Here is a 72,089-nt window from a genome sequence, read left to right as displayed (position 1 = left end):
AAAACATTGCATTATTGAGCAGAGGCTGTATGGACACTGTGTGACATAGTCTCTCATGTACATTAGCTTGATGATGTCAGCGACAGGCTGGGGAGACAGAGAGGTGGTCGTGGGCGTGTGCACATCCGCCACGCAGTCAACGGGTCCTGTCCCACGTGTGTGTGTGTGTGTGTGTGTGTGTGTGTGTGTGTGTGTGTGTGTGTGTGTGTGTGTATGCAGTAGTAGTAGGACTGCAGATCAATAGCGGTGGTAGTAGAGGGACGACAGTGGCGTGGCGTGCTGTGCTGCTGCAGTGCGATCCGGGAGTTTCCTCTAGGGAGGGATAGGTCACAGGGGGTATGGAGCACGAGGGGCTGCTTGTGTTGTTTAAGATGGGAGTACAGGGCAGCGCTGTGTGTTTGTGTTGCGTCTGGTGATGCGTGAAATGGAACTCAGGTAGCCAGGCAGGCCTCAGGCCTTCCCCCTGTATCTTCCGCCAAGTGATTACTTTACTCCATTGATTTTCCTTCCTCCTCCACTGATCTGAGAAGATCACTGGAGAGAGAGGGAGAGAAAGAAAGAGAGAGTATCCATTGATTGACCTAGTACTAAGATGCAGGGATTGACAGCGGAACCTTGAGATGCGACGCTCCCTCTTAGCCCACGATCTATGATGAAGATCCCCTCGTACATCCTCTCAGACCGGGGCCTAATCTTTTCCTATCTAAACATAATGTAGGGTTCATAAAAAGGAACATGCGGACAAAACCCATTGGCATGCTATTGAATATGCCATTAGGAACATCTTAAGCATGCCTAATATATAGTGCCTTATGGGGAGGTTCTACTCAGTACACATTATGGTTGGCAGTGCATGCAGTGTGTTTGTATTTTCTGTGGTCTTATCAAGGTCTGGTGACGGAGGCAGCTGGGTAAATATATTCATGAGATTTGGAGATGACTTCTTCTCATAATGCAGTGCCTATTTCAGACAGCATGACATCTCTTAGATTCAAAAACACACTTTTACCTCCAGGGCATGATTAACGTAAATGTATTATGCAAAAGATGGCATGGCATTACCATAACCTACAGTGGTACAGTGTGTGTGCGATTGCATCACTTAAATCCACAATCCATAATGGCAGTATGGCGCCAACTCTTGAAATACTATCTCCCCAGTCCCCACCACTGGCTTTGTTTATACATTGTTTCATTGGATTGAATACTTATTTTTTTCACTGTGAAATTCACACACTCCTGCGCAGAGCCGCACCTCTGCCCAAGAGAGCTCAAATTTGTGCCAAATCCGGACATCCACGACTAAATTTGTTTGAAAGAAAATTGATATCACAAATAACCAAAAATTCAACATGTCTTAACATTTATGAGTTATGAGTTATGCAGTGATGTAGTTATCAGAAAATTAAACAGACTATTAGTTATATCTCTTTTTGTAACTGTTATGTGTTTGTGCCCTGATCAGGCGTTATGCCACATCAATGTGGAACGCCCTACCCAAAGCTGTAAAGGAATGTGAATCCCTACCCACATTCAAAACCGTTCTTAAAGAGCACCTACGGGAGGCTGCAATTCTAAACTGGCCACCGTAAATGCCCAAAACCCCCACCACCTCCTAATAGACAGTCTCCTCCCCACCGCATGTATATATTCCCTCCCCGCCGTATGTATATTTCTCTCCCACCCACCCACCCCCTCCTAATGTACAGTCCCATCCCCATCATATGTTGTAAGTTGTAAAAAAGGCGAAGCAGCGCCTCTACCACCTGAGACAGTTAAGGAAGTTCAGAGTATCGGGGAAGATACTCCAGTCCTTCTACTCCGGAGCTGTAGAGAGCATCTTGACTGGAAACATCACTGCCTGGTATGGAACCAGCACGGCACAGGACAAGAAGGCCCTACAGAGAGTGGTGCGCTCAGCCCAGCGTACCACGGGTATTGCACTACCTCCCCTGCAGGTTCTATACAACAAGAGGTGCAAATCCAGAGCCTGCAGAATAATGAAAGACCCCCACCACCCCAATACCAGCCTGTTCCAGCTGCTGAGGTCAGGCAGACGCCTGCGAACCCCAGCTACTAGGACAGAGAGGCTTAGGCTCAGCTTCTTCCCCCAGGCCATCAGAGCCTTGAACAATGAACACTGAGTGCCACAGAACACTGATCTATCCACACACAAGCACACATGAGCACACACACGACACGCACGCTGTGCACGCTCACACACCAGCAGCCACTTTAACACTTTAACATGAGCAGACACACACTCATGCCGCACACGCCCACACTTATGGCCAAAAAGGTAAGGTCACTTTAATATTAGTATAACAACAGTAACAGTGTATTGCACTACCTAAGCTACCTAGCATGTCCTATATGCCCTGTAAATAACTATGTACAGATACCGAGATGTCCCACCATGTTACCTGTTACCTGTTACCTGTTTATTGCACAATGTTGTTTTTTATTGGATTCTATTACATGTTGTACCACTGTATTGCACATCGTTGCGGGCAAGACCACACGCATTTCATTGTATACTTGTATGCCGTGACAAATAAAACTCTTGACTTGACTTGACTTGTATATACTCTGTCAGGATCTAGGGGTAACAGTAGGCTACTGTATATTTGAATACCGTTTATGTCACAAATGTATCAGTACTAAATACCTATATGTCATGTATGTTGTGTATGTCATAAATGTCTATATGAATTGAAAATGGGGGACCCTGATGGAAACAAGACAAACGTCTTTCTCAGGTCTGCATCCCCTTAACAATTGTGTGTATTGAGCCGTACTGTATTGTACCCATTCTGCAATCTGTTAAATAAAGTTTTCATTCATTCATTCCTAGTGTGATGTGTTATGTCTAGCTGTAGTTCCCTGTCATGGTTTTGTAGTCCTTATCGTTTTCCCTTCCAGGTGTACCCATTTGTAATCAACCCAGGTGTGTCTCATCTCGTCATTCCCTCATGTATAAGTATTCTGTTTTCCCCTTTGTCTGGTGTTGATCCTGTCTGTGCAGTTATGTGTTCTTGTCTGTCGTTACTTTATACTTCCTTTGTTAAACCATGGTAATTATTAATTAAATATTCTTTGTTGATTACTTTGGCTACCGTCTCCTTATTATGTTACATTGACCAGACATCAAGCCTTCTAATTGTCAATGGTAACGTAATATGGGGGCTTGTGCCAAACTGATTTGAGCAGAAATTTGGTGTTTGCCGCTGAGCGTGATCCACACTTTGAAATATGGTTGACAGAGTAGTGTGTGTGGCCCATGTTTTATACCCTCTTGTTAAATAATTCTCCAATAATGAGCGTTTTCATCCAGCTAGGGCAGCTGGACCATTTTCTATGGTTCCTTCCTTCGCCTGGTGGACATACCATCTGTGCTGGTCGGGGTATTAGGAAAACCCTGTCAGGCTCCTCCTAGGCCGGCATATGTCAGCGTTAGTTATATAGGGGGTTTTATAGTGAGGGATGGAAATGTTTAGGGGATAGGCTTTAGATACTTTTTTTTTCTTTTTCTAAATTATGTTTTTGGTTGATTTTTATTTGTTTGTTCTACCGGGCAGTCCGGTAGAGAGAGAGAGGAAGAATGGGAGACAGAGCGGGGGGAAGACATTCGGCAAAGTCGAACCCGGGTCGGCCGCTTCGCGACGCAGCACGATACATGGTGTGCTACTAGAGCGCCCATGCTTTAGATTTTTTGTTAAACACACAACATTTGTTAATTTTTTGCGAATATTTTTAAGTGTGGATGCTTAACCAGTGCTATTTAGTGTATAGTTGTAGTGTTTAGTGATTGGGGTTGGGACGATCCTAAACACTGCAGTAGTGGAGCGGTGGCCAGAGTCAGAGAGTTGTGCGACCGTGCTAGGGCAAAGATGCCTGTGAAGTTGTGTGACTTTATGGCCAGGCCAATGGTCAGACTATTGGATTCATGCACTAAGGAAGAACTGTCGGGGATAGCAGATCACTATGGGGTTAAGCTGGTCCTGAGTATGAAAAAGCAGCAGCAGAGGCTGGCACTGGTTGAGGCTTTAACCGCCCAGGACATTCTCGAGTGCTCTGTGTGCGACCCTGGGGAGGAGGAGGTAGTCACATGTGACCCGGTTTCTGCTAACCAGTTAGTGCTGAGGAAGATGGAACTGGAGTTTAAATTCGAGCAGTTGAAGCATGCAGAACGGTTATGCACTCGGGAAGCGGAACAGGCGAAACGTGCTCACGCAGAGGCGGAACGTGTGCGCGTGCATGAGCTGGAGCGTGATCGCACTGAGGCAGAACGTGTTGAGCATGATCATGCCGAGGCAGAACGTGGGCGTGTGCATGAACTTGAGCTTAGAAGGCTTGGGGTAGAGGTGCGGGCAGTGCATCATGAAGATAGGTTCGATGTTACTAAGCACCTACGTCTGGTTCCGCAGTTTTTGGAGAGGGATGTTGATAAGTGCTTCTCTATGTTCGAAAATGTAGCCACAACTCTAAGATGTGTAAGGAGATTCATTAATATTCCCCTGAAGGATTAGATTCTGACATCCAGCTCTCTGGAATGTGGCTGAATGTGGCTGTGGGGTCCGGCGACGAAGCCAGGCACACAGGCCATGCACCCAGAAATACTCTGACCTGATGACCTGTGTGACCTAAGGTGCATGCATGGCGCCTCAGGCCACCAGCCACTGAGGAGGAGCAAAGATGGACATATTATCAGATTCAGCAACAGCTCACATATACCCCCACATATGACCATATACGACCAAGCCTCATCATCCATTATTAACCAGTGGCTCGCTAAATTTGGAACTCCCACATAGGATAAAAGCCATGGTTGTGTCATCATTCTGGAGCCTTGCAGCCCCCATGGAGGGCTGTGGTCTCCAGGACTGTTCCTGTCTATCAGCTGGGGAGAGGCGGAGAAGACAGCCCAAAGACACTGAGGCAGACCACCAGAGGAGACACCTTGCCTAGAAGCCGCACTCTGGAACGGGGACCTCTCGTTCATAAAGGAGACCTTATACCCTAGGAAGGGAGACCTGCACCTCTGTTGGGGGAAGGGGGTCTGCGGGCGGATGCAAGGCAGCCAAGGCTGGTTGGTTCGACGTAGGATCTACCTGAACCTTTTTGGGGGAGGTGTATCCTAAGTAAGGGAAGGAATGCATCCGAACGGAAGGGGTGTACCTGAGTAAGGGGGGTTCAGGGTTAGGTGTAGTTCTTTTGAAAGTTGCAAATCTGTGTCTCTCTCTCTCTTTTCTCTCTCCCTCTCTCGCTCCCCCCCTCTTCTCTCTCTCTCCTCTCTAACTGTTGTTTATTTTTCCTTCTTCTGGTTAGGTAATGATGTGTTTAATGGTTGATGATCGGCAGGTACAGGTCCATTAATGAACCATTGTGTTGCCATATTTAATTAATGTCAAAAGAGGGGTCGTAAGGAGATTCATTAATATTCCCTTGAAGGATTAGATTTTGACATCCAGCTCTCTGGAATGTGGCTGAATGTGGCTGTGGGGTCCGGTGACAAAGCCAGGCACCCAGGCCATGCACCCAGAAATACTCTGACCTGATGACCTGTCTGACCTGTGTGACCTAAGGTGCATGCATGGCGCCTCAGGCCACCAGCCACTGAGGAGGAGCAAAGATGGACATATTATCAGATTCAGCAACAGCTCACATATACCCCCACATATGACCATATACAACCAAGCCTCATCATCCATTATTAACCAGTGGCTCGCTAAATTTGGAACTCCCACATAGAATAAAAGCCATGGTTGTGTCATCATTCTGGAGCCTTGCAGCCCCCATGGAGGGCTGTGGTCTCCAGGACTGTTCCTCGTTATCTGTGTGTTCCTGTCAATAAATACCATCGATTGAATACACCTTTGTCTCCTGAATCTCTGTCCAGCTGGCTCATACATATCAATCCAACACATTCAGTTTTAATACTATCAGATGGCCTAATGATCAGTGGACATTACTTCTCCAGAGCACACTCACCGGGAAAGCACAACACGTTTACGCGTCACTTTGCCCAAACACCCAGGATTACGCCGTGGTGAAGGCTGCCATTCTTCGGGCTTACGAGCTGGTGCCGGAGGTGTATATGCAGAGGTTTCTCGCTCTTAGAAAGAACAATGTGCAGACCTACGTGGAGTTTGCTTATGAGAAAGAGCTGCTGTTTGACCAGTGGTGCGCGTCGGAGAAGGTGGACACCTTGGTAAAAATGCGGGAGCTCATTCTTCTGGAAGAATTTAAGTCCTATTGCTTGATCGATAATGTGGCGATGTACATCAATGAACGAAAGGTTGCTGAGTGCTCGTGGTTGCGGGCCGTGCAGATGAGTTTGTTTTAACACACAGAGTGCTGTTTGTCAAGCCTGACTGTCCCAGTGTGGAGGGCAGACTGAGGTGGAGCTCTGGTGACAAACCCGTAGCCTCTGGCAGTAGCGACGCAGGTGAGGTTAGCAGAGGTGGGACCAAGTCATTGTTTTGCAAGTCTCAAGTCAGTCTCAAGTCTTGGTACTCAAGTCCCGAGTCAAGTCCCAAGTCAAGACAGGCAAGTCCCGAGTCAAGTCCCAAGTCAAGACTGACAAGTCCCAAGTCGAGTCCCACGTTCTAACCTTTGAGTCCTAAACAAGTCATAATACGTGCTTCACCAAAAAATGTCATTATCAACTTGTTGGCAAAACATAATCTAATTTCTATAAATGTAATAATATTCAGAATCAGGGTTCTGTATCGTATGGCTCCGCTCGGCGTCACTACTGCACTGTACCTCGCTCGTGCACGTGCACAGAATAAAAAATTCCGCAATGTACCTTTACATCCCAACATCCGTCTGACCACACCCCTATCAGCTTACCTTCATAAGCAGGTGTGTGGCCACCTACTCGCCTCCTTCTTCGCTTTCACCACAAGGAAGTGCCTTCGGTAGATCCCCACTTGACGAGGTTGCTAGTTGAAGAAAGTTGAGACGAGTTTACATTGTGCTTATTTTTTTCTTCTCTCAGAAATATTCAAGAGAAAAATCTAAGTCATAATGTCTACTTCGGAGAGTCGTAGAACCACTCTTCACCAGCGGTTCTCCATTCCCGCCTCCGTTGTGCGTTCTGGTGCGGGGCTGTTGCCGCGTTCGTGGTCGGCAGCCACGCCCGGTAGGCATCTGATGGGTAGTTTGCCTCCACGAGGAGCCAGTGCACCGGTGCCGTCGCCTCTGTGAACGGCCTGGTCCTGGCTCTGGTTCCTCTGGTTCCGGGGAATCGTCCGTTGTTGAACGGCCGGTTCCGTTGGTTCCGGAGGATTTGAGACGCAAGCTTTTTGCGTCTGCTCGGTCCCATCGCAAGATGGTGTCCTGCAGACGTGAACGGCCTGGGTTTGGGGAATTGCTGGAGACCAGCGAGGATGCGTCGGTCTCTAGCTGTCCAATGGAAACAGAGGATTGCATGGTAGAGGCGGACGGGTTCTTGTTTGAAGGCCCAGTAGAGACGAATATCCCACCCGTCCAGGTAACACTGGAGGGGGGTGATATGTCTCCTTGGGGCGCCTTGTTCGAGGATGTCGGGGAAACCCCTCTGCCTCTTCGGCAGGATGCCCTACTATCAGCCACATCAGACTGTGGCTCCTTAACCAGTCGCAGCCTGCTGCATGTGAGGGATGCGGGTTCGGTGGAGGAAAGTCTGCAGGGGGAACTGCAGGCTTTGTTCCCCGAGCTTATGGCGGTGGCGGCCGCTGCAAACGGCGTGCCGCTGCCGCAGCCACTGCCTGCTCCTGTCCCCGATGATCTAATAGGTCATCTCTGGCAGCGTCGCCCGGTGAGAGGGGTGGACGTTGTCTACCCATTTTTCCCCTCAATGGGGGCCTATGTTCGTCGGGGCCACTCCCACCTACGTACCAGTTACGCGGGTGGTGGGTTTGGTTGAAGGTATGAGAGAGGGTGTGCCACGGCTTGATAGGCCGATGGCCGCTCTCCTCTGTCCGGATGTGGTGTGGGAGCCGTTATGCAAGCCGGTTCTCCAAGGAAGATCGGCTAGGCGGTTGGCGTATTGGAGTGACCAGTCATTCATCGCGGGTACACAATCACTGGCTGCTGCGTCTAACATCGCACAGCTGGCTAGATTTGTATCCGGGATAATGACGGGCGGCACGGAGCGGTTGGAGGTACAGCATGATCAGCTCACCCAGGCGGCAGGAGCTGTCCTGCATCTGACCCAGGTGCAGGCCATAGCCTCTGGGAAAGTGCGCGCCCTGGCTACTCTGATCCAGCGCCACCTTTGGCTGGAGCAGGCCCGTGTGCCGGAGAAGAAGAGGTCTCCTCTTCTGACGGCCACCCTCTCCGATGCTGGACTGTTCGGGAAGGCCCTGCAGCTGATGACCTCAACATGCAGAGAGATGGCAGAGGAGAGATCCGTGCTCCAACCCCATTTTCCACCTCCCGTCATCGCCGGTGGAGTCAGAAGGCTTCCGCGTCGTCGAGGTTCCTCCGCCGTGGCTGCCAATGCCTCCATCGCTACTGCTGGCCCGTCGACGAAGGCCAGGAGGAGAGACGGTGCTGCTGCTGTAGCCGGCCCATCTACGACCGGAGGTGACGGTAGGGATCGACGAGACCAGCAACCGATTGCCTACCGTCCCTCCGGGGCTTCTCGGGGTGGCAAAGCCCGAGTGGCTCGAGGCAGCAGACGCCGCTAGACAGTGACTTTTTTCCCCAATGTTTACCCCTCCCCCCGGCCCTCTCATATTATTTGTTGATTAAATAAAAAGTCCCCTAAAGGGGGACTGTATTTTTTGGTTAAACAAACTGTGTGTTTCTTCACCAAAATATGATGAGGTTGAAAAGTGTGAATCTACATTGGTATACATTGATGGATGAGTTACGTTCGTGTTATGAGATTAACGCAAGGTCTGCAGCATTCACTCGGTTATAGAAGGGTTTCTATCTCGGCCTGACGCTCCACATGCAGGTAGAAGCTGGTTGTATGGTCTGTTGCTTACACACGAAGTAATGTTGAACTACAACACTGTTGTGTTAGTTGCAGTAATGCTCGTATACACACGTTCCACGGCCTAGCTGTTATACTCTCTATCAGTGTTTTTCTATGTACAACATGGAATGCGGGTGTATGATTCACACACGCACACGACTTGGTTTTGTTGTAAACCCTGTTCACATTCTGTGGGTAGCATGCATTGTATTAGCTTGCGCTATTCATTGGCATTCTACCAAAGGTTTCATATGCTACAGTTGTTATTGTTATGGTTTGTAACCGACCCCAATCGCACAACACAAGACAGGTATGGTGGTTTGCCAAGAAACAGATATTTATTGTGAACAGGGAAAAAGGGCACTGTCCCTTTAAGGGAGAAAACACAAAACACTGGAATAACACAAGAGGGGAAGGTAAAGTGCCTTTAAGAGGCGGGCAGGAAAAGGGAACACTATGGGAAGGTAAGGGAACGCCTAAGGGAAGGTTAAGGGAACGCCTAGGGACAAGAGGAACTAGAGACTAGGAGAACTAGGGAAAGAGGACTAGGGACTAGGAGAACTAGGGATAGAGGACTAGGGACTAGGTGGAACTAGAAGGGGAGAACTTGGGACAGAGGGGACTGAGGCCCGCGGAGGCGGGCTGGGGAACAGGGAGGAACTGGGGACAGAGAACCGCGGAGGCGGGCTGGGGACAGGGAGGAACTGGGGACTGGTGGGAAAACATCTGGGCCGCTCTGCAGAACAGAGGAGAGGGTTAATATTCAAAGGGAACAAACAGAGCAGATGCAGAACAGTCCAAATAACAAAGTAACAAAGTAAATACTATCTTCGTGTGAACAAACACACAGTGGGAGATGAAATGTCCAAAATAATATCCACGAGAGAACAAAACAGAGTGGGAGATGAAATGTCCAAACTAATAACTAAGAGAGAACTAAAGGGGGCAATACGCTGGGTGAGTGACATCACAATCAAAACTCACCCAGGCGTATGCGTAATGGTGCAGGAACAGCAGCGGGACGAGGGCAAGGGGCATTACGCTGAGTGAGTGACATCACAATCAAAACTCACCCAGGCGTATGCGTAAAGGTACAGGGACAGCAGCGGGAACGGGGGCAAGGGCACTACGCTGAGTGAGTGACATCACAATCAAAACTCACCCAGGCGTATGCGTAAAGGTACAGGGACAGCAGCGGGAACGGGGGCAAGGGCACTACGCTGAGTGAGTGACATCACAATCAAAACTCACCCAGGCGTATGCGTAAAGGTACAGGGACAGCAGCGGGTACGGGGGCAAAAAGCATTACGCTGAGTGAGTGACATCACAATCAAAACTCACCCAGGCGTATGCGTAAAGGTACAGGGACAGCAGCGGGAACGGGGGCAAGGGCACTACGCTGAGTGAGTGACATCACAATCAAAACTCACCCAGGCGTATGCGTAAAGGTACAGGGACAGCAGCGGGAAAACGGGGGCAAGGGCACTACGCTGGGTGAGTGACATCACAATCAAAACTCACCCAGGCGTAAGCGTAATGGTACAGGGACAGCAGCGGGGCGAGGGCATCGCCACCGGGTGGCTGGCTGTCCGAGCCGAGGGACAGAGTGCTGGAACAGTGGCGGTGGCGAGGGTGTCGTCCACCGGGTAGCCGACTGTCGGAGCCGAGGAACAGAGTGCGCGCCACACCTTGGTGTGCGCGTCGGAACAGTGGCGGTGGCGAGGGTGTCGTCCACCGGGTAGCCGCTGTCGGAGCCGAGGAACAGAGTGCGCGCCACACCTTGGTGTGCGCGTCGGAACAGTGGCGGTGGCGAGGGTGTCGTCCACCGGGTAGCCGCTGTCGGAGCCGAGGAACAGAGTGCGCGCCACACCTTGGTGTGCGCATCGGAACAGTGGCGGTGGCGAGGGTGTCGTCCACCGGGTAGCCGCTGTCGGAGCCGAGGAACAGAGTGCGCGCCACACCTTGGTGTGCGCGTCGGAACCGAGAGACGCATCTGGTGCGTCTGCGTGGAGGAGTGTGCCAAGCAGGAAGGTCTGGAAGATGCGCGTCTGTGCGCTGGTACGGAGGAGCGTGCCAAGCTCGAAGGTCTGGAAGATGCGCGTCTGTGCGCTGGTACGGAGGAGCGTGCCAAGCTCGAAGGTCTGGAAGATGCGCGTCTGTGCGCTGGTACGGAGGAGCGTGCCAAGCTCGAAGGTCTGAAGTGGAACACTGGAATACCTCCCGTAGAGGATTAGAGAGCGCAGTACAGTGTCTCCCTCCAGGCAAACGGCGGCAGGTGGCGAAGGCTTGAGCGCATCTGGCGCGCTGGTCTGGAGTGGAACACTGGAATACCTCCCGTAGAGAATTAGAGAGCGCAGTACAATGTCTCCCTCCAGGCAAACGGCGACAGGTGGCCAAAGCCCTTGAAGATGCGCGTTGCGCGCTGGTGACTGGAGAGCGTGCCAAGCCCGAGGGTCCGGGAGATGCGCGTTGGTCTAGATGTGCGTCAGGACGAACAGCTGCGCTGGGGTCTGCAGTGGAACGCTGGGGTGCCTCCCGTGGAAGTTACAGGGAGCGCAGAACAGTCTCCTCCACAGGCTACGGCGACAGCAGACGAAGGCTGGAGCAAACATCTCAAGGCTGGAGAGATCCATCTTACAGCATTGGTAGACCAGAGGATCTCCCGAAAAAGTCTAGATGTTAGAGAATATGACTCAGCATGAATACAACACGACCCCACGCCAAAACGAGGGGAAGCGCCCTGGTATTTAAAGCCCACAGGGGGACTAATTAGCCTGCCATCACAGGTGCGAGAGATAATAGAATATCAAACAGGTGTGGCCACTAAGGGTAAGGAACGAGAGGGTGGGGGCTAGAGAGAGTGAGTAGGGAATTCCTAACAGTAGGCTTAAAGAAGACAGAGAAAAGGTAGTGAGCAGCGGGCAAAACCTCACAGTACCCCCCCCTCAACGGGAGCCACCCGGCGACCCAAAACAAATACAGACAGAGTGGCAGGGGGCAAAACAAGAGGTACTGGCCAAGCCAGCAGGGGAAGCCACCACAAAAGTGGGGCTAGCAAAAGAAACAGGGTCGCCGAGGGGTAACTAGGGTAGCAGAGGGGCAACTGGGGGAACTGGTCTAGAGGAACTGGGTCTAGAGAACTAGTCTAGCGAACTGGGCAAGAGAACTGGTCTAGAGAACTGGTTTAGAGAACTGGTCTAGAGAACTGGTCTAGAGAACTGGTCTAGAGGAACTGGTCTAGAGGAACTGGGTCTAGAGAAACTGGCCTAGAGGAACTGAGGGGCGAGCAGGGTAGCTAAGGGGTAACCATGGAAGCACCGGGAAAGGGCTAGCAGAGGGAAAGGGTAGCTGCCAGGGCACTGATAGCCACAGGGCCTATGCTAGCTGTACTGCTACATCAACATAGAGGCTGCGCTAGCTGCCGGAGCTAGGCTGGCAGACAGGGCTGGACCAGCATGAGAGCACAAGCTAGCTGGAAGGACAGTCCTAGCTGTGTGAGATAAACTGACCTTGCTAGCTGAAAGGGCAGTCCTAGCAGTGGGAAAAACTACACAAAAAAGTGGAGGCCATGCAGAGGGACCGGGTTAGCTGCTTGGGCCTGGCTAGCTACAGGGCCTATGCCTGCTGCAAGGCTGCATAAACATAGAGGCTGTGCTAACAGCCGGGGCCAAGCTAGCAGACCGGGGCCATGCAGAGGGAAACTGGGTTAGCTGCCAGGGCATGGCTAGCTACAGGGCCCATGCCAGCAGCAAGGGCTGCATAAACATAGAGGCTGTGCTAGCAGCCGGGGCAAAGCTAGCAGACAGGGGCTCTGCTGAGGGACTGGGTTAGCTGCCAGGGCATGGCTAGCTACAGGGGGGTCAAACAGGGCAAAACGGGAAGCAAACAGGGGAGCTAACCGGGGAGACTAACAAGCTAAACAGGGGAGTAACAGGCTAACAAGGGAGCTAAACAGGACTAACAAGGAAGCTAAACTGGGCTAACAGGGAAGCTAACAGGGCTAACAGGGGAGCTAGAGGGGAGACTAACAAGCTAACAGGGGAGCTAACAGGGCTAACAGGGGAGCTAGAGGGAACAAGAAAAAAAAAGGCAAACTCAACATACACCGTCTGTGCTGGCTGGGGTCGTCGATTTGGTGGGGTCGTACTGTTATGGTTTGTAACCGACCCCAATCGCACAACACAAGACAGGTATGGTGGTTTGCCAAGAAACAGATATTTATTGTGAACAGGGAAAAAGGGCACTGTCCCTTTAAGGGAGAAAACACAAAACACTGGAATAACACAAGAGGGGAAGGTAAAGTGCCTTTAAGAGGCGGGCAGGAAAAGGGAACACTATGGGAAGGTAAGGGAACGCCTAAGGGAAGGTTAAGGGAACGCCTAGGGACAAGAGGAACTAGAGACTAGGAGAACTAGGGAAAGAGGACTAGGGACTAGGAGAACTAGGGATAGAGGACTAGGGACTAGGTGGAACTAGAAGGGGAGAACTTGGGACAGAGGGGACTGAGGCCCGCGGAGGCGGGCTGGGGAACAGGGAGGAACTGGGGACAGAGAACCGCGGAGGCGGGCTGGGGACAGGGAGGAACTGGGGACTGGTGGGAAAACATCTGGGCCGCTCTGCAGAACAGAGGAGAGGGTTAATATTCAAAGGGAACAAACAGAGCAGATGCAGAACAGTCCAAATAACAAAGTAACAAAGTAAATACTATCTTCGTGTGAACAAACACACAGTGGGAGATGAAATGTCCAAAATAATATCCACGAGAGAACAAAACAGAGTGGGAGATGAAATGTCCAAACTAATAACTAAGAGAGAACTAAAGGGGGCAATACGCTGGGTGAGTGACATCACAATCAAAACTCACCCAGGCGTATGCGTAATGGTGCAGGAACAGCAGCGGGACGAGGGCAAGGGGCATTACGCTGAGTGAGTGACATCACAATCAAAACTCACCCAGGCGTATGCGTAAAGGTACAGGGACAGCAGCGGGAACGGGGGCAAGGGCACTACGCTGAGTGAGTGACATCACAATCAAAACTCACCCAGGCGTATGCGTAAAGGTACAGGGACAGCAGCGGGAACGGGGGCAAGGGCACTACGCTGAGTGAGTGACATCACAATCAAAACTCACCCAGGCGTATGCGTAAAGGTACAGGGACAGCAGCGGGTACGGGGGCAAAAAGCATTACGCTGAGTGAGTGACATCACAATCAAAACTCACCCAGGCGTATGCGTAAAGGTACAGGGACAGCAGCGGGAACGGGGGCAAGGGCACTACGCTGAGTGAGTGACATCACAATCAAAACTCACCCAGGCGTATGCGTAAAGGTACAGGGACAGCAGCGGGAAAACGGGGGCAAGGGCACTACGCTGGGTGAGTGACATCACAATCAAAACTCACCCAGGCGTAAGCGTAATGGTACAGGGACAGCAGCGGGGCGAGGGCATCGCCACCGGGTGGCTGGCTGTCCGAGCCGAGGGACAGAGTGCTGGAACAGTGGCGGTGGCGAGGGTGTCGTCCACCGGGTAGCCGACTGTCGGAGCCGAGGAACAGAGTGCGCGCCACACCTTGGTGTGCGCGTCGGAACAGTGGCGGTGGCGAGGGTGTCGTCCACCGGGTAGCCGCTGTCGGAGCCGAGGAACAGAGTGCGCGCCACACCTTGGTGTGCGCGTCGGAACAGTGGCGGTGGCGAGGGTGTCGTCCACCGGGTAGCCGCTGTCGGAGCCGAGGAACAGAGTGCGCGCCACACCTTGGTGTGCGCGTCGGAACAGTGGCGGTGGCGAGGGTGTCGTCCACCGGGTAGCCGCTGTCGGAGCCGAGGAACAGAGTGCGCGCCACACCTTGGTGTGCGCGTCGGAACCGAGAGACGCATCTGGTGCGTCTGCGTGGAGGAGTGTGCCAAGCAGGAAGGTCTGGAAGATGCGCGTCTGTGCGCTGGTACGGAGGAGCGTGCCAAGCTTGAAGGTCTGGAAGATGCGCGTCTGTGCGCTGGTACGGAGGAGCGTGCCAAGCTCGAAGGTCTGGAAGATGCGCGTCTGTGCGCTGGTACGGAGGAGCGTGCCAAGCTCGAAGGTCTGAAGTGGAACACTGGAATACCTCCCGTAGAGGATTAGAGAGCGCAGTACAGTGTCTCCCTCCAGGCAAACGGCGGCAGGTGGCGAAGGCTTGAGCGCATCTGGCGCGCTGGTCTGGAGTGGAACACTGGAATACCTCCCGTAGAGAATTAGAGAGCGCAGTACAATGTCTCCCTCCAGGCAAACGGCGACAGGTGGCCAAAGCCCTTGAAGATGCGCGTTGCGCGCTGGTGACTGGAGAGCGTGCCAAGCCCGAGGGTCCGGGAGATGCGCGTTGGTCTAGATGTGCGTCAGGACGAACAGCTGCGCTGGGGTCTGCAGTGGAACGCTGGGGTGCCTCCCGTGGAAGTTACAGGGAGCGCAGAACAGTCTCCTCCACAGGCTACGGCGACAGCAGACGAAGGCTGGAGCAAACATCTCAAGGCTGGAGAGATCCATCTTACAGCATTGGTAGACCAGAGGATCTCCCGAAAAAGTCTAGATGTTAGAGAATATGACTCAGCATGAATACAACACGACCCCACGCCAAAACGAGGGGAAGCGCCCTGGTATTTAAAGCCCACAGGGGGACTAATTAGCCTGCCATCACAGGTGCGAGAGATAATAGAATATCAAACAGGTGTGGCCACTAAGGGTAAGGAACGAGAGGGTGGGGGCTAGAGAGAGTGAGTAGGGAATTCCTAACAGTAGGCTTAAAGAAGACAGAGAAAAGGTAGTGAGCAGCGGGCAAAACCTCACAGTTATTGTGTGCAGGGGGAAGGGTTTTGTGAGGGGGTGCCGAATAAACCCCTCCTTCCCACTTGATTGGTCAAATGGGTTTTCTCATCTCCTGTTGGGCCAGTCAGGGCCAAGCCGTTAAACGCCTTGGCTGGGGGGGGGGGGCTGGGGGGGGGGGGGGGGGGGGGAGGGTTGTCCTGACTATGCTCCTATTACAAACAAGAGTTGTGTGTGGGGTTTCCCCCATCATAGCGTACGATACGTTGCTATGGCGATGGCTTCCGTGAGTTAGATCTTTACGTAAGGTCTGTTGTGTCAAAGTGTCGGGTTAGAGCGTAGGACTTATGGGTCCGCTACGCTCGATTTTATGTGTAACTTGAGTCAGTTGGTCACGTGACTCGCAGTTGCCATGGCTTTTTCATTCTACGACTCACGTGGGAAGGCTTTCTGGGGAATTTCGGTCTAAATCCTCTGTGGAAGGGGTGACTGGATGTAAAAATATAAACAGTTTTTACCCTCGGCTGTGTAGACTGGGATTCATACTGTTGGTGCTTCCTTCTTTTTTATTAAAAAGAGTTGGAGTTTAGGAAGCACCACACCCCTCTTGTCGTTCCCCTGGGCGCCTTGGGGATTGACTGAAAGGTCTAAATAGCCTGTTCATTGATGTGGTTGTGTCCCGACGCACGTTAAGTGCTAGCTCGGGGTGTTCTGTTGAAGATCAGGCGGGTGACTAGCACGCCTTGGTTGCTTGTGGTTAAAACAGCGTTTTTATAAAGCAACTGGGATGGAGGTTTTTCCCTCTTCCGACGACCTGTATTGGTTATCGACGGATTCTCATTCATATCTGGGGGATGATGACGGAATGGATCTGAACATATGTAGAGGGGTCTCACGCCCCTTGGGGTGGGCCACCAGGCGCGGTTCACACCGACCGTCTGGGTGGCGCCTTCTTTTCATGTTTTAAGATCAGCACGCATATCTGCCCCTTCTCCTGGAGTAGGCATATCGGCGTGGTTAGGGCACGGGACTGGTTCTGGTCACGCTGGTCCAGGTCAGTTAAACCCGTTGTCCGCCGGGGATGCAGATCTGCTGTTCTGGTACCCTGAGGGACTTGTGCTTTTTTCGGGGGGAAAAATGCCAGGTCGGTCCGGGTGTCGCAGGGTTAGGCGCTATGGAGACCCTTGTTGGGTACATATTGTACTCTGCACTGTCGTAATGGCTTACGGCCATGCCAACCTGTACACGCCCGATCTCGTTCGATCTCGGCCGCTACGCTGGTTTGGTCCTGGTTAGTACTTGGTTGGGAGACCGCCTGGGAATACCAAGGGCGGTGTGCTTGGGGCTGGTTCTCCATTCTTTTCGCTCCTCTCTCACGCGTGGCGTGGAGGGGGCTGTTGGGGTGGTCTTGGACCTCCTCTGGTAACTCTGTGCTTCCCGTGCCGCCGGGCCCGGTCCGAAGTAATGTTCGTCGACCCGTAGGCCTGGAATAACCCTTTTTTGAAAAACTGCAACACTTGTACTGCGGTATGATACCCGCAGGTGTGTTTTGGAGTTTTTCCTGAGGGGTTATAGGAACAACCACCGCATAGGGTAACGACATGGTGGTTGGTTCCCTGGTGTGTTGGAGCAGTGTCAACTCCCGGGTTGTCCGGTTGAGTGTGCCCCTGCACGTTCATGACGTCTGCCAATCATGTCAGCCTTCTCTGCCTCAACCCCTCTGGGTGGGGTTTTTTAAAGGAGGCTTTGTCATGGTGATCAACAACGCCAGCATACGCCCCTTCCGCCGGGGCGGCTGTTTTCAGCTGACTCCTTTGGCGCCTGTCTCGTCCGCAGTGCTCCAGGCTCGGGTTACAGCCTGTTGCCTGGTTTCCCCGGTACGCTGCCTGCTTCCGTTGGTACCTTTGAGTGTTTACGGCCGTGCTGACTGCCTGTTCTGCAGGGTCAGTATGCCAGGCGGTGTGCTATTCGGGGGAAAGGGCCCGCTCTTGGAGGGGCCTGATCCGAATACGCTGGCGATGTGGGGGGCGGTGTCACTAAGTGACCGCCTGTGGGGTCTTGATGCCTTGCGTCATTGACCTCTCCGGGCCCCCGTTTTCCAGGGGATCCAGTCCCTTCGGTGGGTCTGGGTCTTCCTTCTCGCTCCGCTGCTACGGCCTTGCCACAGGGTTGGGTTTGCTCTTGACCCCGTGATTCTGGGGGCAGTAACGAGGTTGTTCCTTCCGTTCGTTCCCGGGTGGCATGCGGGTTGTGCGTGTGTGTAGTCGTGGGGTCAAGCCACGGTCTGCTCACCCTGTGCGTTGAGTTGCTTGAGTGCCTCTTCGCACGGTCAGGTCCGTCCATTAGGGGGGGTCGGGGGGGCTCGGTCCTCCCCGATCTGATGGTTGTGGGGGGCCTCAGCGGGGTACATTTATCAGGCGATGGCTCTCGCTCGGCCTCCCTTGTGCAGTAGTGACGCCGAGCGGAGCCATACGATACAGAATGTTAGGTTATGGCTATAACCAAGTTCTGTGAGTATTGGTGACGCTCGGCGTCAGACGCCGCTGCTGCCCTTGATCTCACCTTGTGGTGAAAGCTTGGGAAGGAGGCGAGTAGGTGGCCACACACCTGTTTATGAAGGTAAGCTGATGGGGGTGTGGTCAGACGGATGTTGGGATGTAAAGGTACATTGTGGAATCTTTTATTCAGTGCACGTGCACGAGCTAGGTACAGTGCAGTAGTGACGCCGAGCGTCACCAATACTCACAGAACTTGGTTATAGCCATAACCTAACGTTAGTCTTACAACTAGATACATTTGGGCAAGAGCTGCTTGAGAAAACCAGTTCAGGAGTATATTGAGAAAAAAAAGAATAAGGATCACCATATCCATTTTAAAGGTAGGATAACAATAACTAACATATTGTCTTTCCACTTGGACCAATCATTTATTTAACGTCTTCCTGCCCTGTATACAATCTATGGCACATGATCCATAATAGCAGACCTTGGTTCAACTAACTAGTCTACCTTATCCCTTTATACATTTTGGGGTATAAAAAATCTGTACTGAAATGACAAGGCATCTCTGCATTTCGTATATTAGGTAGTTTATTAGGTATTACAATTAGGTAGGGCCTAATTCATGTGTGAGTTCTCTCTCTCTCTCTTGGATCAATGACGAAAGTATTTTTCTGCTCTGCATCCCCTTAACAATTGTTTCTATTGAGCCTTACTGTATTGTACCCATTCTGCAATCTGTTAATACAAATTTCAATCAATAATTTGTTTTAAGGAGCAGCAGTACTGTTAGGCTAGTGCTGGCCATTCATCAACCGAGACATTGCTGATTGTTTATTTATTTTATAAGACAAGACTATGACTATCAACTGCCTAGCCAGCAATGTATCAATCTTGGATGTAATGAATGATAACGTTACCACACTGACTGTGTCGATGGCTCATTGATTTAACTACTGTAGCTAGCAAGCCAAGTTACTTACCGTGCAGCTTCAAATGTCGAACAAAGTTGGAAGTTGTTGCTTCTCCATCTGTGGTTTTCGACCCGCACGTTTTGCATACTGCAAATCGTTTTTTGTTGACCACCAGGGTAAAGGGCTGTAACATAACAGTTGGTTGACAGAAAAGATGGACCACGTTTGTAAACAACAATGATATTTATTGAATAGATGCAAAGGAAGCACATGTAGCTCAGGGGTGAGCCCAGGCCAAAACAACCAACAAACACCACTATACTCCAAATAAACCCAAATCTAATCTATGGTAAAAGAGATTACATTACCTAAACTACTCTTACCTAACCAAAACAGGAGAAAACAATATCCAAAGGAAATGGCAGCTCACCCCACATGTGCTTCCTTTGCATCTTTCAATAAATATCATTGTTGTTTACAAACGTGGTCCATCTTTTCTGTCAACCAACTGTTATGTTACAGCCCTTTACCCTTAGACTCACAGGGGTCGTAACATAAATGGTGTGGTCACGCCAGTTGGTCGAATAGACAACCAGGTCATCGAGATAGGCATTACAATTTGGAACACCAGCCAGGACTAGGGTCACCAGTCGCTGGAAAGTGGCCGGGGCATTACGCATTCCAAAAGGCATTACAGTATATTGCAAAAAATTGTCAGGAGTAACAAACGCCGAGATTTCCGAGGCACGGGGGGTCAAAGGGACCTGCCAGTAACCCTTTAACAAATCTAGTTTGCTAACATAGGTGGCAGATCCAAGGTTGTCAATACAATCTTCCATGCGGGGCAGTGGGAAGGAATCAGGCACGGTGACCGCATTTACCTTTCGGAAATCAGTACAAAATCTAGGAGTTCCATCCGATTTGGGAGCTAACAAGCAAGGTGAACTCCAGGGACTGCAACTTGGCTTGGCTAAACCATGTTTTAACAAATAGTCAACCTCCTGTTGCATCATGGCCCTTTTGGTGATGTTAACACGGTATGCATGTTGCTTGATAGGCACAGCATTGTTAACATTAATATCATGGGCCAATACAGAAGTACAGGAGGGAACATCACCAAACAGAGCCATGTAGGCCTGAATCAAATTTGTGATGTCCTCTCGCTGCTCCTCAGGTAAGTGTGCTAAGTGAGTGGGCAGGTTCAATAACATCTCAGTGTTGGACAATCTAGCACCCTAATGGGCTGCATTGCGCAACTCCAAGCCATCTACATCCTCACCACTAACGTCAGGAGAGTCCGGAACTATTGGAGTTGAGGCAACAGCAGAGACGGCCAGTCCGGCTGTCTGGTCTGAGGTCTTCACCTGCACACTATCTCTGGAAAAATATGGTTTAAGCATATTGATGTGGCAAACACGAGAGTGACGTTTACGATCAGGGGTGCGAACCACATAGTCTGTATCACTTATCTTCTTGTCTATTGCATACGGTCCGGAAAAACGAGCGGAAAGAGCAGAACCAAGGATAGGTAACAGGACTAGAACCTTATCACCTGGCTGGAAAGATCGAGAAACAGCTTTCTCGTCATAGTGCCGTTTCATAGTTCTCTGGGAAGAAGAGAGCGCTTCTTTTGCGAGAGAGCACGCCTGATGCAGTCGCTCTCGAAACTGGCTAACAAAATCTAGAACATTAGTGGGTGTGCTGGCACCCTTTGACATGAACCGTTCTTTAAGAACTTTCAGAGGCCCTCTAACAGTGTGCCCAAAAACGAGCTCAGCAGGACTGAAACCAAGAGACTCCTGTATGGTCTCTCGCGCAGCAAATAGAACAAGGGGGACACCCTCATCCCAATCTTTCTCTGTGTCTAAGCAATATTTACGCAGCATGGACTTTAAGGTCTGATGCCAACGTTCTAGAGCCCCCTGAGTTTCAGGGTGGTAGGCACTGGACACTATATGTCGGATACCCAGGGACTGTAACACTTGCTCAAATAACCTAGACAGGAAGTTGGTGCCTTGGTCCGTTTGTACTACCTTAGGCAGTCCAAACGTGGAGAAGAACTTCGTCAAAGCCTTAATTATTACAGGCGCTGTAATTCTGCGAAGAGGGATAGCCTCAGGGAAACGGGTGGCGGTACACATTATTGTCAACAAAAACTGATTGCCGGCTTTGGTCTTTGGCAACGGACCAACACAGTCAACTATGACATGTTCAAATGGTTCACCGACCGCTGGTATAGGACAGAGGGGAGCAGGTGGAATTACCTGGTTTGGCTTTCCGGTGATCTGACAAGTACTACAGGTACGACAGTACTGTGCTACATCGGACTTCAAACCGGGCCAAAAGAAATGTTGAAGTATTCTGTTGTATGTTTTAGTGACTCCCAAGTGTCCAGACCAAGGGTGGTCATGGGCCAAGAACAGTACATGCTGACGATAAACTGCAGGGACAACAATCTGATAAACAGTGCTCCAGTCTGGTACCTGATCTGGTAGCCCTATCTCTGATTGTGCATGCTCTGCCAGTCTAGTACCATGGGACCTCCATGTACGCATCAAAACTCCTTCATCCACAAAATAAGAATGCAACTCTCTCCTCTGTTCTGTTTCAAGAGAAGAGAAACATTTTGCAAGAGAAGGGTCAGCCTTCTGGGCAGTAATTAGCATTTCACGAGTAATGGGTAACTTCAATGCGTCGGAACTAGTTACAGTTGTCTGTGGGGGTACCTTACTATGAGTCGGTGGTTTGTCAGCGGTATCAGAAGTTGGAGCCAGCAACTCCTCCCTGACAAAGGCTGAAGCAAAAACAGAGTCAGACAAATTAATTTCATCACCTCTCTTTTTCAATTGAGCCCGAGTGACAACACTTGCAGAAAAAACTTCAGGGAAGTTCTGTGACAAGTCATCAGGCAGAGAATCTGTGTCTGGGTGATCCAACACTTCCAGCACAGCGTTCACCTGTCCTCCAGCTAAATCATTTCCCATGATAAAGGAAATGCCTTTAACTGGCAAGGAAGGTCTCACCCCTATTTTAAAGAAACCAGTGACCAAATCAGATTGTACATGAATACAGTGTAACGGGGCTGGCACGAAACCCATCTCAATACCTTGAACTAGGACACTAGAACCATAGGAAGATTTCTCAGACAGAGGTAGTACATCAGAGAGGATAAAGGATTGTGAGGCTCCAGTATCTCGTAAGATCTGAACTGTACACTGATCTTTTGGATCCCCCGTCAAGGAAACTAAACCCTTGGAAGTAAATGGCCTGAAACAAGGATCGAGAACATCCTGATCATTGTGCATCTGTTGATCGGAATCAGGTGCCATTTTAATCAGACCAACCCCTTTGGGTTGTCTAAAGTTCTGAGAGGACGGTTGCTGCTTACGTTTCAATGTTAAACAGTCAGAAATAACATGACCAGATTTATGACAGTAGTAACATGTCCGCTCCTCTTTTGAGCGTGGAGGTGACATTTTTGGTCGGGGGTGTGTGAATTCTGAATGGTTGGGGACAGAATGTTTCTGAGAGAAATCATGGGGGAGAAACGAGTCACGCCTATCTACAAACACAGTTTTATGGGTTAGCGCAAACTCATCAGCTAATACAGCAGCTTGCTGCAGAGTGGACACTTTCTGCTCACTCAGGTAAATTACAATACGCTCTGGCAAACGATTCTTAAACTCTTCTAATAGAATGAGTTCTCTGAGAGAGTTAAGATCTGAGGCCTTGCTTGCTGCACACCATTTATCAAAGAGAGTTCCCTTCTCTCTAGCAAACTCTACAAAGGTCTGGTTGACAGCTCTCTTGTGACTGCGAAACCTCTGCCTATAAGCTTCGGGCACAAGCTCATATGCACGAAGGATGGCAGCCTTCACAGTATCATACAGTAAACTATCTTCTAGGGAAAGTGTTGAACAAACCTCTTGGGCTTTACCAGTCAATTTGCATTGAAGCAACAAAGGCCAGACCTCTCTTGGCCAGCGCAATGAAGCAGCAATACGCTCAAACACATTAAAATAAGTATCAACTTCTGTCTCTCGGAACGGAGGCACCAAAGCAATGTGTTTACTTATATCAAAAGTGTGTGATGAATAAGCTGTGGAGGAGGACATACCCGGGCCTTGTGGAGGAGTCGGTGTAGCAGAGTTGGATCCACTCCTTTGGTCTCCCAGCTCCAACTCCCGCAGTCTGAGCTCTTTTTCCACCTCAAGCTCCAACCTACGGATGTTAACAGCCCTTTCATTTTCCGCCTCAAGCTCCATTTTACGAAGCCGATACTCCGCCTCACGTGCTTGTGCCTTCTCCTGAGCCTCCATCTGGAGACGGGCTATTCTAACCTTGACCTGGGCCCCTTCTCGAGACCCAGTTGACACAGGAGAGGTCAAGTGAAAATGTGGCAATGTGACGTTCACACCTGCCTTTTCAGCACCATGGGCTTGCTCCTCAGAAGGCTGTGCTTCCGTAGGTTCACCAGGAGGACTTGCATGTTCATCAGAGACCACAGGTAAAACAAGCGTCCCCTGCTCCAACAGCTTATCTACCACAAGACACCTGATATCCTGCTTAAGATGCTTTTGTTGAACCGAGTTGAAAATGTGTGGCAATCTCCACTAAGTCTGCCTTGCGGCAGCTATCCAGCGCTTCCCAAGTAGGATTGCTCAAGAATTTCCCCAGATCAAAAGTACTAACTGCCATTATTTTTTCTTACACAAATGCCATTTTTACACAAATCAATTAATAACTATACAAGTGTAAACAAACACAGTTCACCAAATCAACCAACAATTGAACACGGGTTACAAGATCCCGGACGAGCCCCCATTTATGTTACGACCCCTGTGAGTCTAAGGGTAAAGGGCTGTAACATAACAGTTGGTTGACAGAAAAGATGGACCACGTTTGTAAACAACAATGATATTTATTGAATAGATGCAAAGGAAGCACATGTAGCTCAGGGGTGAGCCCAGGCCAAAACAACCAACAAACACCACTATACTCCAAATAAACCCAAATCTAATCTATGGTAAAAGAGATTACATTACCTAAACTACTCTTACCTAACCAAAACAGGAGAAAACAATATCCAAAGGAAATGGCAGCTCACCCCATCTGTGCTTCCTGAGAAAGAGAGAAAAACACATTAATTATACAGAAACAAAGGCAGAATATATACAAAAACAAACTATAACTAACAATGCTCTCTCTGTGGCCATACACACACAAGGACATTTCTACTAAGCACCAAAGGCCAATAAACGAAATGCAATATTGTCAAAGTTACAGGTTTACAAAATCACAACAGGCCTAGCCTCATGCCAGAGAGAGAGAAAGACTGAAGTGAGAAGCCATGTTTTAACAGGTGTGGGGTGATCCATGATTGGGTGGTGTGGATTGAGTGTTGGAGTCTGGAAAGCCATCCACCAATCGGTGCTGTGTTGCTATAATGGAAGGGCAGGCCTGGCAGGGACCAATGGTGAAGGGAACAATGGCTGGAGGGAGGAAACAAAATGGAGAACACACACACATGGAGACACACACTGGGGAATATATACATTGGGATGTAACAACCACGTAGTTTTTATAAGCAAACGAAGCAATCTTTGGTATAATTTTCCACTGGATCCGTCGCTATTAACGTTCGTAACGTTACTTCTTCTCTCGCGCAAATTGATTGGATGCTGTCGGATTGTTTCAAACAAAGTGGGCAGTAGATAGGATCTTTGAGCCAAGACACAATTTACATTTAACTAAAACGTTATTTTCTTTGTGCTCAACAAAAGAGAAATAGTGAGAATATCCAATATCATGTGTAAAAACTCGACTACTGGGCACAGCCATGACAGTCTAACAAGTAAACAAAACACGCCCCCAACGTGTCTCCGCAGGTGACATAGAAGCCAGGGCCCTCATTCATCAACGTGTCTTACGCACAGATATGTGCTTAACCTGTGCGTACGACCATTTCTAAGCAAAGAGTGGGATTCATCAATTTCAACTTGAACTTGACTTCGTGCTTATGTGTACGCACAGCTCGGAGCACACTTAGCTGACGCCCAGTGGTAGAATATATTATTACAACAAGGAAATGAGCTTCTGTGCATTAGTTTCAACACTGGCATGTTCTGTATGAACCGTAATTCATTATAGTTCATTGTAAAATAGCAACAGTAGTGTAATTATGGTCAAAACCCTATAAATAGCATTTGGAATAATAGATCTTTCTCTCAGAATGAATGCAGCATGGTTTATATAGCGTTATCGGAATATACGGGGTGTACTGACTGACTGCGCTCCGCGTAGCTCAACTCGTTATTATTTTGCGCACAGACCGCAGAAACACGGGAACGTTTTGATTATATTTAAAAGGCTTTACGTTAAACTAAACAAGTGGAATTTCGAAGCTGTAAGCAGAATACAAGTCATATGAACACCCACGATATAGTGTTCTTCCCCCTTTTTACTGTATAAGAAAGAATAAAAAACGCATTGCAATGACACCAGATAGTGGACAGACTATGTAAATATGATGATGGGATTCAAGTTCGCGTTTTTGTTGATCATAGGCATGCTGTCAGAGTATGATATCTTAATCAAACATTCTAGAACATTTGTCTCACAGATCATGTCATAATAGAACATAGGCTATGGCATGGTCCATCGTGATATTGTGTAGACTGTTATTACTGTACCGGTACCACCCATTGTGACAACAGCCTTGTGTGTCCCGCACACAAACATGATGGAATTCAAGTTCATGTATTGAAAGGCAGGCTACATCATACATGCAGTGAGATTCATTGTTCTTGTATATGCTCTCGTATTATTGTTTATATAGGCTACCCAATACTGACATCAAAATAGATTGTAGTATGCCTCTAGAAATCATATGCAGCAGGTAGAAAATTTACGGAAGATCCATCGCGATTTGGAATAAAATTGAGGAGAACTTTAATCCCTGGGTATTAATCAAACAACACGGGAAAAGGCAGTCATATTCCAGCACGGTCTTTATTAGTGTTTGCGCTGCCCAGGCAGCAATGGTTAATAGATATCATATCCGACATCACCGTAAGTGTACACGTCTGTCAGCCTGTCTCATAACACGCTTCCCTCGGCTTTCCACATTTCATGGGGGTATTCCATTACCGTATATGGTTAATCGGGGCGGTTCTGGTATGCAAATACTTAAAACAGTGCACAAGCTCAAACGTAGGATCAAAGTCATATTCATCATGACAGGTGTGCGTAGAACCTGCGTACGCACGTGTGGTGAATCCCGTTTTTTCTGTGCGTGCACTGATTCTACATTCTGTGCTTACGTGTGGAAATAGAAGATTTTCTACGCCACGTTGATGAATGAGGGCCCAGGACTGCGCGAATGAAGTGTCTATTAGCTGGGAATTAATTAATTCACAGCACATTTAATAACATAATTTTTTATCGTTGGGCATGGGGGAAGGTATCAAGTCTTCTCAAGTCAAAAGGCTCAAGTCCAAGTGAAGTCACGAGTCATTCGTGTTAAAGTCAAAGTCGAGTTGCAAGTCTTTTTTTATTTGGTCAAGTCTAAAGTCATCAAATTCGTGACTCGAGTCTGACTCGAGTCCAAGTCATGTGACTCGAGTCTACACCTCTGGAGGTTAGTGAGCGAGGAATGAGGGGGGACACTCGCAAGTGTTTTCACTGTGGGAAAAAAGGACACATAAAGGAGAATTGTTATGCCCTCCTTCACAGGGTTAACCGTCCTACCACGCAGATGCCGCAGATATCGTTGGTTGTGACACCCACTTCTATGGGTAAAGGCATGGAAACCTATTTAACATTCATTAGCACAGGGTTGGTATCCTTACCACTTGCAGGAGTGGTAGGAAGGTTCCTGTGACTATATTAACACATTGTTCGCCATACATTGTGTACCCATCCTTGGGCCCAGTCTGCTAGTGCTGTAACCCTATGGAGATGTTTACCTTCTTTGCAGGGCTATAACTTTTTAAATATTATAGCTATATCGACATTACTATGGCCCATTCAACATCGGGTATCTATCGTTCCGAATGTGGGAACGTTATATTTTTTCATTCATACATTGTCGTGTTAATACCGTCGTGAATATAAGTATGTTTTTAAGGTTTTCTGCAGTAATTCCTAAAACGCAAGTTATAGGCCCTGACGATTATGATAGATTATCGATTGGCGTTTCTTTCCTATACACGCTATTCGAAATATAAAAAAATTCAAATGTATATGATATCGTATACATTATGCTTCATCATGCGTGAAGGAAAGGGGGGGGGGGTCGTTTATAATTCCTTGATCGTCGGTAGTGTCTTTTTTTACTATGGGTTGATACGTTGATCAGATGGATTGCCGTGAAATAAATAAACAATCGGGCTGAAAATAATGTTAGATCAGTGGCGGCTCCTGGGTTATTCTCCAGATGGGTCGCTAGGGGGCGCTATACCAAACATGTACCACGCATTGGCCAAATAAAGTACAGTCTAATTCAACTTGAAACAATATATAAATAGAAACGTTAGAAACAAACTCGCTCCGTGAGGGGGAGAGAGAGAGAGAGAGAGAGAGAGAGAGAGAGAGAGAGAGAGAGAGAGAGAGAGAGAGAGAGAGAGAGAGAGAGAGAGAGAGCGAGCGAGCGAGCGAGCGATGAGAGAGAGAGAGAGAGAGAGAGAGAGAGAGAGAGAGAGAGAGAGAGAGAGAGAGAGAGAGAGAGAGCGAGAGAGAGAGAGAGCGAGCGAGCGAGCGAGAGAGAGAGAGAGAGAGAGAGAGAGAGAGAGAGAGAGCGAGAGCGAGGGAGAGAGGGAGAGAGAGAGAGAGAGAGAGAGAGAGAGAGAGAGAGAGAGAGAGAGAGAGAGAGAGAGAGAGAGAGAGAGAGAGAGAGAGAGCGAGCGAGAGAGAGAGAGAGAGAGAGAGAGAGAGAGAGAGAGAGAGAGAGAGAGAGAGAGAGAGAGCGAGAGAGAGAGAGAGCGAGCGAGCGAGAGAGAGAGAGAGAGAGAGAGAGAGAGAGAGAGAGAGAAGAGAGAGAGAGAGAGAGAGAGAGAGAGAGAGAGAGAGCGAGAGCGAGGGAGGAGAGAGAGGGGAGAGAGAGAGAGAGAGAGAGAGAGAGAGAGAGAGAGAGAGAGAGAAAAAGATCGCGACTCACCAGCTTGTTGTTGTTAAAGCAGCAGGGCTTGATAAAGTATAATCCACTCCATGGCATTGTCCATTGTGCATGTCCCTCCAACTCACTTTGTTTAATTGAAACGTGGTGGGCTTGATAAAGTGTATAATCCGCTGTTGATGATGTATATCCAGAACACTGTCCACTGTCCACCAGACTGCATCCGCCATATAGCTTGTTAGCTGTTAGCACCACAACAAGACAGTTTGTCCATTTCCGCGTCGAACAGACTGCAAACTACCTGGCGTTCTATCGCCATGCTCTAAGACAAATTCTAACCTTAACCAACTTTGAAAGAGTGCCTAAGCTTAACCGTCGAAAGAACTTGCAGTCACGCTCTAAATAGCTGCATCTCAGTCACAACAACACAACTCTCTCCCGAATAAGCTAGAATTGGAACATAGAAAGTGGATTCGGCCAATCAGAGATCGTCTCTGCTACGGAAAAAAAAACTGACGTCGGCCAATCAGAGAGCGTCTCCGCGAAATGCGGCTACAGAAATTCTTGACGCTGCTGCCTAGACCGCTTCAAATCGCGCCCGGATTCCAACATAATAGTCATATTTCAACGCACAACGCGTTACGCACTGATTGGCTGCGACGGATATAGCGATCGAACAGTGACGCGCACTCAGAGCGCTATCGCGTCTAGCCCGGGCCGAGAAATACAAAAAAATTTAAAAATTTAAAAAAGTGAGTCACTTCCTGTTCAAGAAAACAAGTATTTTTTATTGTATATAGTAACGTTAAATTGTGCATTGGAAACACAAACATACTTAAAATTAGTTATTATTCATTTTAAACATGTTTATATTATTTATAGGGCTATAAAACTAAAAACTAAAAAAAAAAAAATCTTGTTCTCTCATATAACCAGGGCAGGGCCTGAGGGGGGACGGCGCCCTAGCGCCCCCCAGTGGCGGCCGCCACTGCGTTAGATTACTCTTACCGTTCGCCGATGAGACTGGAGGAAAAATATTTGAATTATTTGACGTCGATCTGCTAGATCCATTTCCTGTTTGTATGACGCAATAAACGCCGAAATCATATTGATTATTGCGTTTCGAAAGCGATCCCAATGCACGAAAAAATTAAATATTGATCCCAAAAATGAGTTAACTCGTTTCTGGCGCACAACGCATGGCGGGCAATAACGAGTATACTCGTTTTTGGCGCACAATGTGTTAAGGGACACTGCTGCGTCTCAGTCATTTATCCGTAGGAATGTGTTACCCTTCGATAACCGGTCTAAAGTGAATGCTGGGATAATGGTCAGATCTTTTGGTAGGCATGTTATGAAAATGCAGCTACATACTATTCATTTAGAATCTGATCTGGTGTCGGGACCGGTCGTGATCGGTGTAGACAGCCGGTTTCCTGTCAAGGGAGTGTCCTTAATCCTCTGTAACGATCTGGCAGGAGGGAAGGTGTTGATAAAGCCAGATGTCATTTGTGTTCCAGCAGAGCCTGTTGTGGTGGACGTTCTGGCGCATGCACAATCATACGGGAGTTGTTCCATCAGGTGCAGTTATGACGGCCATGACGGGTGGGGTTCATGCTGAGGAGGATGGGCGGAATTTATTTGACACAATTGTATCGATCAGTGACGCGGTGCCTGAATGTACTGACCATGCTTTGCCTATTATCATCTATTTCTGATGAAGAAAAGTGTATCTGTGTTGTCCTCTGAGGTCCCAAAAAAGGTGTGGTGCTGTTGAATGATTTGAAACAACACGTTCGCTCCGAGTGCACCAAAAGCAAGGCGTTTATTGACTACACAACGACGTAACCAATTACCGCTACACAATGCGCACTCTGGTCCCTTAAAAGCGCACGCTGTCTTTGTCACATGCGCCGGGAGTCGCCGTTACTAAAAAAGGTTCACAGGTTATAAGATAATTATACAAAAACGTCACTTTGATGACGGGTAAGTGGCACAGTGGGCAAGGTGCTCGCCACTAACGCAGGAGATGCTGGGTACGAGCCCAGCTCTCGGCGTTGCTTCCGGCTTGGCTGGTCGTTCATACTAATACAATTGGCAGTATAGGGGGTGGGAAAGCCGGTGGGTGGGGATCGGACGTTGTGGACAGCGACTCCTACAGGTTGGTTGGTGCGCCTGTACAGCAGAATCAGGAAGTATCGGGGGCAGCGTGAGCCTCCCACGCGTTACTCCTCGCCACTGAGAGATCGTGCTGTACAGGTGAAAAGATGCGACGGCTGCCTCCTCGTGTACCGGAGGGGACACGTGATGCAAGGCTTCGTCCACATTGCAGCCGACCAGTGGGAGGCAAGGTCTACCAATGTTCGAGGCAGGGGAGGGAAGAATTGGATAATATGAAATTGGGATTGGAGAAAAAATAGAAAATGGGGAGAAAAAGTAGATTAAAAAAAAAACGTCACTTTGAGACGAGCAGAAAGCTTTGTCTCCTAAATATTCTTATGTCGACTCGATATCAATTGTCTTTCATCATTGAGGTTTCGCTGGAGGTTGTCTTCGTCTGCATTCTCGTTCATCTGCTGAGGGTTCCCAGGGTATCCCTAGTTATGGCAAAGGTGCAGGGACCTGAGTGACGTCACCAGGTGCCGCTTCCAATCAAAAGCTTAGTTGCTCAAATTTGAACTAGAGGCGGTCCTTGCCAGTCCCAACAGCTTTCCTGCCATAACGGTTAACTCCAAATCAGTTTTTGCTATAATACTAACTTAACATTCGTTTTATCAAATTTCGAATACATGCCTTCAACCTAGAAATGCCCTGGGAATTTTACACATATGATTCATTAGTTTATTCGTCCTGTGGGAAGGTATACCAGAGTCTTAGCGTCTGAAGTTAGCACTTATTACATTCTTTTTTAGTTATTTCTTGCTCATTCAATATATCTTCTAATTAGTGATCCATCTAAATCATTATTATTATTAATGATTCAAGTGAAATTGTGCTTTTACTGCAAACCCCAGAACTCTGGTCTTAACCTGGTCCCACAAGGTATCATTCATTTCAGTACGGTCATCACATTTCAACAATCCTTTGATTTTTACATGCCTAAGTAAATGGAAGATTGCTCCACTTCTACAAGGCCAATTTGCATGTTCTTGGTATCTAGGGACATCTAGGGACCTGGGGGTACGTATTTCCAGTGTCAGAAATATTGTGTCTGTTACTAGGCTTGAGTAAATTGTAATGAAAAAAGGGAGAATATAAATTATGATTTTTATTTTGCATCTGTGCCGGTGAATAACACCATGTTACAATTGTGAGCAAACCGAGGATGCTCACTAAGCTCATTCAGCACCTTCTTGAGATCAAGTGTAAAAAAAAATCTAAGCAAATGAATAAAGGGAAGATGAGTAAACAGAAGGATTTGTAGATACAGTAATAAATGATAATAGATTTTAATTATAAATTCATATTTGACCTTGAACTTGACCTTGACCTTATTATGGCCAAATCATACATCTATGGATAGGGAAAAGGCTCCTCTTTCCAATGGCATAAATCGGGATTTAGTCATTTCCTCACGGTTCTACGATAAAAGAGATATAATTAGCATTTTTTTGATAAATTCTTATTTTCGGTCAATCTTGCAAAACATCGGTAAAAATGAAAATATACACTTTGACTGCTGTTTTGATATGGTTATGGTCTTTACTCTTGGCCAAAAAATATTTTTTTTAATATTAACCTCCTAACATCCAAGGGCCCACACGTGGGCCCTCATGAGGACGATTCGCGATGCGCCACTTTGCCGACCTCTAGCGGCTCGGGTGTGCATTTCTTTTAATACAATATATAGATAGAATTAAAGTTCTATTTGTTGCCTGTCAATTGCCCTTTCAGGTGATATAATCCGTTCAGCGGTTCTCGAGTTACATGCCGGTATGTGAGGCTTGCGCCAAAGTACACATTACCACCCCCGACTTCCGGGGGCTCTAGCTCCGTCAATCATTTGGCGATCTCGAAAATCTTTGGACAGGGTTGTAGCCAATGAGCGTGGCTTTCCAATGATACCCGATGATATGATAATTGGGGATCTAATACAGTCTCTATTGATCGATTTATGATAAAGAAAAGCAGGGGCCCCTTTGGGGGGACCTACGGGCTTAACAGCTTAATTAACTTCCGTTTTAATATAGTAAAACCATGTTTTAATATGAACCTCTATCACAGATCCCTTTCACTAAGTACCGCCTTGTGACCACAGCTGTTGTCATGGTTTTTGCCTTATTTCACCTTTCTGTGAGGGACAGCTGTCTATTTTTGCTTTATTTCACCTCTCTGTGAGGGATAGCTGTTCCCTGTGGTTAATTGCCTCATGGGTCGGCAGGTGTGTGGGCTTGATTGCACCTGATGCAGTCCAGCTGTGCCTATGGCCATGTGGAGTCTATTTAAGTTTGGAGATCGCAGTGTCAACTGCTTTTTCATTTCCTAGTGTTGGTTGTCCTTTTGGTCACGCTCATTATATTGAAGCGTAGTCTGATCTCTGATTCAGAATTGAGCTTTATGGTAGTCATTCTTATTTTAGGCTACTCACGTGATTCTACACATAAACTCCCTTAGTGGAGGTTTATTGTTTAACTTTTTCAAATATAAACTCCTTTATTAGGAGGTATCCTTGTGGCTTATTTACTTTTATACTATACCTCTTTATTGAGAGTAGTCCTGTTTTTTGGGACTTGATTTATTTTCTTAATTACTCACTTTGAGATTTCCACCTGTAAAGGTTGTTTTCTGTTGTTTAATTTTTCCCCTCTCCTAAAATATCTGCGTAAGCAGTCTAGTGGTTGTCCGTGTCACGGATAACTTTAAGAGTCCCTGTTATCTGCTCATGACCCCCACACACACACACAGCCCTCACAGAATGAAAAAACCATGACTGGGTCAGCAGATAACACAGGTCTCGAACAAGCACTAGCTGCGCAGTGTCAAGGATTGCTTTCACATGAGGAAGCTATCGTACAATTACAACGACAACAAGCTCTCATGGTGAAACAGCATGGGGAGATGTATGAAGGATTGCGCAAGATGGATAGTTCCATGCGTGATTTGGCTAACCGCATAGCCAATGCACAATTACCTCCCCCTCACCAGAGCCCACCTAATGTCTCTCAAGCACTACTCACAGGCCCCCGGTCATTACCTTGTGAGGCTAAAGTCCAGCTCCCCTCATGCTTTAATGGGGAGTCAGGTAAATGCCGTGGTTTTCTGGCACAATGCCAAATAGTGTACAGAGCCCAGCCTTCTCGTTTTCAGTTTGAGGATTCACGTGTTGCCCTAATTCTATCCCTGTTGGAGGGACCTGCCCTCGATTGGGCTGTTCCACTCATACGGGCTCAGGCTCCAGTTTTAAACGACTCACAGGGACTCATGAATGAGATGGAGATAGTTTTTGATCATGAACTCTACGATAAAGAGGTCGCCATGAAGCTGACGCGCATGCGCCAGGGCGCCAGTAGTGTAGCTGAGTTTTCCATCGCTTTCAGGACACTGGCTGTGGCTACAGGCTGGCCTGAGGGACCGCTCATCACTTTGTTCACCAACGCGTTATCTGATCAGGTTAAAGATGCTTTGGCGGTTGTGGGATCTCCAGACAATTTTGACACACTGGTCACTACTGCCATACGCGTTGATAACCGGATCAGAGACCGTGAACGTGAGAGGCGGGGCCAACGTTTTCGTGTCCCGCTGGAGGACGTTTCGTCTTTTCCTCCACAACCTTCAGTGGCCAGCTCATCTGAACCTATGCAGGTGGACAGCACTTCTGTGCGTGACTCCAGGCAGACTGGTTCTCATGTGGACTGGTGCCGGTACTGCAGGAGAAAAGGTCACACGAGGGTGGAGTGTCCTAAACTGAAGGGAAACGGTCAGTCTCGCTAGTGGGCCGAGAGACACTAGTGAGACATCACATCACCTCCTTTTGAACCTTTTTGCCTGTGGTTTTAGGCTGGAATAGGCAGTCTGTTAAGGTTGACGCCTTTTTAGACTCAGGGGCAGTGGACAGTTTCATCGATTCCAAATGGGCTGAGGACTCTAAAATACCTGTACATTCCCTCCATAAGCCCTGTAGTGTCACGGCGCTTGATGGACGGCCATTGGGTACAGGCAGTGTCAGCAAAAGAACCAATTATTTATCTATGCGGGTTGCTTATGGGAACCATTCTGAGCGCATTCGATTATTTTTGGTGGATTCCCCCACGTATCCCATTGTGCTGGGTCATTCTTGGCTTAGTAAACACAAGCCACAGATAAATTGGGGTGAGGAGAGGGACACTGTCATGCAGTGGGGCTCCCAATGCCGTCACCATTGTTTCCAAATTCCTCCGTCACCCATGAGTTATGATCAGTTTAGTGAGAGCGGTTGTGATCCTGTTGAAACAGTGGGCGGTCTTGGTTTCCAGAGCCCACTCTCTCAACCATTGCACTCCCAGCCATCTGTCGATCAGGATGGGAGTTTGGAATGGGATCCACAGTTTGATTGGGACTCCCTCGGTGAGAAGGGTCTGGCAGAGGACAGTTTAGACAGTTTAGTGGCTCTGTGTGAGGACTTCTCCTCGCTTACTTGTACAGCTGACCCCCTCATGGAGAGCACCAACATCATGAGCGTTGAGTCACACCCATTAACAGAGGGAGTTCCCACTGTCTATGCTGACTTCAGTGAGGTGTTTAGCAAACAAACGGTCACCATCCTGCCACCGCACCGACCTTATGATTGCGCCATCGAATTGCAGCTGGGCTCTATTCCCCCTCGTGGTTCCTTGTACTCGTTGTCGGTCCCCGAAAGCGCAGCTATGAACACCTACATCAAGGAGGCTGTGGCTACCGGTTTTATTAGACCTTCCACTTCACCTGCGGGTGCTGGATTCTTTTTTGTGGGTAAAACGGATGGAGGACTGAGACCCTGAGACCCTGCATCGACTACAGCATTACAGTAAAAAACCGGTATCCCCTTCCCCTGATGAACTCGGCGTTCGAACGCCTCCAGGGGGCATCCATTTTTACCAAACTTGATCTCCGCAATGCCTACAATCTGGTGCGCATACGCCAAGGGGATGAGTGGAAGACCGCGTTCAACACTCATAATGGTCACTACAAATACCTGGTGATGCCATTTGGTCTTACTAATGCCCCTTCAGTTTTTCAGGCGTTAATCAATGACGTGCTCAGGGAGATGTTGGAAAAGTTTGTTTTCGTCTACTTAGATGACATTCTGATATTCTCCAAGTCCATTTCTGACCATGTCAAACATGTCAGGCAGGTCTTGAGGTGCCTTTTGGATGCACGGTTGTTTGTGAAGGCTGAGAAGTGTGCCTTCCATGTCCGCTCTGTGTCCTTTCTGGGATTCATTGTATCTGAGGGGAGGATTCAAATGGACCCCAAGAAGGTGTCAGCAGTGACAGACTGGCCTACACCCGTCTCGGTCAAGCAAGTGCAACGATTCCTAGGATTTGCAAACTTCTACCGTCGTTTTATTTGTAATTTCAGTTCAGTGGTAGCACCTATCACCGCACTCACCAGGAAGACAGCACCTTCCCATTTCCAGTGGACTCCCAAGGCTGAGGCAGCGTTCATTGAGCTTAGGAGAAGGTTCAGTTCTGAGCCTATCCTCATTACTCCTAACCCATCCCTGCCATTTATCGTCGAGGTGGATGCTTCTGAGCTTGGAGTCGGAGCTATTCTGTCTCAACGCTCATCGTCCGACGGTAAGGTACACCCATGTGCATACTATTCACGTGGGCTCTCGCCTGCTGAAATAAACTATGATGTTGGGGACAGAGAGCTGTTGGCGGTCAAGTTGGCATTGGAGGAGTGGCGCCATTGGCTAAAGGGAGCTGAACACCCATTCACAGTCTGGACAGACCATACAAATTTAGAATATATCCAGGGTGCTCAGAGGAGAAACTCGTGACAGGCTCGCTGGTCACTGTTTTTCTCTCTGTTTAATTTCCTCCTGACGTACCGTCCCGGGTCTAAAAATATCAAGCCGGATGCTCTTTCCCGGTTATATGATGGATCAGAAGAGGACCGTCCTCCTGAGCCCATTGTTCCTGCAGGACAGATCCTAGCTCCTGTGACATGGAGCATTGACTCTGCTGTGCGGAGGGCACAACGTTTGGAACCAGATCCGGGTGGGGTGCCCCCGGGTCGGTTATTTGTACCAAACAGCATTCGTTCTCGGGTGTTGAAGTGGGGCCACTCCTCTCGGCTGACAGGACATCCCGGAGTGCACAGAACTCGTGACTTCTTGGCCAGAAGGTTCTGGTGGCCTGGTATGATGAAGGACATTCGGAAATTTGTGGCAGCCTGCCCCGGTTGTGCACGGAACAAAGTTTCTCAACAGTCACCACCAGGGCTGCTTCATCCTTTGCCCATTCCTAGTCGTCCGTGGATCCACATCGCCATGGATTTTGTGACTGGTCTGCCTCCTTCTGATGGTCACAGCGTCATCATGGTGGTGGTGGATAGGTTCTCCAAAGCAGCTCACTTCATTCCGTTGGTCAAGCTGCCATCTGCTCAGGAGACCGCTCAACTGGTGGTTGACCATGTCTTCCGAATTCATGGCATCTGCCAGGACGTGGTGTCGGACTGTGGACCTCAGTTTACTGCTCGGTTTTGGAAGGCATTGTGTGCTATACTGGGTGCGACGGTTAGCCTGTCATCAGGGTTCCACCCGGAGAGCAATGGGCAAACAGAGCGCACCAACCAGTCTATGGAGAGTACGCTTCGCTGCTTGGCCTCCTCCAATCCGACCACTTGGAGTCACCAACTGGCATGGGCAGAATATGCACATAATTCATTGTGCAATGCATCCACTGGTCTCTCCCCATTTGAGGTTCAGTTTGGGTATCAGCCTCCACTGTTTCCTGAACAGGAGAGGGACGTGGGGGTGCCATCTGCCGAGGCGTTTATCCGTCGGTCTCGGGCAACATGGAAGAGGGTGCGTTCGGCTCTTGTGCGTGCTGCGGCCCGGCACAAGCGGTTGGCGGATGTACACCGTCGCCCTGCGCCTTCCTACCGTGTGGGCCAACAGGTGTGGCTTTCCACATGCGACCTTCCATTACGGGTGGAGTCGCGCAAACTCGCTCCCCGTTTTGTGGGCCCTTTCACTATTGTTCGCAAGATAAACCCAGTCACGATGCGTCTTCAGTTAGCCTCGTCGATGAGGGTACACCCTACATTTCACGTATCCCGCCTTAAGCCGGTTCGGAGGAGCAGGTTGGTTCCTGCAGAGAGACCTCCACCTCCCCCCCGATTTGTTGATGGCCAACCTGTGTATACTGTACGGCGTATCCTGTCCAGTAGGCGGGTTGGTAGGGGTATACAGTACCTGGTGGACTGGCAGGGTTATGGGCCAGAGGAGCGCACGTGGGTTCCGGCCAGGGACATCTTGGACCCTGAGCTTGTTCGGAGACGTGTCTCAGGGGGTTCGTCTGGAGCCGCCCCCTAGAGGGGGGGGTCCTGTCATGGTTTTTGCCTTATTTCACCTTTCTGTGAGGGACAGCTGTCTATTTTTGCTTTATTTCACCTCTCTGTGAGGGATAGCTGTCAATCCCTGTTCCCTGTGGTTAATTGCCTCATGGGTCAGCAGGTGTGTGGGCTTGATTGCACCTGATGCAGTCCAGCTGTGCCTATGGCCATGTGGAGTCTATTTAAGTTTGGAGATCGCAGTGTCAACTGCTTTTTCATTTCCTAGTGTTGGTTGTCCCTTTGGTCACGCTCATTATATTGAAGTGTAGTCTGATCTCTGATTCAGAATTGAGCTTTATGGTAGTCATTCTTATTTTAGGCTACTCACGTGATTCTACACATAAACTCCCTTAGTGGAGGTTTATTGTTTTACTTTTTCAAATATAAACTCCTTTATTAGGAGGTATCCTTGTGGCTTATTCACTTTTATACTAAACCTCTTTATTGAGAGTAGTCTTGTTTTTTGGGACTTGATTTATTTTCTTAATTACTCACTTTGAGATTTCCACCTGTAAAGGTTGTTTTCTGTTGTTTAATTTGTCCCCTCTCCTAAAATATCTGCGTAAGCAGTCTAGTGGTTGTCTGTGTCACGGATAACTTTAAGAGTCCCTGTTATCTGCTCATGACCCACGCTAGTGCACTGCAACCTTGCCCAGGCCCGACGGGGCCCGGCCCGGCCCGGCGGGTTCGGGCTGGGTAGGGCTTTTTTTTTAATAAATTATTCGGTCTTGGCCGGGCCCTGGCACCGCCGTTTTTAATTTTTTAAATTTTTTTATTGCGTTTATTTTTAATTTTTTTCTCATATAACTAGGGTTATAGGATAACCTTCGTTTTCCTTAAGTTTCGTTTTGTCTTTCGCGCAAGCTGTCATCAGATAAACATTTGGATGTAATTACCGCAGCGCGCAGGGAGAACTCAGGGGACAACTCGATTGGTTGTGTTGGAATATAGCCAGTTGGCGAACGTTTTAATTTGTTCTTGGATGTATGTAGCCGGTTGGCGAAGTTTTGTTAACGTTGTTCAACGCGTTGCTGACGTCAACAGCGAAGTGGTGAGTCTGATGTTTATTATTTGCTGGGTCGCTGCTGCCCTGTTCTGTTGTGCTTTCATTATGTTGCTCTGCTCAAAATCTGATTTCTGTTTTCTGTTTGTTTGTATAGTGACTGATTAGGCTATTGTGTCATGTGTGTGTGTGTGTCTGTGTGTGTCAAAGAAGATTCTATAGCCTTCAATATGTTTTACGAGGCTGCCGTGTGAGCACTGGGACGGCATTCTAATAAGAGCGAAACAGGCTATGTAAATGCTTCTTAGTTTTCAGCCGATATGCGTTATTTAGGCAGACCTATTGGACATTTTCGTTTTTGTTTATTTGTTAAGTTAATATATAAAGTGTTTAGAATATTTAAAACAAAATAATTATTTAATATTCTAATAAGAGCGAATCAGGCTATAGAATGGTTGTTAGTTTTCAGCATGATATGTGTTATTTAGTTAGACCTATTGGACATTTTCGTTTTTGTTTATTTATTAAGTTCATATAAAACCGTGTTTCGAATATTTAAAACAAATAATAATATTTTTTTTTTTTTTTTTTTACTTTTTTCTTTTCATGTCAACGTTCACACGCACAATATATGCTTACCTAGGATTTGACTTGATTCAACAACAAAGCAGTCGGGGCAAGCCGAAAACGGTCGAAAGTGTGGTTATTTGATGTTTGGATTTCTTTTTTCACAACTGAGGTAGGTAGATTACATTTTTTGAGACTAAAGTACAGAAAAAAGGTACCGTTGGGTACCGGTATCGATTCACAGGTACCGGTACCGTATCGGTTCAAATGTGAACGGTACCCATCCCTACTGAACACACAACTGCAGGGCCAGGGCATTTGCTCATGAAATGCATAGCCATGTGAAAGCCTTCATGACAAAGTTGCAATTAATTTCAAGGCAACTAGGCAGCAACAATCTCAAACACATGAAAACCCTGAAAGAAGTCAAACCATCAGCTGATCACCGGCACAGGTACTCATCCATGTTGGGAGCACTGCATGATGAATTTTCAAGGCGTTTTCAAGATTTCAAAAAGGTTGAGGATGAAATGCAGCTGGTTTCCTCTCCCTTTACCTGCAGTGTTGATAGTGCACCCACTGATTGACCTCATTGACCTGCAGTCTGATTCACTACTGAAAGAGCACTTTAAGTCAGCATCACTGCTAGAGTTCTACTCTGCTCTCAAGGAGGAGAACTTTCCAAACATGAGGAGACATGCTCAGAAGATGTTGGTTCTCTTTGGATCCACCTGTGAACAGACATTCTCAGTCATGACGTTTACCAAGTCCAGGTACAGATCCTCTCTCACTGATGAACATCTGGCAGCTGTGCTTCGCATCTCCACCTCAGACATGCAACCTGACTTTGATGGACTTGTTAAAGCTCAACAGAGACTGGATTTATCACACTGAATGAAAAAAAGAGCTGAAGAACACTAAAATGTGGAAATATAACAAGTGAAATGGGACACTTGATATTTTTTTTCTTTTTTTTGCACAGTTCTGAAAACATTAAATGTTTAATATAGGCATGTAAAGTAAAAAAAACTACTGGGACACTTTTCTTTACACAGTTCAGTGACATGTCTTGTTTATTTTGGCTATAAGATGACTTTAGAAAGCTAAGAAAATCCTTGTTTCAATAGTGTATGAAACTCAAAATAATAACTTTATTTGTATAGCACTTTTTCATACATGCCCTTTGTTATTAATGTTTCACATTTTGTTTATCATTTTGGAAATAAATTCTATTTGAATAAATGATATTTTTGAAAGCTAACCTCACCTTTTAATAGCCAAATAATAACATACACTCTTACCAGGGGTCAAAACAATGCCATTTACTGCTTTTTATATAGAAATAAAATGTATATTATGCATAATTGAGTTTGGAATTTTGGCCCGGCCAACATATTTTCAGTTGCTCATTCGGCCCCCCGGGAAAAATAATTGCCCACCCCTGATCTGGAGGGAGGTAGTGTGACCTTCCACATGTTACACTCTCCCGGTGAGAATCTGCGCTGCCAGGCTGGCTGCACATGCGTCAGAGGAAAGCATGTGACAGTCTCCGGCCTCTCGGACCAACAGTAGGGGGGAGTGCGCAACAACCAGGAAGGGGGTTGGGAATTGGCATAACGACTAACAGTGGGATGGGAGAAAAATTGGAAAAAGGACGGGGGGAAAAGATAATATAAAAATAAAATAAAATATCTGCATTTCACCTTTACAATAGACTGGCTTTGAAGCTCCTGGGCGTTGTCGGCAGCATAATCAGGTTTAAAACACATGCTTGATCAAAGACTAGTTGCTATGGTCAGCTTGGCCATATGGGTCCCATGCAGTGATGCCAGTAACGCGTTATTGTAATCTGATTACTTTTCCCCGAAAATAGTAATCTAACGCGTTAATCTTTAAAAGCCAGTAATCTGATTGCAGTTACTTGTCCAAGTGGCTGTGCGTTACTATTTCGTTACTATCTCATCATAAATTCATAATGCAGGCGGAATGCAGTATTTTATTTCGTAGTCGACAGTCAAAAATACATTTTGAGCTGTTTTTCTTATTTGGGAGTGACGTGGTGTGGCAGTGAAAGGGTTAAATACAAGAATGTGACCCGCGGCGTGACTGGACCCTCTGTCTGTGAGTGACTCTGCTTTGGTCCAATCACATTCCCCATCCACAGTCTGCGAATCAGAGGCAGAGTAGGGCGGGTCTTCACAGCACGTCATGTGACATATGCGCCAATCGTGTGACAGCAGGGCTCCGTCGTCGGAGAATTCCACCCCAAAACGCTTGGCAAAATTAAAAGTGAAACCGCAAGATGACTTTTGCGGTTTCTGTTCAGACTTCCATCCCAAAACGCTCGTCTAAACGTAGCCTCAGTCACTACTTCACGTTTGTGTCAGCTAAGCCGGGTGAAAAAAACATTCATATGCGGAGGAAACAAAATACTGTCTACCGCTAAAAACAGCACATCCAATTGCATTGAAAGCATCTGGAATCACAACACTAGCCGACGCTTCGACTAGGTACAGGAGGGTTGATGGTGGCAGAGCAAAAGCTCTTATTTGCCAGATTTACAGTTAATTTACATGTTAAAGAGAGACTGATTGTATGTTTATAGAGAGACATTTATAAAAAAAATTAATAGTTACAGTTGATATAATTGAATAGTTCAGCCTGCATTTGTTAGATGTGATACACTGGTTTTGTAAAACCACTGGCTGGCTGCTCTAATGCTGTGAGCATCATAGACTGTTGCTTTACCATACTTGATGGTACAGAAGCTGAAGCACTAGTTTAACAATTTACGTTATGTGCAGAGAAACAAGTTAAAAACAATTTATGCACTTTCAATAAAGCTGTTAAAAAAAATGTTGGGGGAACGACGACGACTTCGTAACCTAGTTACTTTCAAAGTAACTAAGTTACTCTGATAATCAAGTAATCAGTAAAGTAACTTAGATAACTTTTTAAAGGAGTAATCAGTAATCAGTAATCAGATTACTTTTACAAGTAATCTGTGGCATCACTGGTCCCATGTGACCACATTCCTCTCTTCGAGGGACAATAGTCCATCGTACAACACTCTGTACCGTACATACCATAAACAATAATCAAAATTTCAATATTCATAAAACAAAAACTATTTTTTTTTAATGTTTTACTTTGTATCAAAATGTACACTCTTCTCCGATATCTTTCAGTCCAACATGTGTACATCATAATACCATCCATCATTCTGTTACTTAAAAACACATCAATTCTTTATCAATAAACACGTAATTATAATTATAAAGAAACCGTACACCAAAATTGTCCCCCTCCCGCTTGTATGGGGAGGGGATGCCTTTAAACTTATGGATTATGTGTACTTGCAAAACTGTGCAATGTTTTTGGTACCTTCTATGGGAGGAAAACACCCAACTATTGCTAATTAACCCAAAAAACGATATCAAGTATCCCCCCTCCCCTCTCTTTGGGGCTCAGGATTACTAATGCCTCCTCTCTTCGGCACCGTGTGGAGCCTTCATCATCTCCTCCCTCTCGTACTGAGAGAAGATTGATAACTGCACCCTGACATTTCAGGGGACTGGACCCAAGATCAAAGGATTCTCACTGGATCTGACAGGGAGGTCGGGGTCAGAGGTCGCCAGTATATGACCCCCACGCCCCCTTCCTCTGCTCTTCTATTCTTCATATCGGTGAGAGGGCTGGACCCCCTGCAGAAGTCGGCCGGGCGGTTGAGAGGCCTGGGCCCCCTGCAGTGGAGGCTGGCCTGGATGTTGAGAAGGCTGGGCCCCCTGCAGAAGTCGGCCTGGCGGTTGAGAGGACTGGGCCCCCTGCAGAAGTCGGCCTGGCGGTTGAGAGGGCTGGACCCCCTGCAGTGGAGGCTGACCTGGATGTTGAGAAGGCTGGGCCCCCTGCAGAAGTTGGCCGGGCGGTTGAGAGGGCTGGACCCCTTGCAGTGGAGACTGGCCGGGATATTGGTACCCCTCTGAAGTCCAAGACCTCAAAACTTGGCTCTCCTTCCCCGATCGGCTGACCCCTGGCCGGCTCTGGGTCTCCTTGGCTCCCAACCAAGACCTCTGGTCCTGAGTCCCCTTGATTTCCAACCAAGGGGGCTGGCTGTGACCCGTCTGGCGGGGCCTTCATGCAGTGTGAGTTGTGAAACCACATTGGTGAACCTTCAACTTGCAGAGCCCTACCTGTGGACTGCACGACTCGGTACGGCCCTTTACGTCCCTCACCGTACCACTTTCACCGAAAGACCTTGACGTACACTTGGTCTCCCGGTAGGATGGGAGGTACAGAATCAAATCAAATCAAATCAAATTTATTTATAGGGCCCGACAACACACGTTAATGTCCCCATGGGCCGTACAGGTCTTCTTTAAACAAGTCAAGAAGAAAACATAACAATAAGTCAAGAACAGAACAAGAACACCATAAGGTCCAAACATTTTTAGATGAATGCAAATAAATGAAAGAATGCAAGCACTCCCAGACATACCCCACGCGAAGGTAAGGAAAAACTCACTAAAACCTAACAATAGCCTACAGCCTGTCTGTCCTCCTCCTCCTCTGTTTCCCGCTTGCTGGAAACATAACTAGCCGCTTCCTTGTGTAGATTAGACATATATTTCACATATGCTTGCATGTCTTTCTCCAGGATGTCCAAACTTGGACCTTTCCCTGCAGTGCGCAAGCCCGGCACGACCATACATCTGCCGAGCATCAGTTCATGAGGCGTCATACGTAGCCCTCGGATCTCACTTGAGCGGCACGGCAATAATGCTAAAGGCAGGGCGTCCTGCCAATTTAGGCCAGTGTATTGGCAGATTTTCAATAATAAATTTTTCAAGACCCCATTCATGCGCTCCACCACCCCTTGACTCTGAGGATGGTAAACGGAACCAAACCTCTGTTTTATGCCCAATTTTTGTAGGATTAGACGTACAGTTTGGTCCACAAATTCTTTTCCATTATCCGAATTCGTGGGGCATGCCTCTACCCACTTTGAAAAGCGACAGACTACAACTAGCATATAACGCTTTTGGTTAATGGGTTTAATCATATCTACATAATCAATCACCAGTTCTCTCATCGGTCCGTTTGGGGTCGGGATGTGTTCTGGAGAGACACTGATCTCTCTACGCACATTATTTTTCAAACAGATTGAACATCTTCCAATGACATGATAAATCTGTTCCATCAAATGTGGCGCCCAAAAGCCGTATTCTTTCACAATTTTTTTACTCACCTCACCCTGATGTGTGTGGCAGAAGTCATGAGCCGTCTGGATCAGCAGTCCGACCAGGCCCGATGGAGCAACCACAAGTCCTTCCTGATTTTGCCACAGTCCTGTTTCATCTTGACTAGCTCCTCTTTCTAACCAGAGATTTCTCTCCACCTGACCAGCCTCCTCCTGGAAAGTCAAGACATCTTTGTACGTTATTTTGTCTTCCAATTCCACCTTGTGTGTGACTACCAATACTTTACCTGGCCTGTCTGCTCCTGTCACTTTCTTTGCTGCCTCGTCTGCCACATTGTTTCTTTGCGTCACTTTTGACGCATCCGTCTGATGAGCAGCATATTTGATTATTGCAACCTGTGTTGGCTTCATCATAGCTTCTAACAACTTCATTACCTGCCCACAGTGTTGTATGGGCGTACCATCCGCTCGCCTAAAGCCTCTCCCTTTCCATACCGCTCCGAACAAGTGACAGACATTGTGTGAATAGGCTGAATCTGTGTAAATATTTACTATTTTACCTTCTGCCATATTGCATGCTTCAGTCAGGGCGACTAACTCTTCCAACTGAGCTGAGCAGGGTTGTTTCAGAGCCTCAGCTCTCTCTACCACAAACCCATTCCCGTGTGATCTTATCACAGAGTATCCTGCTTTTAGGTCTTCTCCAATTCTGTAACATGAACCGTCCGTCCAAAGTTCCAAATCTGGACAGTTCATTGGAAAAGCCTGCAAATCCACCCTGAGTCTAGAGTACCTCTCTGTTTCCGCGACACAGTCGTGAGGCTCTCCGTCGCCAGGGGTAGGAAGGCTCTCAGCCGGGTTTATCGTTGTGCACCTGGCTAGAGTTACATCTTCCTGTTCCAAAATCCTGTGATCACTTTTAAGACGGGGGATAGTTAGTGCAAATTTGCCTGCTTCCAACAGATCTTTCAAGCCATGTTTTGTCATGATAGTTACCGGGTACCCCATCATAATACTTACGGCTTTCTCGTACATCAGGAAAACACCTGTCATTTCCCCGTAACAGGGTGCCATTCCCATCTCGACCTCCGAATAGGCGATGGAATAGTACGCAATCGGCTGCGGATGTCTCCCCACCCCGGTACTTTGTGCCAGTACAGCACACGCATGTCTCTGACCTGGAGAGGAGGAGACATACAAGATGAAATCTTTGGTGTAATCTGGCAGGCCCAGGGCGGGTGCTTCCAACAGACTTGCTTTAACTGTCTCAAATGCTCTATGGCCATTTTGGGTCCATGTCAATTTAGCGCTTAACTTATCAGTACCAGTAGCTTTTATCATTGCTCTCAACGGCCCTGTGATTTCTGTGTAATGTTCTATCCATGCTGCACTGTACCCTGTAACGCCCAGAAAGGCCATCATTTGTCTTACTGTTATGGTATTTTGGGGCCATCCTAATAGCCACCAAATGCTCCTCTGAGATGGCTCGATGGCCTTTTGAAATGGTCTGGCCTAGATAAGTAACTTTTGGTTTACAATATTGCAATTTCTTTAAAAATACCTTGTGGCCCTTCTCTGCTAACATTTGCAACAGCTTAATTGACTCATTGTGGCACGTTGTCCTGTCTTTAGAGCACAGAATAATGTCATTCATATACTGGATAACTTGTGATTATAATACCTGGCCTACTTCTGACAAATCCTCTTTTAAGATTGTGTTTAACAAATGTGGAGAATGTTTTATCCCTTGGGGGATCCTAGTGTACTCATAATGTTTGTTCTTAAAAGTAAAACCAAAAACCTTCTGACACTCTACACTCAACGGGACACTAAAATATGCACTGCACAAATCTATAACGGTGTAATACTCAACCTCTGGAGGGATGTATGTCAACAATGTGTGCAGGTCGGGGACACATGCTGGGTAATCAATCTGGGCCTCAATCAATCAGGTCGTGCACCAGCCGATACGACCCGTCAGGCTTCTTCACTGGGAGCAGCGGGGTGTTGCTCTCAGGGTAGTCCGTTTTCTTCAACACCCCCGCCTCCAACAGTCCCCTGATCTGTGGCTCGATACCTGCCACAGCTTCTTTTTTCAGGGGGTACTGTTGTCTCCAGGGTAAGCTTGCCCGTGGTCGGAGCTTCACCCTCACTCATCATCTCTGCTTGAAGTTCCTCTTCATCCTTGACCCGACCCTCGTCAGTCTGGGCTTCGCATATCATCTCCTGGGTCAGCTGCACCGTCTGAGGCCATCCCATGCCTGTGCCTCCGACCATCACTTTGACAAACCTCTTGTCCAGGCTTAGCCAAATGTTCTCTTAGCCGATTCTCCTCCAGTGGTTGAAATTCCACCCCCTCTGCTTCTAGCATCATCTCTCCTATGTGCTTCTGATCATAGAATTCCGCAATTTTTAATGTCACATGTCACACTGTCATTAATCTTGTGTTCCTGTTGCAAGTAGTCACTACTTGCCAAGCGTATCGCCGCTCCTTGTGGTCCCATTATAATTCTGGTTGCATCGAGCTGTACCTGCTTCGGTTGGCCTTTCAACCACTCCTGTGGCTGTGGCCACTCGGCATCACGGTAATACTTTAGCGAGCAATGGTATGGTGTCTCAGGATCTCTTGCTTCTGGCATGTTTGCTGTTATAAACGGCTCCCATTCTAACGCCGGTCCCAACAACTCCTGGCCTAGATCTCCCAGCCAGTAGACTTCAGGGGGCTTGGTTTCCGCCCTCTGTACCAGCTGGTAGACTCGGTCTTCTGGTATATTTACCACACACCCATCAGGTGTGCATAAGATGGTCACCCCCAACTTACCAAGAGCATCCATGCCCAAAAACAGGTGTACTCTCTGAGACCAGGAGTGGGATCGTCGTTGTCCTTGATTTATATTGTAGGGTCACCGGGACTGTCAATGGAATACCCTCAAATCCAACTGTCCGGACATAGCGACCAGACATGGGGAGATGCGTGGCGTCCTCTGGCTTTACCACACTGAATGCAGCGCCGGTGTCTGCCATCATCTCGACAGTTCTGTGTTCACCTTTACGCATACAATGGGCTCCTCCCAAGGCTTGACACCGGCAGCTGGCACCCCCCCCCTTTAGATTCTCCGGGCCTCCTCAGAAGGACTGTTCCGGTCCTCTGGAAGGGTTCACGGCCCCAGGTCCTGTCCCTGGTTGGCGTACGTTAGTCCATGGCCCCTTCCTCTCTGAAATCCCCGGCCACCAGAGTATCCTCTCTGTCCTTGGTACTGACCTCCTTGATATGGGCTTGGCCCTTGAGTCGGACACACCCTTGACATGTGCCCTTTGCCCCTGCAGGGCCAACATTCCAGTTGCCAGGGGCCCTGCTGTGGCTGGTATCTCCCAGGTGCCTTCTGACAATATTGGCTCTGTCCCAGTGCAACCCAGCCTGGTCGCCTCTGCTCCGCTTCCTGGGTGGGTGCAGGGCCCCTCTGTTCCTCTTGCCTTATTGGCACGGGACCCCTTTGGTCCTCCGTTGCTAGCGCATAGATCCCAGCCTGTGGCTGTATTGCCTGTACAACAGCCTGCACGTATTCCAGTATTTTGCCGGGTTCAGTCACCTGCTGATGAAGTAGTCTCCGCTGCACACCTTGATCGCTCTCTTTCTGCTGTTGCTCCTTCCTCCTCATGATGTCAACTTGGTGGCACACATTGTCCGTGTACTGTTTCAGTGGGAGGCTTCCCAGTGACACCACCTCACTCAATCTACTTCTCACCGTGACGGGGAGTCCTGCTTGGATCTTCTCTCGAAGTATGACTTCTTCCATTGGACTGTGAGCGGGATCCTGGCCAGTCATGCTCTGCCATTTGGCATACGCACTTGCCACATATTCCCTGGGGTGTGTGTCAGCTCCCAGGGTACCAATGCTGATCTTGTCCGGGTGCAGCCTTGTCACGTACGTCTCCCTCAGTGTCTGCCACATCACTCCTCGATGTGCGGAAAACAGCTCTTCATCTCTGGCCGCTGTATCCACAAATTGGAATAGGCCAGCCTTCCTCAGCATGTGGTGCATGGCGGGGACCCCGAGCACGTTAGCTAGCAGGCGCTTCATATCGCCCATGGCTATTTGCTGGCCCATCATTACCTCCTCCAACTTGGAAATCCAGGGATGTGCCCCATTTTGAAGTGAGGGCAATTGGTCTGTGACACTGGTCATGTCCGAAGTCCCCCATGGCTTATACTCTAAGTTTGGTCCTCTCACTATTACTGGGAGCAGCTTCGTCGCCTTTTCTTTCGCGAAGGAGGTTTTCCTTGCTCTCAGCTGCATCTTTTCCGCTCTTTCCACCTTTTCCCAAAGTTTCTGTTCTGTTCTGTTCCTCACAGGCTTCCCATTCTGCATCCAGCTCTCTTCCTTCTGTGGTATCACTGGTTCCATCCCTCTTATGCTGTTGGAGCCGTGCCTCTAGGTCGTCTCTCTGTCCTGTTTCCCGTGCCAGGCTTATAATGGAGACGGCCAGGTCTTCTCTCATCCTGGTGACCCCTTCATCATCCTTCGCGGACCCTCGGGCAGCGGAAGCCTTTCTTCTGGACTTTGGTTTAGGTGCAGGGGCCTCATCCTCCTCTTCCTCTTCCTCTTCTTCTTCCTCCTCGGAGCAAGGCAGAGCAGTGGACCTCCAGTCGGCCCAAGAAGTACCAGCTCCCGCGTCTTCCCACCTCTCTTCTTCTTCACCTTCGCTAATCCTTGGAGAGACATCCTCATAGCCTCTTCTTGGCTCCTCTCGGTAGGAAGATCCTCCTCTTTTCGAGCCTCCGTATGATGTTGACTCCGGGCCCTTTAACGCCAGAGTCCTCCTCTGGCTCTCTTTTCTATCTTCCATTTCCGCCCTCAGGATCTCCCTCTGTGCCTTCGTGAGGGGTTGTGTCACCCTCGGTTCGAGATCTCTCCTCAGATCCTCCCTCCTGCTTCTGGCAGCAGGAGGTCTCCTTGCGGCCACAGCAACGGTCGTCCTCTTCCTGAGCCCTGCTTCCCTGTCGTCTGCAGGCGTCAGGGTGATCATTGTCATTGCCTCTCCCAGATCTGTTAATTTACCCTTGTCCATCATCACATAGGGGCTTGACATCTCTATTACTGGTAGGACAGGATAGACCTGTTCCTTTTTCCTATTCTCATAAGGAGGGGGCGCTACGGTTACCTCAACTCTCATCTGGTCTACTCTCATTTGGGGCGCTAGGATGATAGGGGCTGTCTCGGCTGCTCTTGGGGATACTGCAGTTGTCATGATAGAGGCTTTCTTATCTATGATTTGGGTATCCTCACTGACAGCAGGACTGGCCTCGCTTTCACTGGCCCTCCTCTGTCCTTCCTGGGAGAAAAGCTCTAAGGTTGATAATTCCTGCATAAGCTTCTCCCCCCTTTTATCTCTTTTCTTTCCTTTGTTCTAATTTAACTTAAACGTTTTAACCAGGACCTCCATGGTACGTATTAGCTCTAAATCGAATGAACCTTCGAGGGGCCATGGCGTAGTGAGAAGTGGCCATCTCCTGTTCCACTTCTCTGATAGTCTAGTGATTTTCTTTAAATAATACTGATTTCCTTTTGTGAAAGGATTCTTGTCAGCAATCATTTGCAATGGAGTTTCCCCCCCTCCATCCAATCACTGTTGACTTCGTTGTCATGTTCAAATTTCCTATTTAGATATCTCAAGGATATTTTTATTCTAAAACTTTTAGCAATTTTTCTATTTTTGTATGGCAGAAGATAATCTAGTCAGCTCTTTGTGTCTAATTGTATGCAACCTTATTATGTCTGAGACACTATTCTAACAAGTCTACTATCTTGTTTATTTCTCTAAAACCCCAGTCAGGCAGCCATAAGAGCACTTCCCAGACTGGTCCCTCACTTTCTTTCCTCAACTTTCCCTTCACTTAGACTCTCTGAACCTCAGACTTGTGGTGTCCCCCTTGTGCCCGACAGAACTGCTGAAAGACAAAAGCACAAAACAAGGCAGCTCTTTTTAGTTCACAAATCCTTTTTCCAATTCAATCTAGCTTAAAGCATGAATATTGTTTTCATTTCATCCATACAATATTAAAAATGTAGAGACTTCGTGATTGACATGGGTGTATGTTTCTTAACTTTAGTCCTTTTTTCTACTGTCCAACACACTGGCTTTCCCCCCAGGTCGAATTTTGGCTTTCTCGACCCTCCTTGGTTCCACTCTGATTCTGTTCTCCTCCAAGACAAAAACATCAGAGTTAGTGTTTTACACCCTATCATTTTTTTATTTTTTTATTTATCTTTTCCCCCCTCCTTTTTCCTCCGATTTTCTCCATCCCAATGTTAGTCGTTATGCCAATTCCCAATCCCCTTCCTGGTCGCTGCGCACTTACCCCCCACAGTCGGTCTGGGAGAGTGGAGGCTACCACATGCTTCCTCCGACACACGTCCAGCCAATCAACCGCTTCTTTTCACCTTGTGAGGATTGGTTCTTTCCCCACCACAGGCTTCTTAAGGTACTGTGATGATTGGTCCGTTCCCCGCCACACGCTCCGTTCCTTTAAGGTACTGTGAGGATTCTGTGATGATTGGTCCGTTGCCCAACGCACACTTCTAAGTCAAGTATCAATTACCATCACGCACCTGATGTGTGTTCTAATCAGCGCCCCAGAGGCTTCATATACTCTGACCTTCTGTCATTCGATGCCAGGTCGTTTTGAGCACTACTGTTCTGGAATACAACTGCATATACCTGCCTTTCCCTGTCGCTGTTCCTGTCTTCTTTCTCTCCAGGACCTTTTTGTGGAGAACCGCTGTGGAGAACCTGGTTCCCCGTTTGGAGCTGCGCCTCGTTATCTGCCCGCTTTACGCGTTGCGCTCTGGTGAGTTTTTGGAAACAGTCCTTTTGGATTATCAGTTTTTTGTGTGTTTGGTGAACACTGAAGAAATACCGTTTTTGTTTTGTACTGGACTCAGCTAATTTGTGTGTTAGGATAACACTGAAGAATTCCTTTTTTTTTTTCACTGGACTCAGCTAACTTGTGTGTGGTACACCGAAGATCAAGTCACGTGGGATTAATACTGGACTCAGTCACCTCTCTGCCTCTGTGTGTTCGTTGGGCTGTTTCTGATTTCTCTCTCTCTCCGTTTTCCACTGTGAGTGAAAGCTGGGAGTATCTGCAGAGCCGCTGCAACGTCACATGCCAATTCCTCACCACTATCTACTGGGAGTATCTGCAGAGCCGCTACATCGTCACATGCCAGATCCCCGTTTGTTTGATTACTGTACCTCATCCATCTTGTGACTCTGTAAATAAATACGTCCTAGCTTTTGGCTAACTCTGAACTTCCTGTCTGTGCCGTTGCGTTTGAGGTCGGTTACAAACCATAACACACCTGGCAGCGCGGATTCTCACTGAGAGGGCGTAGCATGTGGAAGGATCACACTATCCCACTTAGATCATATCCGCGCTTAGCAGGCGCCCCGACCGAACTGTAGGAGTCGCTGTTTACAACGACCCGGACCCACCCCGCCAGCTTCTCCCACCCTCTAATACTGCCAATTGTATTAGTGTGAACGGCCAGCCAAGCTGGTGACAACCCCGGAGCTGTGAGCTGGATTCGAACAGGCAAATCCAGCCGCTCCGGGGTTGGTGACGAACACAATCTCTGTTACGCCACCTGACCGCCCTTACACCCTATCATTTCTAATAACTTCATTAATTCATCCAATTATTTTCCCCTTACTACTACTCCCCCTTGTGGACACATGGTTCTTAAGCACATGTCCACCACCCTTCACTAGGGCGAATAAGGATGTCACCCATCGCGTCAGACGTAGGGCCCCCCTCCCTCTATTCTAAGAGCGCCATCCACTGACCCCCCCATAGAGACTGAGGTTACCCCACCTCCCACACAATGTTTCAGACATCCAATCACACAATTGCAGCCCCCCACCTTCAAACCAGTGCCCCCAGGCATAATAATAATAATAATAATAATAATAATAATAATAATAATAATAATAATAATAATAATAATAATAATAATAATAATAATAATAATAATAATAATAATAATAATAATAATAATAGATTAAATTTGTACTGCACTTTATATTTGTGAGAATCACTTGTCTCTGCCTGCATAGCCTCCTCCGTCATCACTATCATCTCAGATGCCGGGAGAGCAGAGCAAAGTGTCTTGATCAAATACCTCACATACAACTTGACCACATTCACACAAACTACCAGAACCACAAAGATTAGTACTGCATACATCAAATAACGCGTTATAACCCAACCCACAGCACCGACTTGGTCCTGCCACCAGTCCGACCAGGTTCGTTCTGTCAGAACATGCACTTCCTTCGTGATGTTTTGCAAATGTTCGATAATCCGAGGAATCGTCACATTATCGTTCGCTGGGATGAAAACGTAGCATTCCTGCCCTATTAGCACACCTGTGGTATCTTTGACTGTGTATTTCATAACTAATATGTGTGAATAATTAGAGAACCATAATGTAAAAGCCAAGTGTACCTTTCAACAGCAGAATGGATTTTCAGTGCTAAAGTAAGGAGCTGATACTGGTGTTACAGAGACAGCCACTCAACCCCCACTCGTGACTGAGTACTGTATGTTAATGTGGTGATAACACCCCACTGGGTGCAGAGGGCAGACCAGCCCAGACTTGTTAAGAGCAGACTGTATTTTATGGCGGCTAGGTGGTGTAGTGGGCAAGGCACTCGCCACCAGTGTGGAGACGCTAGGATTCGCGTGTTCGAATCCAGCTCTCCACATTGTTTTCAGTTTAGCTGGTCGTCCGCAGTAATACACATTGGCCGTATTACGGGGAGGGAAAACTGAAGGGTGGGGATCGAACGTTGTGAACAAGCGACTCCTACAAGTCGGTTGGTGCGCCTGCGCAGTAGAATCAGGAAGTGTCGGGGGCAGCGTGAGCCTCCCACGCGTTACTCCTCGCCACTGAGAGATCGAGCTGCGCAGGTGAAAAGATGCGACTGCTGTTACCTCAAGTACCGGAGGGGACTTGTGCTATGTATGACTTAGTCCACATTGCAGCCGGCTTGTGGGAGGCAAGAAACAGCGTTCGTGACAGGGGAGGGTTGAATTGGATGATACGAAATTGGGAAGGGAGAAAATATAGAAAAATGGGAGAAAAAGTGGATAAAAAAAAAAAGAGCAGAATGTATTTACAGGATGTTAGACATGGAAACTAATTCATAAACAAGATCATATTAATTAAACCATATAAGATAAAAGGTATTTGAATATCATTTAGAATGTCAAACTGGTTATGAAGGTAATAGAGTGTCAGTTCACTCTTGTTGTAAACCATAAATATAGAAACGGTTCTAGTGTTAAAAACTGTTAACTCATCAAGGAGCCACAGGCCAAAAAAGGAGGGGGCCAAAACAGACCCCCCTCTGTTTACTGAGGGACAACACCTGACGAGGAGATTGGTGGGGGGCAGCCAGCCCCCACACAGGAGATCATCTGATTGGGACCGCCTCCCAGAAGACAAATCTAATTGGACCAAACGTATTATTAGACTGTTATTATTGGTGGAAATCAGAGTATATAACAGAGAGTGCGGTGTTTGAGAGACAGGCCAGAAACCCCCAGGGGTTTCTGTGTCTCTCAACCGATCCACCCACAGACTGCTGATTATACGTGAGTAAATACATGGGAAACACCATTTGTTGTTTAAGTTTAGTGTAATCCTTAATATCTGAAACCAGGTTTACTCATGTGTAAATGCTCAGTAAGATTCTCTATTTCATTGATGTTAACATGACTACTGGTTTATGTACAGACTGGGTTTGATGTGCAAACCTTATTAATCCTTTGTACAACATGTGTTGATGTACTATGAAATAATCCTTGTATGTAAAAAGCAACCTTCTAATTCACTCTGAGCCCCGAGGGAAAATAAATAATGAGTTTTGAACTATAGTTCCTTCTGTCTGGCCTGCACAGTTTATTTCTCCACCCAGTAGAGAAAGACCATTGTATCATTATGACCTTCTTCCTTCCAGATAGCAATCTCATTGTACTGCAAATAACCTTGGGTATTGATTAGAAATACACGACACGCGCGTACCACCTGATGCAGCTAACAGGAAGTCCAACGCCACCCTATTCTGGAGCTCCATTAGTCTCAGCGACCTCAGCTCCTCGTTGACAAGAATGACCCCGTTAGCATCTGTGTTTGCTAAGTCCTCTACCACAGTCACCAAATCGTCTATCTGGTCCATAGCAGACATTGTTCCATACGCCGGAAGTAATCCCCTGAAAAAATCACACGCATTGCAGTGATGGTCGAGTGTGTAGAATCAATTAGCATGCCGCGCCTGTCTAGCCACCGGTGGGGTGGGCAACGCAACGGTAATTCTCATCGCCGGCAGAAGGTAGCCCAGTGCACACCTACCACGCCAGCCCCCGGGAAGAGAGGCATAGGCCTTCTCCCTGCAAATCCAGTACGTTCCCAGAGGGGCAGGCGTGGCCAAGACACTTGACAAAGCAGACCTCTGTACCCGATTACCCAACTCGCATTCATCCAACATCCCCACGTCCACCCCTGAGCCCATGCGTGTGGCACCGCGCAAAGGCTGCTGTCCTAATTGCTACACGAATAGGACCAGTATCAGATTCCTGGCGTTCTGTCATTCTTTTTCCCTGCTTGTTACAATTGTCCGTAACTCTCTTACCAACACGGCCTGGTGGCAATCGGACAATGGGAGCGCCATCAAGGGCAGTCCATCAACCGCAGAGTGCGGGACTAACCCACACATATAACAATCTGACTTATTAGCTACCCGCGCCACCAACTGGGCTAACTTTAAATACACATTGTTACGATGGCCATGCACATACTTCCTACTGACAGCCACCTGCGCACCCCCATCCCATCAGAGAGAGAGAGAGAGAGAGAGAGAGAGAGAGAGAGAGAGAGAGAATATCGATGAAACCATAATTGGTATAAGAGGGTCTGGATATTACTCAGCATCTTACTGGACACTACAAATAAATGCAGTGTAAATACACCGGATTTACATTTACATTTAGTCATTTAGCTGACGCTTTTATCCAAAGCGACTTACAAGTTCTGTGCGACAAGTCATCAGGAAGGGTACAACTCTATCAGCTGAGTAACAATGTTCATCAAAGTGTTGCATGCTACAGTGTAGGTTAGTTTATTAGGACAAGTGCATGACAGTAAGGTTAGTTAGTTTTATTTTTATTTTTTTTGCAAGGGTGCTAATTTTCATCCGCAGTCCCCACACAAAGCATAAAAACTAAACATGCAGGCAGTGAAGCATAATGTTAAAGTTAGATGTTATGTATGATTGCAAGTAACTGTCTAACTGTGTCTAACTGTTTCCACAAGAGGGCGCTATAGGCGGAGCTGCTAATGCTGCCGCCAGGTATAGAGGTATAAAAGGAGATGTCGACTCCCCCTCTGTCTCTTCCACCGTCGCTCTCACAAGAGAAGGACTCTCATGTACTGCTGTGTACCAATGTTAAATAAACCACACCGTTTAATGGCTAAAGAGAGAAACCATGCCTCATGAACATATTATTGTCACCCCATAGCTGACTCTCCCAACAGGTTATGGGCCCAGATCACGCAGGGGCAAAATAATAAAGGGTAGCAAGTTTAGCTGAAGTATAGGCTATGTTAGCACCGGGAGCACCGCGTGGCTAGACGCTAGGCCAACAAGAGCTAAAGCTACGCCTACCATCAACAAGAGGATGGTGACAAAAGGAAAGAGCAAATGACCCTCGTTCAACGGAAGAGCCGAGGACTATGAGCTCTGGGAAGAGCGCATGTTGTGCTGCATGCACGGTGTGGGACTGAAGACGACGATCTTGGCGGCCCCCACGGGAGAAGTAACGGCGGCCGCGCGAGCCCTGGACAACAAGCATAATGCAGATGCATACTGTGAGTTAGCACCACTGCTTGACGACACAAGCTTGGGGCTGATATTCCGCGACACAAAGGACAAAGGCTGAGAAAGCCTGAAAGTGTTGAGAGAACATTATATCGGACAAGGAAGACCCCGAATCGTATCCCTCTACATAACACTAACAGCACTGAAGAAGGGGCACACCGAGACTGTGACCGAATACGTCATCAGAGCTGAGCAGATCATTACGGCGCTGAAGAGTGCAGGAGAAGCACCAAGCGATGGACTAATGATGGCGATGATGATGAGAGGACTACCGGAGCTGTACAAACCGTTCACACTACTGGTAACACACGTTTCAGCGGACATGAGGCTGGGAGAGTTCAAGGCCAAGTTGCGAAATGTCTAGGCCTCAGAAGATACCCACCCAGCCGCCACGGAGGCGGGAGAGAGGGTGCTGAAGGCCTGAGCTTTTATCCAAACACCAAAAGACTGTTTGGTGTAGCTTCTGCAAATCCACGGGGCACACAGACAAAGTGTGCAGGAAGAAACGCGACCAGAGCGCGCGGTACGCTCATGGACAAGATGGCGGCAGTGGACAAGATGGCGACGACGGTGGACGTGAGACGGATCGAGACGAGAGGACTTCATCTTTGGGGCGCAGACAGCGTACGTCACCCGGCCAACGCAGCTGCAGCAGGCCCAAAGGAAGGGACTGATCGTGGACACAGGTCATCAACGACAGGAATCGATTCAAGAACTTTGACAACACCTTCGACCCGGAGAGACACAGCATGGAGCTGGCAGACGGGAAGCGCACCTACGGGTTGGCGCAAGGGAGAGGAGACACACAGCCGCAGGGGTGTAAAGTACTTGAGTAATTGTACTTTGTTAAAATACTTAAGTACTGTTTTGGGGGAATTGTACTTTACTCAAGTATTATTAGGTTTGTATACTTTGTACTTTTACTCCATTACATTTCAGAGAAAAAAACATACTTTTTACTCCTTACATTTAAAATGCAGACCTACAAAGTACAAAGTAAAATTTCACAGGTCCAACCATTTTAATTAGTATATTTTAATTGTTTATCTGGCCGAACTAACGTTAACGTTATTAATCCTGCGACCGCAGGTAAACAGCCAATCAAATCCCCATCAATGGAAAATGAATCCACCCATACCCATGCTGATTGGTCCTTGTGCAACACTAGAAAGCGGGGATCTTTGATTAAACACCTGCTATCAGAAGAATATACAGTCAGATCCGCATTATGCTGTGGTTAATATTGTGATATTATTCAGGGTACTCCAGTATTCTGTCTTTAATATTGTGATATTATTCAGGGTACTCCAGTATTCTGTCTTTAATATTGTGATATTATTCAGGGTACTCCAGTATTCTGCCTTTAATATTGTGATATTATTCAGGATAATCCAGTATGCTGTGGTTAATATTGTGATATTATTCAGGATACACCATTCTGTTTTTAATATTGTGATATTATTCATGCTGTGATGTGAATGCCGTCCATGTTAGTTTACCTTCAAAGTGCATTAAATAATTTTAATGCAAAAAAAGTGTCCTCTGTTCTTTCATCTCAGCATTGTTTATCGCAGAACACATTCCATTGTGGGCAGAGTGTATGCTTGGTTTCATTCCAGCCTTGCCTAAACACCAGCTGATGATTTCACTAATTGGCTCACCTCTTCAACTAACTCACCTGGTGCAATGTATAGTTAAAATGAAAACTTGGCCCACAATGGAATGAGTTTGAGACCCCTGGTCTATCCCTTTCAAAAAAATTTACTTTTACTTTTTAGTACTTAAGTTCATTTAAAAGTAGGACTTTTTTACTTTTACTCAAGTGTGTTTTTAGCCAGATACTTTGACTTTTACTTGAGTCAGATTTTGAGACGGTACCCATACTTTCACTTAAGTATAATTTCTGGGTACTTTTTACACCCCTGCGCACAGGTATGCCTCATAGGCGGTGAGGGGCGCCGGTGTACAGTGACGTTAAAGAACGCTCTCTACATACCCTCTTTCCCACAAGAACTATTCTCTGTAAAATCTGCTAGTGACAACGGTGCCAAATTATTCTTCAATGAAAGTAAACATTTTCTTGTACACACTAAAAACAGATGGGTCAATTCTATAACCCAATTTCTTGGTTAATCGTGTTGGGTTAAAATTATGGGTTAATTCTCTGAGCATAACCATTATTTGGGTTATTAAAATTAAATTTTGACCCAATTTTGACCCAATTTGTGAGTTATAATAATTATGGGTCAATTTTCTGAGACATAACCCATGTGTTGGGTCAGAGAGCTGGGTGTTTCCGCCGGGATCTGCAAAGCTACACCCCTCCCCCACTGGGAACTATGGTACACCCCTTTTGTTCCAGTTAGTCAGACGGTCATGTTCACGTTCACAGTCAACACGGTCCAACAAACCCTCTTCACGGAAAAGACTTCACTGACTCAAGGTAAGATCTCGTTTCGTTAGCACAGTATTTATATCTCAACCCATCCATTGTGCCTATTGCGTCGTGTTAACCATGCACTGTGAATGTTGTGGAACTAAATTAGCTAGCTCTTCACAGCTAGTCTGTCGCGTTATCAGCTAGCTGGGACTCGTTACCTAGCTAGCTAGCAACCACAAGTTGCAACTTAGCTACTCATTTTTATAATCAGTTCATCTCTAACCTTGTATAAATATGTGGTAACCTCTATTAAGCATGCTACCGAAAGTGACCAAGTCTATGAGTATTACAAAGGTTCTGGCTAGTAGCTAGGCCTAGTTAGCCAGTACTAGTAACGTTACTGTTATTGCTAATTTGACTGTGTTTTGGGTTGTAATGATACCAGATTAACTGGAGACTATCTATAGCTGTGTAACGTTATATGATTGATATCTTTATTAACCATATGTGTGTAATAAAGCTGTTGTCCTCTCAATGCGGTGACATAGCTGGTTGGCTAGCTAGCTACATACTGAAATTTAGCGCCATTTTGCGCCATTTTGAGGTCTACATTTCCATCATCTCTCTAATGTCCCGCGATTCGGGCATCAATTTACAACATCCTATACTAAATTAAGCAGTAGACTGCGGAAGCCAGACATGTGGTGAGGCTTTTTACACCTGAATTCAGTGCTAAATATTCTAGGCTGCTATGTCAGCAAGTACTTGGCCTATCGTTCACACGTGGCTGAGTACTTGGGCATGAGGCATTAATTAATTGCAGATGTGTTCATTTCCACATTGCTTTCTCTTTTGTTTCAGGCCAGTCTTGATGGACAGCTTTGTCACAGAAAAGCTTATTGAGTGGCAATTGCCAGAGCTCACAAACAGTTTTAAAGGTGAGAATTTTTACTTTCTTGACCATGAAAATTTTTCCATGACAAAGCAGTATTGTATAGGGTTTCAACACACATGCATGCACACACACATTATTCTGTTCTTCATCTTGGTTCTCTGGTCCTGCCAGCCTGGTCCTGTGTTGGAGTTAGCTGCCACTGGATGGCACTGAAATGACTGTAAAAGTATTTTTGTTTTCTGTCTTTGTCTTTCAGATCAAGATATCGATGAGGAGGCGTTTCACCTTTTAGATGGCGAAACAATCCGGAACCTCATCCCCAAAATAGGCCCCAGGCTCAAGTTCTCAAAACTTTACAGAGAATTTGTAAGTGATCACGAAGTGTTCTAACATCAAGGCAGATGGCGTATACATGCTTTAAATGCAAAAGGCTCATTCCTGGTGATGCCAAGTCTCTCTTTTCACATTTACGAGTAGCACACAATATAAACGCTTCATCCACTTATTTCCAATGTTGTGAGGGAGTTTGTAGCAGAACATTTTCTTTCATTCGGTCTTACAGAAAGCACTTGCAAGGAGAACATAACGACAACCAGGCCCTGGCCCAGCCACCTAACGTACCAAATCAGGCTGCTAATACTTCTACTCAATGCTGAAGAGCTAGTACGGCAAGTTGAGGGTGAACAAATGGAGGAGGATGAAGATAATGATGATGAATGGGACGAACTAGAGCAAGATGGAATCACAGAGAGAGTAGCCCATTTTATAGCTCATCTTAGATCCAAATCTTCCCACACCTTTACAAATATAAATGTTGTGGTTCAGCAAACCTCAAGTTTAATTGGAGATTTAGTGAGCAGACTACAAACAAAGACCATGTCGCTTTTCAGTCAGTTTGGGCATGATCAAAACCCACAGGTAGAGGAGCTCAGGCAGGACTTTTTAGATGCAGCTAACCCTTTCGAGGGTCTGGAGACAGACTATAAACAGATTAGGTATTTTACTAACTCTGGGAACTTCATCCAGCCAATTGAGGAGTGTTTCTCCGATAACCAAACCTTTGTACAGCGGAGAGACTCTGCCACTGGCACCGTTCGACAAGTTGCTCTGACTGATACCTTTCAGCGTATTCCACTAAAGCGTCTTCTGGTCAAGATACTGGAGCTTCCTGGTGTTTTACAGGCCATGATGGAATGGCAACAGAGAGAGAGTGATGCTCTTCAGGATATATTTGATGGAGATTTCTGTAAAAATCATCCACTCTTTTTGAAAGAGGTGTCAATCCCATTGCTGTTATACAATGATGATTGTGAAACTGTGAACCCCCTCGGGTCAAAGACTGGGGTTCACAAGTTAGGATTTATATATTTTATCTTGAAGAGTTTGCCACCAGACATCCTATCCAATTTGCAGTCACACTTCTTGTTGGCAGTCTATAAATCAGATGATGCAAAAACCTATGGCATTGATGCAGTGTTGCGCCCTATTGTGGAAGAACTAAAGTGTCTTGAGAGGGATGGCATAACTGTTAACACGCCTAGCTTCCAAGGCGTTGTCAAATTCGCCGTTGTTCAGGTAGTGGGAGACAATTTAGGATTGAACGCAATACTTGGTTACATAGAGAGTTTTTCGGGGAACCATGTGTGCCGTTTATGCAAAATACACAGAGATGTCTTGAAAGTACAGACACAGGTAGACGATACGCTGTCCCGAGATATGAATACTCACGCAGAGGATTTACGGACAGACAACCCCTCTCAGACAGGCCTTAAAAGAGACAGTGTCCTCAACAGTCTGTCTTTTTATCATGTTACGGACAATATGGCACTGGACATAATGCATGACATCCTCGAAGGGGTAGGGCCATACAAATTTAAACTTGTGTTAAATGCACTCATAGAACAAAAGCTTATCTCACTAGATAAGCTAAACTATCGTATCACCAGCTTTGATTATGGCTTTTGTGATGTGGGAAACAAGCCCTCTGTAATAAGTAAGAATGATTTAAAGAACCTTGGAAGCCCTCTGCATCAGTCTGCAGCTCAGATGTGGTGTCTACTGAGGTTACTTCCAGTAATGATCGGTGACCTTATCCCTACAGACAATAAGGAATGGGAACTTCTCCTACTCCTATTAATGTGCATGGAGATCATCTTCTCTCCATCTGTTACTCCTGCAGCAACACAGTACCTGAGTAAAATCATTGAAGAGCATCACTCTCTTTTCCTGGATTTATTTGCTCTGCATTTGCGCCCAAAACACCATTTCATGCTTCATTATCCAAAAGCAATTCGAACACTTGGACCATTGATCCATTTGTGGGTATGCGCTTTGAGGCAAGACATGGATTCTTCAAACAAGTCAGTCATGTCACTTGCAACTTCCGCAACATTAGCAAAACCATGGCTTATCGACATCAGATAATGCAATGCTACAGTTTCATGTGTGGGTCTGTGTTAAGCCACAACACAGAAATTGGTCCAGGGTATACTACCTTTCTGGCTCATTTTGAAGGCTATAATGAAATTCAAAGTGGTCTCACAGGAATCCCCCTTTTCGCTGAATTGTATGTACCGGCCAGGGTCACTGTTAAGGGTACAACATACAGACCAGGCATGACAGTGTTTATGTCCTATGACCAAGATGGAGAGCCTCAGTTTGGGCTTATTAAAGCCATTTTGGTTTTAGAGCCATCTGTAAAGCTAGTTGTTCAGAGGTGGGAGACAATGGGGTTTGAGAAGCATTTCTTTGCTTACAGTGTGATCCAAACCAAAGATGTTTTGGCTATCGATGTGAAAGAGCTGCTTGATCATCACCCACTACATGGAGTCCAGTCATACAGAGATGTTGACACTTTATTCATCTCTCTGCGCTATAGACGTTTTTAAACTGTGAATGGCCATTTGAATGGCCACTGCCACTTGTAAATAGTGAGGAGAAAAATCAGAAAAGAAACACTGCCTTGATTTACTAGAAACACAGTGATAGCCTACAGTATATATTCCGAACATATTTTGAATAGTTAGTCTTTAGTTTCATGCTGTGGACTGCCTTACTCTGCTACAACTCTTTGATGACTGAGATACATTGTTGGACTGCTGGGATGGGGAAACTCCCTGGACTACTGAGATGACATTAATTGTTGTAAGTAAGAATGTGTTTAATTAAAATAGTTCTACAACTAAACACTAACCACTTTAAACCCTATAAATCTTCACCAGTATTTTCATTTTTCCATGTGTGTAGGCTATTGGCCATCTTGGGTGTCAATCGGTTAAATGGAAAACGACACTGTACACAACAACTCACTTTAACCTAAAATGCCTCTAAGCTGATAACCTTTCTTTGCTGCAAAAGGCTTCGAATGCTGAGCCACCTGCAATGAGTCTTGTTGCTACCATATCCCCCATGGAGGAATCTGCAGCTTCTGGATCAAGCCAGGAGGTCTCCACCGTAGAGGAATCGAGGGCAGCAGACCAGATTGTGATTCTACGACCGGTTCCACTATTTGTAAGTTGTTCAAGAAGCATGGATGGATCTGGAAGCACTTGGAGCCAGTACATATCTCAGAACTTCAATACTTAAACTAACTCATCTATACTCTTGTCAGTATTTTATTTAGCTAATATTTGACTAGGGTAATGTTTTTAAATATCAAATGTTGACCCTTGATTTGTGACACGTCCGAAATCTGAAGTCCTTGAACGGGTTCTCAGCCTAGGCTCCCACCTATCCAGTGGGGTTTTTGGCGTGAGGCAACAACTTCAGATGTGTAGGCTACACCGCATGGACATGCCATTAGTACATCACAAGGAAGAAATCTGTTTCTGTCATGTCTCTGCAGGATATCGTAGCGGCTCTTTCTGCCGCTCCCAATGGCGGGCAAATTCTGGAGAGCCTGGATAAAGGTGATTCCATCTTCGGAAAGAAAAGAATTGCCATGGTCAAAATACTGGTGGATTTGCTGATCCAAAGGTTTGGAGAGAGGTACGTCAAGTCTAGAGTTGATTAGGAGGCATAACTTGACTCATTTAGAGCTAAAGCGTCCGCTAAAAATGACCCCCAAATGAGAGTTTCATAATGTAATTTGGCTTGTAGGCCTATAGCTTTTTTTTTTTTTTTTTATATTTATTTATAATATAATAATAAATAATAAAAAAAATATTATTATAATAATAATAATAATAATAATAATAATAATAATAATAATAATAATAATAATAATAATAATAATAATAATAATAATAATAATAATAATAATAATAATAATAATAGTAATAATAATAATAATAATAATAATAATAATAATAATAATCATAATAATCATAATAATCATAATAATCATAATCATAATCATAATCATAATCATAATAATAATAATAATCAATTAATCAATTAATTAATTACTAATTAATTAAATAAATATTAATTAATAAAATAATAAAATAATAATTATAATTATTAAATAAATAATTAAATAAATAATATTTATTAAATTATTTATAATATAATAATAAATCATATTTATTTAATTATTTATTTAATAATACTAATTATTATTTTATTTTATTAATTAATATTTATTAGTAATTAATTAATTGATAAATTTTATTATTATTATTATTATTTTTTTTTTTTTTATCCTATCATTCTGATCTATAGCAAGTCATTATATTTGTGCTTTATGTTATACCAGGACTGGTGAAATGTTTCGATCTATGTTTACAGGCCAACCATGGACATAAAAGAGGCCCTGGCAGAATCCTTGGTGCGGACATACCCATCATTAAAAGATGGATCAGACCGTGGCTATGTAAGTTTTATTCCTCCAGCCTAGTTCATAGAGAAATGGAACATTTGATGAGTAGCAATATTAGTAGAAAATAAGGAGTCATTTTTCTCTCGCATCACATACAGGACACCCAATGTTAACCCGTTGAGTAACAAGTTTTTCTACAACTCAAGTTCAGACCTATGTTGCTCTATTTCAGTAGCACTAAAAGTGAGTTTTCTTTATTGTATCAGAAACTTCAGAATGTAATCTTTCAAAAGAGACCAGGATCATGCATGTGCTATAAGTATAAAGTATAGTATTTTGTGTTGTGTTTGTAAATAGCTGTTTAAAAAAAATTTATGGCATTTTACAATACAAAACTTTCCATTCCTGCATGAAAATCAATCAGATCCAATTTGATTGTACTCCAGGTACAGGGTTGATGCATTTTACCCCCCCCCCCCCCTCCCTGCTCTTTGTTTCAGGTACAGGACTTTTTCCATAACTTAAGCATAACATTGCAAAGGGTGACAGAGTTCTATCTTGTCTTATCGTTTCCAGGACATATGGTGCATCAAAAGCCGCAAAAATGGCTGATTCCTGACTTTACCTCGTTTAATATACCTTGTTGAACCCCTCACCAAAACATGCAACAATGCTGGGCAATAGCACCTCCCTCTGGTCAGCCGGGGCGCCTGACTGGAGGGAAAGGATCTGATTGAGATCGAGATCAAATTCATCAAATTTGCATCTCATGTATTATCATATCCTTTGTCTGATTTATTTAATTTATCTTTAACAACTAATGAAACTCCATTAAGCTGGAAATGTGGTGGTGATCCTTCTGATCTCAATAATTATAGACCAATTTCAATTATTAATAGTGTAACTGAGGGGTTACAAAACCCTGACTGTATTAAAGATTGTGATAGATTAAACCACTGCTAGTTATGTACTTTAATTACTGGCCAGACAGTACATCAAATATAGATGGTGAACACCCACAAGAACACAGCATTGACAAAGAAATAGTATTTGAGGGTAATTTATTATTATTAGGCAACATTAGGTTACAGAATGAGAATTAGGGTCGCGCTTGTATGGCGAAGAATATACGTAAAATCAGTCAATAGCATGAGTCACTAAGAATAGCAGGAATCCTACGATGGGTCTAAGTTGACACCACCTGTCGTATAGTAGCAACTATATAGGGCAACACTGGTACCGCCTGGAGACAATGGGTTCCCTCCGGGGGTGTAAGGCCTGGAGGGTAGAGGAATGTTCGGGTACTCCGTCTGATTCAATGAGGAATAAAGAGACTCCAGGTACAGGAGTCGGTCCTTGTAAACTCCCTTGATCAGCAGCAAAGCAATAATTGTAATCCAAATGCTCGATAGCATTGATGACAGTTAGCCAGCCTCCATCCACGAGGCCGGCCCGAGTTGTAATCCTCACGAGGTTGAATCCCAAACGATAGTGGAAATCAACGATGCTCTTCTCCGGGTACCACGTTCCAAATCAATATAATCCAACCAGTAATGGTTCTGCAATCGCCGACGCCGATTCTCCTGTGTACATGTCCAACGGTTCTCCACCTAGGACTCCTCGGGTGTGGGCGACGTATTTAGGCCACACACCCTGGCTAAGTACACTAGCTAAAGACACGACGAACCGCTGGGTAATGCTACACACGAACGAACTGTGGCCGCACGATATACAATAAATGAACGACTATTTACTCCACATTAGATTAGGTCGAACTCGACGTTACTGCATTAAACTCTGACACTTTACTATTCTATTCGCACGTGGTTCTCAATGCTCTGTTAGACGCAAGGTTGCTCACTTCACTGCACGTTGACTCGGGTGAAGGTGGGTAAGGTACTGAACGTAACGGTGTGCGCACCTTGCGCTGTATTTATACTTAAGTGAATATCTAGTCCCAAACCGCAGTCTTTGTCTGGTATCAATACGCTGACTCCGGGCATGTCCTGACATGCCTGAACTTGTCTTTGAACCTGCCGTTGGGGGCCTGCGCGCTGGCGCCTGGGGGCGCTGTCCAATAAGGAGAGCGAATATTACTCTGGTTTGAACGCAGGTAAAGGGATATTCCGTGTATATAAATAATATACAAAGTATATCAAACAATAAAGGTAGATTCTCAGTTTAATCTGGCCCTTCACAACAGCCGCCTCCTAATTAGTCCGCACCTAATTAGTTAAGGGAGACAGATTAATAGTCTAGTCAACTGCTCAATATCTGTTGTGGGGAGTAGGGCAATCTACAAAGTCAGTGGGTCATGATCGTCATCAGGGGAGTCAGGGAGCCTCGGCAACTCTATCAGCCTCGCCACGGGTCGGTGTAGGTCCGCCCCTGGACAATAACTTCTGCCGCACTGACCTTTCCGTCGGCACCAGTGATCACTTTGCTTACGCGGCCGGCCGGCCACATAGCTCGGGGTAGTGACTGGTCTATGATCATAACGACTGTGTCCACTTGTAAGTTGTCTCTATCCTTTACCCATTTCTGACGGGTTTGGAGAGATGGTAGGTAGTGGAGGAGGAAACTGTTCCAAAACTTGTCAGCCAATATTTGACTGTACCTCCACATTCTTCGGCCGTTCGCTTCTTCAGGTCTGTACACCGTCTGTGGAAGCGCGGGGTCCAGCCGCCCCATCAAGAGAGTGTTGGGGGTGACTGGGTCGACATCTGCTACATCACTTGAGACGTAACCGAGGGGCTTTGAGTTCAATACTCCCTCGATCTCCGTGAGGACTGTCGTGAGGACTTCTTCAGCCACGGTCTGGGCCCCAAGCACGGCGTACAGAGCTGTCTTTATGGAACGTACTTCTCTTTCCCAGGTTCCCCCGAAGTGAGGGGCGTTCAGGGGGTTAAACTGGAAGTCGATCTGATAAGGAGCGAGGTGGGTCTTAAGTTCTGGACCCATGGCTTGGAAGCTCTCTCTCAGCTCTCTTTCTCCGCCTTTGAAGTTTGTCCCGTGATCAGACAACAACGTAGACGGTTTTCCTCTTTGCGCTGTGAATCTCCGGAAGGCCATGAGGAATGAGTCCGTACTCATGGTCGGAAGGAGTTCTATGTGTACTGCTCGGGTGGTCATGCACTTGAATACAATGCCCCACCTCTTCTCTGTCCCTCTTCCTTTCTTCACGTAGAGCGGGCCGAAGCAGTCCACGCCCGTGGAGTGAAAGGGCTTCTCGCCGAGTCGGAGGCGACAGGGAGGCAGGTCGGCCATCATGGGTATACTGGGCTGTGCTCGCCACTTGCGACAGTCTAGACAGGTCCGCTGGAAGCGTCGTACTGCTTCTCTTCCTTGCAGTATCCAATAGCGACGTCGGATCTCAGCGAAGACTCTCTCTGCCCCAGCGTGGTGCACATCCTCGTCGTATTTCTTTATGATGAGCTCAGTGACCTTGTGTCGGCTGTTGAGGACTATAGGAAACTTGACGTCATCCGTTAAGTCCGGGGCCCGTCTCAGACGACCACCCACCCTGATGAGGCCATGGGTGTCGCGCTCGGGGGCCAAGTGGAGCAGTCTGCTGTCTGACGGGATTGGCTTTGTTCCCTGCAGGCAGTCTAGCTCGTCGGGGAACGAGTCTCTTTGGGCTCGCTGTAGCAGAAGGAGTTCTGCCTCTGCGTAGTTCGATGCGTCAATGTCGGTAGTGGGGGGAACCTCAGGGTGGTGCCACAGGAATGTTTTTAGCTGCACACTCTCAAAGGTGAGGCAGTCGTCTATGTTAGGGTCAGTGGGGACTGGGATGTGCGTCAACCCACAGAACATAGATTTCCTGATCTCTGCCTCCTCTTGCCTAGCCTCCCGAGGGGTGGGGGTAGGCCACTCTTCCTCCGGGAGCTTGAGGAACTCAGGACCGTCACTGTAGATATTGTGACGTGTGAGGTCATCTAGGGACATCCCCCGTGTGATGACATCGGCTGGGTTCTGTTTCGTGTCCACGTACCTCCAGCACGCTGATCCTACCAGGTCTTGAATCTCTGTGATTCTGACTCCCACGAAGACCTTGTATCTACAAGAATCGGACTGGATCCATGTGAGTACGGTCATGGAGTCTGACCACAAGATTGTTTTTTGCACCGGGATGGTGAGTTCACGTTGGATTAACGTGGCGAGTTGCGCGCCTACCAGAGCTGCGCAGAGCTCTAGACGTGGGATCGATTGTTGCTTGCGCGGGGCTATCCTTGAGCGAGCCAGGATGAAGGCTGTGTGTATTTCTCCTCCCTCCTCTCGGGCCCGCAAGTAGGCCACCGAGCCGTAGGCCACTTCCGAGGCGTCACTGAAGACGTGCAGGTCCATCTGGCACGTCTCCAGCCGCACTGTGGGTGGGAAGTAGCTTCGGCGTATGTTCACATTTTGGAGCGAGCTGAGTTCTCTCTCCCACTCTCTCCAGGTAGAAGCTAAGTGGTCGGGTATGGGGTCGTCCCAGCCCTGTTCCTTGTCCCACAGCTCTCGTACAATCATTTTCGCCCGAGTGGTGTAAGGTAGGATACACCCCAGTGGGTCGTATTGACTTGCAAGTGTTCTGTATACGCTCCGTCTGGTGGTCGGTAGAGGGGTCGACCTTCCCTGCTCCGTGGTCAGGGGTGTGTATTTATAATGGAGCGAGTCTGTTTTGAAGCGCCAGACTAGGCCCAATGTCATTTCCTGTGCTTCACCTGGGGTGGTCGCCATCCAGGTCTCGCTGCTTGCTGCCTTTGTCTCTGGGGAGAGGCTGCGAAGTACTTGAGGGTCACTGCTGGCCCACTGCCGGAGATCAAAGCCGCCTTTGATCAGTGAGGCACAGAGCTTGAGCAGGAGGGCTTCGGCTTCTTCTGGCGTCGAGACGCTTTGCAGACAGTTGTCCACGTAGAAACTCCTCTCTACACTTTGTCTGACCTCCTCGTCAGCTTCAGGGTCTTCTGTCACATGTTTTGCAGTGCGAACGTAGCACAGCATGGGCTGCATGTGGTGCCGAAGGGGAGGACCTCCCATTGGTAGATGGATGGTTGCTCATCTTTGATCCTCTCTCTCCATAGGAACCGCAGCAGGGGCTTGTCCTCCTCCACTAGTCGCACCTGCAGGAACATCCCTTTGATGTCGCCGCTGATGGCCACCTTGTCTTGGCGGAAACGTAGTAGTACGCCGAGGAGAGAGGGGCCGAGTGTCGGGCCGGGCAAGAGTTCTTTATTCAGATTCTGTAGTCCGATCTGGTAGCTGCAGTTGAATACAATGCGATCCTTGCCGTTGTGGTGGACCTTGTGGTGGGGCACGTACCAGGATTCAATCGTCTGGTCGGCCTCTTGAATGTCAATTTTCTTTGTGTCCCGCTGTGATCAGCTTGTCGATCTCAGCGCGGTACACAGTGGCTTGAGTGGGGTCTTTGGCTAGACGCCGCTCGGTGTTCAGTAGATATCGCTCTGTCGCTTCTTTTGAGGCGTGGAGGGTGGGCATACCCTCTCGCCTCAAGAGTGGAGTTGCGTATCTCATCACTCCGTTGACCTCGACTCTCTTTGTCTTCTGCTCGAGGAGGGCTATGGCATAAGTGTCTTCCTTTGAGCGAACGAGTTTCTTTTCATTCTTAAAGGGCATCGCGTCTAATGTCCATAGCCTCTCGACGTGCTGCAAGAGGGTGGTGTCTTCTTCGTTTATCCTCGTGTAGAGACAGCGAGTGGCTGTCGGTCGGTTGGAAGACCCGGAGAGGGGGCCTTGTAGTGTCCAACCCAGGCGGGTCTCGACCGCTGCTGTACAGCCTCTGGGCCCGATGTGGACCCGGTCCGTTGGGACGATGAGGTGTGCGTGGTCGGATCCTATGAGCAGGGTCGGGGTGGCGTCGTCGATGAGCGGTATAGGTAGTTGACGTAGGTGCACGTATTTCTCCATCAGCTTTGGGATGGGGTAGGTGTACTGTGACAGGCCTATGTCGTGGCTGGTGAAGGCGTTAGTGATGCTATACTGCTTCTCGGGCTGCCCGACCGCTGCTATCGTGAAGGAGACATTTTCACCCTTTATGGTCTTCAGGTCTCTTCTAATGGTACGGATTGTCATTGTTTCTTCGCTCCCCCGCAGACCCAGCCGGGCTGCGGCAGATGCGAGGAGGAGAGTCTTTTCTGACCCATCGTCTAGGACGGCGTAAGTGTCCATGACCTTGTCCTCGTAGCTTAAGAGCACTCGGGCCACCTTCAAGAGCACTCGGGAGCTCCCGCTCTTCGCAGGGTCTATGTACATGACGTTCACTCTCGAGCTGCTTGGGGGTACGGGTTTCTTCTTGTTGCTGTCGTGTAGGACCTCCAAGTGGGCGCCGTCGCACTTGCTGCATCTTTTCTTTAGGCGGCACTCAGCTGCCATATGGCTGCGCGCGCAGCGGAAGCAGCGGCGGTTGGCTTTGATCCACTGACTCACCTCGTCAGCGGTCAGCTTCTTGAAGGTGTCGCATTGAGACAGCCAATGTTCATTTTCACAGTACTGGCATACAATCTTCCACTTCCCCTTGGTCTGGGGGGTGCTGTGGTTCTTGTGCTGCGGCACTGACTCGGCCTGGTGCATAACTGTCACTGACCGGCGGTTATCGTTGGACCTCCGAGGTCCATCTCTTGGGCTAGATCCACTCCACACGAATGTGTCCAGTCATAGGCTACTAACTTCCCCTGCGAGGAAAACGCCCAGGTCTAGGAGGGATGGCTCTGGGCCGTTGGGATCACGGTGGTCTCTCTGCCGCCGAAAACGCTCTTGGCGGGCTGGAGGGAGCTTCTCCAGTATTCGCTCCACATTAGAATTTGCATACAGTTCATATCTCCCCTTCTCCTTTTGGGACCCCAGCATCCCCACGAGGGATTGTACCTTGATAGAGAGGTCATCCAGTGCTCTATTGTCTTTGGCTGGGGGGAGACGGTCGATATCCCGTATTTCTTGGATCACGTAATCCCGTATGCGTCCATAACGCTGGTCGAGGGCCACCAGAGCCGCGGAGTATGGGGTGCTTGAGTTGGAATATGCCAGCGCTATGTTATGCGCTCTGGGCATCTTGAGATGCTTGAGGAGGATGGCATATTTGTACGACTCGTCGGGGACATCGGACATCATAGTCTCCAAACACATGCGTAATTCCGTGTACTGTGCTCTGTCCTCGTGCGTAACGTCTGGGAACGTCGGTGTGCCAAGGTACGATGCCATGGATGGCTGGTACATTGGTGAGCGTAGGGGAAGAGGCCTCCTGGGCGAGTCTCCCCGTACGTGTGGTCTTGGGTTAGTACTTGGTGGGTACCAGAGGCCGGGTCCCCAGGTGCTGTTCCTCGGTGCTGACTGTACATCAAACTCACCTGTGAGTTGGGTCGGGGGTTTGTAGTGCAGTGACTCGGGGCTGCAGTCGGGGCTGTACTGGGCCTCCTGGTCCAGAGTACATTCGTGCTGGTGGGCTTGATATTCCTCCTCTTCCTCTTCTAGGTCCTGGAGTCTTCTAGTTAGTCTCTCGGCGACGTAGGCCGGTTCTTCCCGTTGGCTGGGTCTCGTATGGAC

The sequence above is a fragment of the Notolepis coatsorum genome (assembly GCF_963971535.1).
Source record: "Notolepis coatsorum genome assembly, chromosome: 8".
In the NCBI taxonomy this organism is placed as follows: domain Eukaryota; kingdom Metazoa; phylum Chordata; class Actinopteri; order Aulopiformes; family Paralepididae; genus Notolepis; species Notolepis coatsorum.
The sequence above is the reverse complement of the archived record's forward strand: the minus strand, read 5'-3'. Positions refer to the sequence as shown.